Source organism: Cornus florida, unplaced genomic scaffold (genome assembly GCF_030987335.1).
Source record: "Cornus florida cultivar Cherokee Brave unplaced genomic scaffold, ASM3098733v1 CherokeeBrave_3.0.0_Hap2_Chr11, whole genome shotgun sequence".
Taxonomy (NCBI): Eukaryota; Viridiplantae; Streptophyta; class Magnoliopsida; order Cornales; family Cornaceae; genus Cornus; species Cornus florida.
This window is the reverse complement of record NW_026775581.1, coordinates 134,962,241-135,033,460: the sequence shown is the minus strand read 5'-3', so window position 1 is coordinate 135,033,460 and position 71,220 is coordinate 134,962,241. Positions and strand designations below refer to the sequence as shown.

Genomic DNA, 71,220 nt, shown 5'->3' with positions numbered 1-71,220 from the left:
AAGACCCTTTAAAGTGTTATTTTTGTGGGAGGGATTTTGATTATTTGTTTTTGTTAGTTTATATGTGTTGTAGATTACTTTTTTGTGTATATAGATTTTGGGCTGCACAGAGGAGGGGAGAACATTCTATCTTGTTTCTGCCTTCTTTTCATGAGTCTGCTGCTTGTGTAGTTCATTTTGACTCTATTTTTTTTGGACAACCCTTACCATTCCTTTTAGGAGGATAGCATTAGGCTACACATCCTTTGGTGAGGATGTAATCATTTTCCAAAAAGAAAATATTTGGGGGCATAATATATTTTCAACTAAATCTAGTGGAGTCATAATGCATTCATCTCCCAATGTTCAATTATTATGTTCAAATAATCCCAATTTAAGTGGAATTAACCTAGGTGACTATCGATCTCTTGTTTAGGTTATCTTTGATAATTAAGTTTCCTAAAGTGAGTATATGAATTTAGATAAAGTTGTTCATGTATGTATGCATATGTTCCAAATTTCCAATAGATAAGGGGTGGCTTTTTGAAGCTTGTCTTTGTTTATACAAATAAGTGCTTTGTGGTCTAAGTTAAGAACAACTCCTCCTTGTATGGAATGCTTATAAATGAATGCAGTCAACATTTATCTTTGTTGTTTTTGCATGCAGATACACTGAAGAGTGAGAAAGTATTAGATGATGGTGATGACGTGGCACTCCCATATCCATCAAGAGTGTCAGATATCAATGTTTCTTCTTTAAACATCTATCTACTCTTATCTGATATATTGATCAAGAAATTGTGTCACCAAAAGCATGCTGGCTCTGTCCTATTGGCTATTGACAACAATGGTATTGTCTTTTCATTCTAATTCATTCTCTTTTTGGCAAATTTTTGTCGGATAAACTATGGTTTTTATGGTGTATTGCATTGCATTGCATGACGAACAACACCACTCTTCACCTAACATCTCGGTCAGTTTTTATGGTGATAATGGTGATGTAGAAATTTGAAAAAATTGCACAATAAGTACGTGTTAAACTTGATCAATGTTATCAATAGATTTTAATCTAGATGATATAAGCTCCTCTCTTTCGGGAGAGGCTGAGTGTTCTAGCTAAAATGGGTATGTGTTTGCTTTTAAAAAAATAATAATAAAACTTGATCAGGAATGGGATTCTGAAAGAAAAGGGAAGTTTTTATAGTAAAATATTTTAAACCAAATAACGGGTTTGATGATTTTGATCCTCAGGAAGAAATTTTTACATGATAATACTACATGGTCTCAGCCAGTTTAGAAGTAAAAATTTAAATAAAATTTAAAATTTTAATTACATGTTGAATGGTAATTGGCTGAGATTATGTAGTTCGGATCATGTAATTATTATTTGTTAACGCAACGAAAAGCTGAGCTATCTATATCTATATCTATATTATTATTAAATGTGCAAAGTGTTTCAGTATTTCAGTATTTATTTATTAATATAAAAAATATTTATTAATTTAAAGAGTTTCTATTAGACAAGGATAAAAGATCAGGCTTGTGGTGTGCATATTTTTTCCCTCTTTTTATAATTGGTCTCAGTAAGTTTTTTCTTTACTTTTTCTTTTTATAAACATTATTATTATGTTATTTTACTTTTGTTTTATTTTTATTTTTTTCTTTCTAATTGATGTTTACAAGTAGTTGATTTGTTTTATTTTTATTCTCTCTTTCGGTGATTTGTTTTATTTTTATTTTCTCTTTCGGATTGATGTTTCTAATAAATGTTTAGAAGTGGTTGATTTTTTTCTTCATTTTTTTATATTATTATTTTTGATTCATTCTTAATTTATTGTTATTTTGAGTCATTATTATTATTTTTCTTTTTATTTTTCAGAAGCATCATTCTTCTTTTTTCTTTAGTTTTTATTTTTATTTTACTCTTTGTAAGTTTACTTTGGATGGTTCAAAATATGTTACTCTTAATTTGTTGTATTGAGAAGGTTGGATTGTTAATTTTTTTTTATTTTTTTAGAAGCATGAGATAGAAATTTTTGATGGAAAGTAAAAGTGAAAGAAAGTAAAGGAAAGGAAAAGAAAATCAAGTTTCTATTATGTATTTGGTTAGCAAGAAAATTTTTCAAGAAAGTTGTGTAAAAATATTGTTTTGTGAGTTTGGAAAGAATGAAAGTGAAAAGAAAGTGATTGTAATTTTCAAAACTACCCTTTTAATTATAACATTACTTTGTACTGCCATTATCATATCTCCATAATTATGAACAAAATTAAAATTTTAAGTTCAAAGATAAATTAATGGACATTATAGTATTTGTTTTCTGATGGTTAATAATTAGATATATGTGATTATAGGTACAAGTTTAATTAATAAAAAAAATTTGATCTCAAAATTCTTGAGGATAAAAGGTTGAAGTTAATATATATACTTTTAGTAATAGAAAAACGAAAAAAAAAAAAAAAAATTTGTACAGAAATAAAATACTTGTAACTAAATTAGTTTGGTACATATAATATACGCAGAGTTAAAACTAAATTAATTTGGTATATCTAAAATATATAGAGTTAAAATTAAATGAGTTTAGTACATTTAGAGCCCTAAAGTCATGAGAAGTCTATGTATACAAAATTATATATATGAATTAAATTATAATTTAAAAACTTATATACCTAAAGACACTAACTTAGTTTTTTATCCAACACTTTGTTACTAAATACTCAAATATATATATATATATATCAATCATTATTAATTGTGGAAGGAAAAAAATAAAATAAAATAAAATTTTAATTTTGATATAAAACTATATACAATTAAATTAGTATTTACATGATCTTATAAGCAATTTACAAAAGAATGAAACTCAATTGTTATAGAAGTTTGTGGAGAAAGTGAGGAGGGTGACATGAGAATAATAGGAAATTAAGATGTGAAGATACCACTTTCATGAGAAAGTAAAAGTAAAAATTTTGAGGAAAATTTTCTCTTTCACGCTAATCAAACTCCTAAAAATGTTAAATATTTTTCTTTTCTTTTCCTTTCTATCTACTTCATGCTAACCAAACAAACCCGAAGTGGTTGATTTTTTTCTTCATTTTCTTCATTTTATTATTTTTGGTTCATTCTTAATTTATTATTATTTTGAGTCATTATTGTTATTTTTTTTTTTCTTTTTCAGAAGTATCATTCTTCTTTTTTCTTTAGTTTTTATTTTTATTTTACTCTTTGTAAGTTTACTTTGGATGATTTAAAATTTGTTATTCTTAATTTGTTGTATTGAGAAGGTTGGATTGTTATATATATATATATATATATATATATTTATTATTTTTTTTACATTTCCTTTTTAGAAGCATTATTAGTATTTTTTTCTTTTCTTTTATTTTTATTTTTCCCTTTCTAATTGATGTTTAGAAGTAGTTGATTTATTTTATTTAATTTTTCTCTTCCTAATTGATGTTTAGAAGTATTTGATTTGGTAAGTTTCTTAATATATTATTTTGGGTAGGGTTTCGATATTTTTTTATTTTCTGTTGGACTTAATTTTGAATTGATTTTGAATTACCTATTTATCTATTTATTTTGAGTTTTTTAATAAAGAAAATCTAATTAGACAATAATTATTAATATATAAAATAATTATTCATTGATATATAAAATAAAATAATTTATCTAAAACTCTATCACAAATTACCATTTATTATGAGTTTTTTAATAAAAGAAAATCTAATTAGGCAAACATATAATTAAAGAAAATAAAATAATTTCTATAAAACTCTCAACAAATTACCTATTTTATTTTCGATAAAACTCTATAACATTATACAATGATATATTTAAAGAGTTTCTATAAAACTCTTCAAAATTTATTTCAAAATATATTTAAAAAATATTTATTAATTGATATAAAAAGAGTTTTTAAAAGAGTTTCAATCAAACTCTAATACAAATTACCTATTTATCTATTTATTTTGAGTTTTTTAATAAAGAAAAATCTAATTAGACAAGAATTATTAATATAAAAAATATTTATTATTTGACATAAAAAATATATATTTTCTCTAAAACTTTACCACAAATTAACAATTATTATGAGTTTTTTAATAAGAGAAAATCAAATAAGACAAAGATATATGTAAATAAAATAAAATAATTTATATAAAACTCAACCACAAATTACTTATTTTATTTTCAATAAACTCTATCACATTAGAGAATGATATATTTTAAAAGTTGTTATAAAACTCAAACAAAAATTACCTATTTATTTATTTATTTATGAGTGTTTTAAGGAAAAAAATATGTAATTAGACTATAATTATTAATATAAAAAAATATTTATTAATTGATAGAAAAATTGTTTTTAAAAGAGTTTCTATAAAGCTCTAACACAAATTACCAATTTATCTATTTATTATGAGTTTTTAATAAAAGAAAATCTAATAAGATAAGAATTATTAATATAAAAATATTTATTAATTGATATAAAAAATTAAATAATTTCTCAAAAATTCTACCACAAATTACCTTTTATTATGAGTTTTTTAAAAAAAGGAAATCTAATTAGGCATGAATTATTAATATAAAAAATATTTATTAATTGATTTAAAAAGCGTTTTTAAAAGAATTTTTATAACACTCTTACACGTATAACCTATTTATCTATTATGAGTTTTTTTAATAAAACGAAATCTAATTAGACAAGAATATATTTAAGGAAAGGAAAATATAATTTCTATAAATTCAACACAAATTAACTATTTTATTTTCTATAAAACTATATCACATTAATTTATTTATTATGAGTTTTTTAATAAAATAAAATCTAATTAGACAATAATATAAAATCAATAACAATAAAATATTTATTAATTGACATAAAAAGAGTAGTTATTTTTTATGGATAATTATTACAATATAACCGGTCCGGCCCATCCAGCATTTTAGTATTTATTTATTTATATATAAAAATATTTATTAATTGATATAAAAATAGTTTTTATAAAAATAGTTTCTGTAATACAATAAAAATTACCTGATAAAATCAATCACAATAAAATATTTATTAATTGATAAAAAAAGAATAGTTATTTTTTATGGATAATTATTACAATATAACCCGCGCAACCCAGTTATGATTATGTCATTATCTGGAAAAGACACATGTCATCATCATATTAATCTAAGAAGCTCAGCCAAAGAGTTTTCAGTATTTATTTATTTATATATATATAATATTTATTAATTGATATAAAAAAAAAATTTATCTATACTATTATTTAATATGTGTAAAGAGTTTCAGTATTTCCGTATTTATTTATTTATATAAAAATATTTATTAATCGATATGAAAAGAGTTTATATATATATATAACTCTATAAAACTCTCAAATCTACCTAATAAAATTCAAATTAAATTATTTATCTATTTATTATTAGGAATTTTTTAATAAAAGAAAATCTAATTAGACAAGAATTATTAATATAAAAATAATTATTAATTATATAAAATAAAATAATTTTTGTAAAACTCTACCACAAATTAGCTTTTATTATGAGTTTCTTAATAAAATGAAATCTAATTAGACAATGATATATTTTTTAAAAAATAAATATTTTCTAAAAAATTTTATCACAAATTACCTATATTAAATAAAACATATATTTGTGAGTGTATATATCTATATCTACATCTCTATACTATTATTAAAAGTGTAAAGAGTTTCATTATTTATTTATTAATATAAAAAAATATTTATTAATTAATATAAAATGAATTAAAATAAAAGAGTTTCTATAAATAAAATGAATTAAAATAAAAGAGTTTCAAATCATTATTAAAACAACTAAAATATAGGTAAAATAGGTAATTATTTAATAAAATAATTTACCAAATAATATAATAAGTTACCAAATTTTCATCATATGCATCGTACGTGCCTTTTCCTAGTATATATATATATATATATATATATATATATAATCTATTCATTCTCAAAACTCGTGCTTCTTTTCATAGGCTATAAGCGGATATATATATATATATGTACTGGCCCTGTCCAAAGCCCATCTAGGCTATAAGCGGATATATATATATATATATGTACTGGCCCTGTCCAAAGCCCACCAAAATCAAAGGAGGGGTCGAAGATGAGTCTGGATCAGGCCCATGGGATTAGGAGGCTTATATATATATATATATATAATCTATTCATTCTCAAAACTCGTGCTTCTTTTCATAGGCTATAAGCGGATATATATATATATATATATATATATATATATATGTGTGTGTGTGTGTGTGTGTGTGTGTGTACTGGCCCTGTCCAAAGCCCATCAATCAAAGGAGGGGTCGAGGATGAGTCTGGATCAGGCCCATGGGATTAGGAGGCTCACGTTAGCTCTCATCTTATTATGCCTAGGTGCTTCAATTATGCTGGTCTCAACTGGGCCAATCTTAGCCTGAATGATATAATAGACCTTTGCACTTTTATTAGATGGGCCTTCATTTTACTCCATTCACTAAGCTTTCTAGAGCCAATTATAAGTTGCAAATGAATTTGAGATTAATTAGCATAATTCAGTACCCTCTTCAGTTAAGTATTGATCTTGCGTACTCAGGTAATTACTGAGCACTGATCTTGCCAACTCATGGTGTTTGAAAGGGTGAAGTGAACATAATAGATGTGGCTGCATCATTAGAAAGGGTGATGTGAACATAATAGATGTGGCTGGATCAGGCCCATGCAATACGAATTTTTAAACCCTGTATATGTTTTAATTAGTGGGGCCACAAGCATGCCAATGTGGATACGAATTCTTAAATTCTGTATGTGGGGTCAATAGGAAATGGGTTTGGGCAATTTCTTAGGACAAAGTTAACCATTATTGAAAGGTACTGTAGCTAAATATGTCTTTAAGAGGACAGGTAATGTGGGCATTGAAACCATTAAAATGCCGGATGTTAGGGTCGAATGAGTTCATTGTAGGGCACCCTTCAACCCAATGTCCTATCCTTCTTGGCGGGACAGAGAAGCAACCCCCTACCCCCACAAAAAAAAACAAAGATTTATTAAAAGTTGCTTTCATGAATTGGGTGTGTATTTATTCAATGTTGTGATAGCTAAAAAAGTTTTTTGGTCCGTCATTGTTCAGTGGCTTAGTTGATAGAGCGCACAGTTTTTTAAGCGGGTGTACTCGTGTTCAAGTCTCCTTCAACTTCTCCCTAATTTGCCAAAAAAAAAAAAAAAACTGCAAATTAGATTATGTAAAATTATCTATTTTGTTCTTCTGTGAAGGTGACTGCATTTTTGGATTTCATGTATTTATGATCATTTTCAGAGCATTTTGGATTTCATGTTTTTATGATCATTTTCAGATATTAAAACATATTAAACACCTGCTTAATTTTGATTTTCATGATTTTGTGAGCCTTTGGGATAATTATATATAATACATTTCAATTGTTAAAGACAAATTAACGAAAAAAGAAAAATGCTTTTTGTAGACAAGTTTTGTACTTGCTCCAGACCCTTATTTGTGAGGCATCCTTGAATGTAACTAACTTTGTTGGTGTACTACTTAAATTCTTGTGATGCTGCAAATCTTTTTTATATCAATACTTGCCAAAATCATCCAAACATAAAATATTACTAGCCTTATTTATTGTATACAGTTTTGCTCTATTTTTTTCTATATCAAACTTATATAATAATTCATTCGGAAAAAAAAAAAAAAAAAAACTTTTGTCCTGTGTTGCACTAATAATAATTCTTTTACTAAAGGTGAAGTTGTGGTCCAAATTTTATTTTTGTCTAGTTGCATTGCAACTTGATTATAACTTTAAATAGACTTTGTGTGGACGAACTAATTATAATCCATTTTTCTTCTGTAAGCCACGAACCATGGTGGTAGACTCTCTTATAGAACATGAATCAACACTAAAAGCAGTAGTTTAGAGAGGGAAAAATCGAGTTTGGGAATCTTAATTAAATTGTACATTAATTTACATTGATCTTTATCTTGTGTGGTGTTTGTCGTAACCTTATATAATTTATAATTTATAAATTAAAAAAAAAAAAATCCTAACAAGTTATTTCTCGTGCAATTGTTTTACTTCCAAACTAGCATTGAAGCAGCTGTTCGTCTGTTGCCATGGACAATGCACTGCCACTATTGTTCTTACAGTTGTACATCACAACATAAATATATATATATATACAAACTAATCATTTTCTCATGAGGAGTATGATATATTTAATTGAAAATCGTTTGAATGTTATGATTCTTTATAGATTCTGATTTCCAAATTATTGAAGGAAAATGGTCCACGTGGAGATGTGGGATTGGAAAAAGTATAACGGATAATTCAATAGGGTAATTAAGGCAGTGTTGGGACCATATGCAAGACTGGAGCTGGCAGTGATAAAAGAGAATTTAAGATTGGTGGAGCCCACTGTCCTTTCCAATTGAATATGAATCTCCAGTCTTGGGCTTGTTGGGCTCACCACAAACCCTTAAATTAGTTGATATAGTTGTTTTCTATTACAGGCTTTTGCTTTGTGGGCCTCAGTTCTTGTCCTTTTCACATAACAAATCAACAAAGATACAACTCCACGAGCGCATAGGCCCACCGTAGTAAATTGAACGTGCCTCTTTTGAAATTATCACTGAACATACCATACTTTCTAATAAGCTTGGACTTTGTGGCCCACTTAATATCCAGTGGACTCTCGTACTCTTGATAGATGGATTTGGTTGCGCCACGTCAACTACTCCAACATTATTTATGCAAATTTCAGGTACATGATTAGTTCCGAATCAATTTAAGTTGTTGGTTAGCATGGGGACAAGTTCCATATCCTCTGCAGTTTTTCCTTTTTCTTTTTTTTTTTAAAAATATTATTTTAATTTTTACATTTCAAATATCTTTAAGTATTTTATAATCTACCACCGAACACGTGTAATTTTTCATCTTATACCGCACATTTATTATAATATTTCTCAGAAGGTGGCAGCAAGAAAATTAGAATTGTTGACTTCTTACATGGGCAATTATCGTAAATTTTTTCTGACAAAGGCCGCAAGAGAATTCAAACTCCGACTTTCAACTTGTTAGTGTGAATGTTGTAATTAGGCTATATCTATAGAGTTGAACTACTCTCCACTTGATTTTCGTGGTTTTGTAAAGACAGAACTCATATAAGCGTGTATAAGCCTTGGTTCATGATATATATATTATTGAAAAAATTGATACTCCCCCTATTCCAAAATAATTGGAAATATATATATATATATATTTAGAATAAGCAGTAGTAAATTTGAAAATAAATACGAATACATAATAAATATTAAAAATAATATATTTTGCGAGTGCATCAGCAAATTAAGTTTGTTTGGCGCAATCACATAATCTAGTTGAGTTCTCAAATGAATTAATTTAAATTCAAATTCATATTGAACTTGAACTTAGAACCACACATGAACCAAGCCCAAAAATGAATCAATGAAATCAAGATAATTTCTTGTTTGATTTTGTTGGATTACTTATTTGTAATCCTAATAACTATTGACATTATTTTTGACTTCAGAGTTTGCCCAATAAAGTTTAAGTGTTATTGGGCTGTGGAGAGTTTATTCAGTGACTTTGAGTGCTACTCTTTAAAGTATACAATTTTCTTAGTTATTTACTTGTACTGTTTCAGATAAAGAATAATCACATTTAGACTCTCCATATATTTTGATAATGACTATCTATTGAACTAAAAAAACAAACAATATAGTAAGTACGGGGTATTACAATATAATAATTTTTGATATTTTTGATTTTTGATAACTCATTGGGTACTCATTTTAATTTTTGATAACTCATTGTAGGGTTTTTCATCACAATTAAATATATTTTTAACATAATAAATTTACTTATTTTAATCTGATTTAATATGTTGAAAAATACAATTATTGTGTTTAAAAGTAAAATTAAATGTGTTAACTTAAAATTCCTAATTAATGAGTTGATAAGTTACAGTGCCATTACACCAAATAATCATTACAATAGAAGATCCAAACTCCCAATTTACGAAGAGTTCCGAAATTTTTCTTAAAAAGGAAAAACAACATATAACAGCTTGGTTAGGCAACAAGTTTACATTTTATTAAAATAATCTATGGAAGTTTGTTTTTGTAAGACCTCTAATTGTAATCAAGAATCTAAAAAGAATCTTGAAAATGCGTGACCCTTCATCCAAGAGATGTTTAATAATCAATTAAATGAAAGATTCAATAATGAATTTGATGGGTTGGAAAGATTCAATAATCAATTGGAGATTAACTTGAGACATAATAATTTTTTATTTTTTTTGCTTAAATTTCAAATCATTGCTCTCTTCTTTGTTGCTTTCAATTGACTCTTTTCTTTGTCCAAAATATCTGAGTAAATGGTTTTGATGTTATATGAAATACAGTGCATGATTTTAATTTAAACAAATATGGTATAAAAAAAATCCACACATAAAGGAAAAAGTTTCCTTTCTTGATAAGGTAAGTAAGACAAAAGGAAAAGAAAATTATTTTTTAATTTTATAATTTCGCAATAAATATATTCAAAACATTCACTTTTTTTTCTTACAAAAACTTAGAATCGGATATAAAAAAGTACTACTAAATGACAAGGTTTTAATCATTGACACAAATTGATAACATAACATCACATGGATGCCATTATGAAGAGAAATTATTATATGATCTGGTATCTTTAATTTTAGCCAAATTGTGATTTAAAACTTAAATAAATATATTAATTTTTACTCAAATAGTAATTGACCGGACCAATGAGATAGTGTACAAATTATGTGGTAAATCCACCTTATGTTGTCCTACAAATATTAACCGCAGAAGCAAAGTTTTGGAAGGCATACAGAATTGTTGAAGTAAAAGAATGAAGTGTATATTGACCCGCCGACAGTGCATAGTAAAGCAAGCATGAGAGACACACCAAGCTGCACTGTGAAGCTGTACGTGGGCATTCAAGAAAAGGCAACTCATTTAACTGGCTTTGATCAATTCAACCATGGTGGACAAGCCATTTATTAATGTACTTTGTTTGGCAAGCATAAGTCATCTCCTCTGGTAAATCAGAAAGAAATGCTGTACCAAAGTGAGATTTTGTTGAATCTTTTTTTTTTTTTACAAGGTAAGAAGGGTTGAAAGTTAGATTAACAAGTAGAGGGAGTCGAAATTTGGCATTCCAAAATACACGGGAAGCACTAATCCACTCGAGACACTAATTCACTAGAGACAATAATTCACCTTAGATTAGTTGGATAAGGTGGATTTGATTCTGATTATGAAAGTTCCGACTTTTTATATATATATATTAACAGTTGATAGTAATGGTCCTGTTTGGATTGGCTTTTTAAACGCTGCTTTTGTCTTTTAGGACTTAAAAGTTGTTTTGTGTAGTATTTGGCTAGTTTTTAAAAAGTATTTTTGCGTCTTAAAAGAGTATTTTAGAGAAACTGGTCCAAAACAATCTTTTAAGAAATACACAAAAAGCTTTAGGTCTTTTAATGAAATTTTTTAAATAGCGAGTGTACCTTTTTATTACCTAACAAATTAATATAATTCCAAGTGGACTGCTTAATTTTCTTCCGAAAGACAAAATTCACCATTGCATTCTTTGCATCTGGAGCATTCTACCGAAGAAAATTCTAAAGATTATTATCATCATATTTCTTGATTTGCTTGTGAGGCTATGAAAACATACAGATAATAAGACATAACTACTTAATGAGAAATTATTAGAACTCTTTCAGTTTATTCCTGAATATTTTCATACGCAACGAATGTTGTTATCTCCTTAATTTAACTTTATCCGTTGAACTTCAACAGCTTTCAATGAATAAACGTTTCATCCCATATTCACAAATTTTTTTCTTTCCCATTTCAGTTTATCAATATATATTGATGTTGAAAAAAAGAAAGAAAACTAATAATAAAAAAAACAAATAATTGACAGGAATGAATAAGTTTGTTATTTCTCATTTTATAGACATTAACAATGTGAAAAGAAAAAGAAAAAAATTTAATTCATGAGATTCATTGTAAATGAGTGACAAAATTTAGTATTATCACAAATTATATGACTTTTAATATCATACAATAATTGTGAAATTTAGATTATGAGAAAGTAATAATTCATTGACCCTAGTTACAAAAAATTTCAAATCGCTAACTAGTTTTTGCAATCTCTTTATTATTATTATTATTATGATGGATAGATTTGATTACATTGAATGATTTATTTGTATGTGTGCGTTGTATAAAAAATATAATTTTTTATTTTTATTTTTTAAAGTATCTTATGCTGTTAGTTCAAAAAAAAAAAAAAAAAAACACAACATTTCATTTAAGGACAAAATAATTATTTCAATAATAAAAGAGCTTCAAGAAATATTTTACCAAACAAATTGAAAAATCTTTTTGGCATTAAAAGCACTTATAAAATACATTTTTTAAATACTAACATATAAGCTAAATAAAAGTAATAATCTCTAATTCTATCTCTGCTGTAGCAAAAGCTATGCCAATGAAGGCGCATTAGTCAAAATTATAGAATTTAATTCAATTACTTCTGTGACAGTACCTCCTTTGGTAGCCGTAAAATTGGTTGGTTGATTTAGGTTGACTTTTGATAAACTAATTTAAGCCCAGATAATTAAATGAAGCCGACGTCTATGCATAGACTTCAAAGCAGTGTACAAAAAAGGACACGTGTATATATATATATATATATATATATATATATATATATAGTGAATACTTAAATGAATTGTAAAATTGTTCGACTTTAATTTTAAAAGTATTCTTCGTTATAAATCCATGCATTATTGTGAACATGGTTGATAAATTGGGAGTGGAAGTTACCATTAAGAATGAATAAATGATCATGATGAGAAGTTGTAACAGGGAAAGTAATTGAGATTCGTTTGTCAAACCTCATTATTTCGATCATAACCCCATTAATTTGCAATTAATACGTACCTTCAAGTTTTATTTCAAGACAAGGCATGGAGCCAATATAACTGTATTGAAAGCTCAAATGTCTTCCAAATAACGAAATTCTAAAATGATAGTGGAGTAGTGTAACGCTACGTGTTTTGCAATTTGACTTAAAAGTTTAAGTTTTGTTAGATGAAATTTTTATTCAAAATATCGAATTAAGAATTGAGTCTAGTTTTGATATTAGCTGTAACGGATGAGTGTTACACGAAATGATCAAAAAAAACTTAAATTGTTAAAAGAGGCTATCACCCTGTCCATATATATCCATTTACTTTCTCATTCGAATCCGATATTGGACACTTGTAACAAGTAACATTATAACTGTAACTTTGTTGATTATTATAAAATTTACATAAAGAACAATGCTATATACACAAGATGAAAATACTTTAGCCAACAATACTTTTATGCCAGATTTAAATAATGTTATCTTTTCGATACCTATTATAGTTTTTTATTATTTATTATTAATTAATCAATTAAGTTTTTTACTTTGAAAAGAATTTTTTTTTTCGTAAACAATAATACTTAAATATAACAAGACTCTTAATAATAATGTAACTATTGTTATTACATAAATGGTATGAAATTGTTATATACTCTACGGATGTAAAAGGACATAACACGATGGAGACCCTCGTTACCAAGTAAAATTGATAGGTTGGTTGATAGTTGAGAGGGTAGTATAGTCATATGAAGGTAGACACGCACTGAGCAATACTGTTATCAATATCCCATCAATGTCGAAGACTGAGTGACCTTTTATCACTGCCCATATCTTTCTTTATTCACTATAATAGCTAGCTCTTTCAATTCTTGTTTTCTTTCGCTTCAACATAGCTTCTTGTTGGAAGAGTACTATAAGTAGAGCAAAAGCTACAATATCTTCTTTGGTGTTGTTGATCCACATATCTCATTTAATTGCAACTGACAATGGGTCGATCACCATGTTGTGACAAGGTTGGTTTGAAGAAAGGACCATGGACACCTGAAGAAGATCAAAAGCTCTTAGCTTACATCGAAGAACACGGCCATGGAAGCTGGAGAGCCTTGCCTGCCAAAGCTGGTACTAACAACTATTACACTCATAACTTAATTTTGCTATTCAATTATACACACACATATATAGTGTTTACATATACATGCGTCATATATATATATATAGGTCTTCAGAGATGTGGGAAGAGCTGCAGATTGAGGTGGACTAATTATCTGAGACCTGATATTAAGAGAGGGAAGTTCAGTTTACAGGAAGAACAAACCATCATTCAACTCCATGCCCTCTTAGGGAACAGGTGCAATACCTATATATATATATATATATATATGTTCAGTTTACAGGAAGAACAAACCGTCATTCAACTCCATGCCCTCTTAGGGAACAGGTGCTATACATATATATATACACATGCACACACATACAGATTTTTCATAGTGTGTTATGAGTAGCCTTTGAAGACACTTGGTTATTTAATTTGCAGTTGTTGCAATTAATATAGAACTTTTATAGCTATTTGTTCTCTGAATTCTGAATCATTAATTGCCTTTCAATTGGCATTTTCTTGGGTAGTGATTCAATTTTAAAGGACATTGTTCAATGAACAAATATGGAGCTTCATAACAATATATATATACATATATATAGGCCTCTTAAGATGGTTTAAATGTTGAGGCACTCAGCTTCAAATCATTGCAAAAACAAGAAAGAAATTGTACATGTTTTGTGTGTTCAAATTAGAATGGTCATCCCACTGTACTCTACAAATTATTTCTGTTAGTACCCAAAATTCTGAAATAGGTATCTACTGTTTTTGCATAATTCGCATAGTGTGACATTCAAATATTTCCAAATTTGAATTCGTTCTTTGGATTCAACACATGGGTATCTTAATTTAAGTGCAAAGAATCACATATTTAATTTCTTCGATTAACATAACAATTTAAATATGAGGGGAAAAAAAAAAAATTAATTGTAGTTGGTGTACATTTTTCTTGCACAGTTATTGATTGCTGTGTCTTTTATGTTTTGCTTGTGGTCAGGTGGTCGGCTATAGCAACTCACTTGCCCAAAAGAACAGACAATGAGATCAAGAATTACTGGAATACTCATCTCAAGAAAAGATTAGCCAAAATGGGGATTGACCCAGTCACACACCAGCCCAGGAACGACGTCGTTGCTGCCGTCTCCCCAACTGACGGTCACTCCAAGAACGCCGCCAACCTTAGCCACATGGCTCAGTGGGAGAGTGCCCGGCTCGAAGCCGAGGCCAGACTCGCTAAACAATCAAAGCTACGTTCCTCCAACTCATTCAATCAGCTTAGCTCCGCCCCGTCCGCCTCCACCTCCTCCAACAAGCCGTCTGCGCCACCCATCCCGCCACCGTGTCTTGACATACTCAAAGCTTGGAATGGTGAGTGGAGAACCACTAATAAGCCTACTGAAGCAGGTGGTGGAGGAGGTTTGGCTGCCGGGCTAGGTGGTCATGACCTCGAGTCACCCAAGTCAACGGTTAGCTTTTCCGAGATTGCTATGCCAATCGCCGCCACCGGAATAGGGAATTCAGGTGGTGTCTTGAAAGAAGAGGGTGAAGAAGATTGGAGAGGGTTTGGAAATTGGACAAATTTGTCAAAATACAAAGATGGGATGGAGAATACGGTGTCGTTTAGGGATGATATGACACTGTCCTTGGAAGGGGCATGGACACAAGAAGAGTCGTCTCTTAGGACAGCTACGAATGACGACCATGTCAACGGTGAAACTTTTGTGGAGGGATTTACTGAGCTTTTGCTAAATAATTACGGCGATCACCGGAGTTTATCCGATGGTGGCGGAGATTCTGACAACGGTGGTGGCAGTGGGAGTGAATATCATTGTGATGAGAACAATAATTATTGGAATAGCATCCTTAATTTGGTGAATTCTTCGCCATCTGATTCACCAATGTTCTGATCAAGTTTATGTCAACGGCCATTGCAATGTAAGAACCAAGTAGACTCTGTCTCTTATGTGCATTGTCAGTGTTTTGAGTTCCGTTAGATCAAGTTGCAATGTTTCATTCCTCTGTATGGTCAACAATTCAACTCATTGGAGTCAAGTCAGTCAATGAAAGTTTATAAATATATATATATATATATATATATATATCTTTACTTTTCCAATTTAAATTTCTGTTCTCATTTTTTGATTTCTAAGGTGCTGCCATGAGTGAGAATAGTCTTCAATGAATGACCGAAAATCTTTTATGATGAATCTTGACGCGTGGAGAAAAGTCCAATAAGAGATATATGTATTAATGGTGACTTTATTGCTGTTAGTTTCACGTCACATTCTTGATTAGAAAAAATGTACTACTTTCCACTCCTGTTTGGCTGCCAGGAAAATTTGAAGTACTGATAGTAAACACAATATCTAATATTGTGATAAGAAAGAGAACATATGGCGGAACTCAGTTGATGCCCGAAACTACAAAATGTTGCTTTTACAGTAACTGTTTCTTTAGTGTTTTTTATTTTTTTAAGAAGCTCACTACCAAACAAAATTTAATAGAGTTTTAAGTTTTACAATTATTTGAAAACAAAAAAACATTTTTCATAAAAGTACTAAAGATATTCATACAGCTCTATTTATTATATTGCATAATTCTTTAAATACCTTTAATAATAGTACTAAAGATATTAAAATACTCTTTCATAAACTAAAACACCAAAATCTTAATATTTTATCCTTTTATCAATTCATAAACTTTTTTTTTTTTTTTTTTAAAGTATATTTAAATTCTTACACTGGCTGGCGGACAAAATTTAAACAGGACAAAATCTTAGGAGAGGTATTTTGATAAATGATTTTATGTAGAAATAGGTTTTTACTTGAAGAAACAAAAACATCACATTGATAAGTTATTTAATACTGTAACAAAATTGTTTGATGCTTTATAAATCACATTAAATCAGCATCATTTTTAGTGTGGCCTCTTTAGTTGTAATTAATGCTGTTTTAAGATTCATAAAACAATTTGCGGATGTAGACAAATAAACAGGAACATGTTATTTGATAGGGTTGACATTGATGTTTTGTTTGGAATCAATTATTTTAAGATTAGAAAAAGAAATCTGAATTAAAATAGGAATTGGAATAAAAATGAAATTCTATTTATATGTTTGGAATAAATTAAATTTAAAATAGGATTCTGAATAAAAATAATATAATATCATTTTTGCCCTTGTTTAAATAATAAATAAAATATTTATTTTATTGTAAAATATAGTCCAAAGTTATATCATGAAAACAAACAAGGAATGATTACGTGGAACTCTGCGACATGAAATTTAATTTAAAAAAAAAAAAAACCATTTCTAAAGATAATATTGTCTATATTGGCTTATATATATATATATGATTTATTTGTGAATTATGAAGAATTAGATAATATGACTTTTAGTTATAAAATTCTGCTCTATTTGTTTAAATTTTTAAGTACACAAATACTAAAGTATTAGATTCCATAACTTTTGGTTATAAGTAAAAAAAAAAAAAAATCAAGGTGGTGGACCAATTTGTTAAACGCAGACTTTTGGTTATACAATTCTTGTATTGTGGTAGATCAATCTGTTAAACGTAGTTTAAGATATTGGAGTATACCAAACAAAAAAAATTGGTGTGAATTAAGGAGGATTGCAGCAATTCTGCATTATATATATTTCAAATACAAGAATACAAAAGTGATGGTGGATCAATCTGTTAAACACACAATTTTGGTAATTTTGAGAAATCGATATGTTACTCAAAGTTCTGTAACAACTTTGAGGATCAATATGTTAAAGGCAATTTAAGATAGTGAAGTATACAAAAAATAAATAAATAAATAAAAATTAGATATATGCTCAACACTCATATATATATATATATATATATATATATATATATATATATATATATATATCATTAAAATAATGGTATTATTATATAGGATAGGGTTTAATAAAAAGAAGGGTTTAATAATAATAAGGGTTGGAGGGTTAATTAAGGAAATATAAAAATAATGAATATTTATTGCGTGAAATCCCGTGAAATCCTAACGTTTTAGACTGGATTTGAAACACAATTAAAAAGGGATTTCAAATCCTATAATTATCAAATCCCATTTATAATTATGTGGTTCCAAACAAGGCAAATCATGTTTCCAAATCAAAATCCAAATTCTATCAAATCCAGCATTCCAAACAAACCGTGAGTATACCCATTAATGAGACGGGAAGAGGAGAATCATGATAAGAAAAATCTTAAAATTAAAAACATAAAAATCAAATAATTTTTTTATATCAAAATAATGTTGCAGTGGCATTTTCGATATTACAATACCACTTGTGGTCTTTTAATTTGAAGTGATTGGAGTTCAATTTATCAGATTTTTTTTGTATGATAAATTCCGCAATTAGAGCTTCCTTTTAACCTTTTATTATGTAGGGTTAAGACCATATCCAATATTAAAAGTCATTTTTACATGTCAATATATATTTTGACAGGTGTTATAGTGTCAAAATACTACATTTTAGCAATTCTGTTTCAATAGTACATTTCATGCAAAATGCTAATTTTTTACACACCCACCATCTTTTCCAACTACCATTCCCATCATTTATATTTGTATCAGTAATATTAATATTAAGCACATTTCAAGTCAAGTTTTGACATTAGAAGAAACTAAAATTAAACCTAATTAAAAAGAAGCAAAAATCTAAAATATTTAGTCAAAAAAGGACCAAAAACAAAAACAAAAAAACAAATTTATTATTATTTTTTTACCACTATTTGTGAATTAATTTTTTTACATAATATTTTTTTTTTCTTTTTCGGAAATTTATAGATATAGAAGTGATAAATCATCTGACCTTAATTGCCGACTCATTCTCCGAATACAACGTGATTATGAATGAGTCGAAAAGAAAAAAATGTTTACGGGATTTTGTTTTAAGAGTTCTAACGTGATCCAACCACGTTGTATTCAGAGGATGAGTCAGCAATTGAAGTCGGAAGACTTATCATTTTTCATATTATATATATATATATATATATATATATATATATATATATATATATATATATGTATATTATATAAATTTGATTATATTATTATTAAAAATATATATATTTTTAGGGCAAATCATTTCAGCCTCCCCCAATCGCATCCATCTCTACTCTCATTCTCAACTCTGAGAACTTGCCCTCTTTCTCTGCAACTGCAATCTACAAAATCTACAAGAATCAGAAGTTCAAAACCCATATATTTCAATTTATTTATCAATCTGCAAGAATCCAAAGTTCAAAACCTATTACCTATATCAAAACCCACAAAAAATCAAAATCCATATTTCAGTTTCCATCGCCCACTGTTCTAGTTCGGGTTCACCGTTCGCAAGCTTCAGCCGCTGTCTCTCAACTTTCAAACTTGGGCCCCCACCCCCCCCTCTCTATGCAACTACTAACTTGTATGTATGGTTTTTGTTTTAATTTTTTTTCTAAATCAACTAATCGAGGTTTGTAATTCTTAATTTTGTGTATGCATATATATATATTAAGGTTAGTAATTCTTGTTTTGTAATCAAAAGTTCAAAACCCATATATTTCTGTTAGATTTGGCACAAAATATAGAATAGCTATTGTTATTTGTTTTGCTAGATTTGGCACCAAAAATGGCAAAGGTAAATTTTGGCAGCCAATATAGCAGCTCATTGGAGAGCCCAATTTTAACCCACCTGCTATATTTTGAATTGGCAACTCATATGACAACCCTATTGGAAATGCTCTAAGTGTAAAAAAAAACCCTAAACTATTGCTCTTTTACAGATAATCTCCAGAACTAAAAACCGCTTCCTGAACTATTGATTTGTTGCAATTAAGGACAAATCCATCACAAAATACTATTTTACCCTTTCTCATTAAAATTTTTCTTTCTTATTAAATTATTTTTATTATCTTCTCTCTTATGTAAATATTAATTATACTATTTACCTTAATTTTATTTTTAGTATCAATTTATCATAAAAATGAAGAAAAAAATAGATAAATAGATTTATAATTATCATTTTCTAAATTGATTAACTTATTATTAAAACTTTATTATTTATAATAAAACGTATTACAATTTAAACGTTTTTATCGTAAAAAAAATATCATCTTTTCGTACAATATATTGATAAAAAATTAATAAAATACTTTTAAAAAAAATACCTTCTTTTCATGTAATATATTCATTAAAAATTAAAAAATTAATTAATTTTTTAAAAAAATTCTACTAAAAATTTTTATTTAATAATTCATTAAAAAAATTAAAGATAAATTTATGCAAATTTAATGAAAATATCTTATCAAATTAGTATTAATTTTTTCATAATTTATTTAGATAAGAAAAATATATTAAATGTAATTCAATAAGAAGGAACATTAAGGTCATTTAATGAAATATAGTATAATCCTAGGAGTATGTTGCAACAAAATGAAATATTTTAGGGAGTTTTATGTACAAAATATAGTTCTTTACAAATTCAAACATAGTTTAAAAGAGTTTTTTTGCACTTTACTCTTTTTTATATAAGGCATATTAGATACAACATTGATACGGCGTCGACATGTACAAACAGTTATATATAAATATTAATTTTTATTTATATAAATATTTTTATAGAACTTAATTTATTTTTAATATTTTTTTATATCATATATACAATTATTCCACTACTTTATCATAAAATTATTTTTATTTTAAATGAACAAATATCATTTAGAAAAATATTTCTTGCATAATTTCAGTGAATTACTAAACCTACTTTTTTAATTGATCAATTATGTAATAAATAAAAAAATAAAACCCTTTCACTTAATTGTATTTGATATAAAAGCTTTAACCTTTGCAATTTTCACTAAATGCATTAACCTTTGCAATTTTCAATACTCGAAATAATTCCACTCCAAACCTTAGAACACCATTTATATACCATACTTATACCATATTACAAAAGAACAAGGTATACCCACAAACACAGAAATGGGTCAACAGAAATTTCCTTCCCACAAAACAAAATTCGAGACACATTTATGTTGTTTTATCAATTGAGCTCTGCTATATAATCAAGCAGTGGCAAGCCGTAGGGGCCGAATGGTTAGATTACTCCTTGTGTCTCCTTGCTCAGCTTTGCATCCACCCCCTCCTCTACCAACTAACCCTTAACATTTTTGTCCAAAAAAAATAAAATTATAAATATATATATATACACACACACATGTATACATATAATCAAGTAATGGAAAAATAGAATTTGGTTCTTGTATTGTTCAACCCAAAGCTCAAGACAGTTCATTGAAAAAGATGCTACTTCGAATTTTATGACGATGGGTCATTGTCCACAATCAGTGCACTGCATTTCAAAGACCAAATGTTATCTAGATCCCTTGTTCTCACATCCACGTAGCGTTCACAATCCGGTAACAGTCATAAACCTGTAATACGTATTGTCTTTATTCATTGAAACATAACACTAAAGAGTTGTCCATCAAGACAATGACAATTCCCAATTTCATCTCCACTCCCTCACACAAATTAAAAGTTCAAACTCCCTCCATAAACAAGAAAACAATTCAATACAATTGGAGCAAACAGAGTATTACTTTAAAAATAACCAAGTTCTATTTTTCCATTAACCCTCGAAACAATTCATCCTGAAAAATAAATCCCCCAACTCAAAAGATGAATTATATTAACATACAATTCTCAGCTAAGCCTCGCAGGACACTATTATCAACTCTGAGGTGTGTACAGATTGCAGTGAAGTTCATTATTTGCTGGGATTAAACACAACAACAGGAATCGTCTCTGCTACGAGTTTAGGAACGAATTTAACAATTTCCTAAAAAAAAAATACTTGACATATGATTGAAACCATTTTTGCAATCCGGTCTAACAAATATACCGAGTTCAAGAAAAGAGCAAATAAAATGTTGATAAAAAAAAATAATAAAAAAAAAAATGACGGGAAAAATTCACCACATAGAAAACAACACAGTTAATCTTAAATATCACAATCAGATACCTCTCCCCAACAAGATTATAAAGTAATCAATCATATAAATTAATATTGATGCTTGTTATTAACTAGTAAGTTAGGTGATGTAGGGGTATTACAGCCAGCAAAACTACATTCAGTCACCTGGAAAGCGAATCCCCACACTTGGTTTCTGCACAATTAGATTCGGCAACCAAAAATCAATTAGTCATGGAGCCTCATTCCTCGTGCAATTTTATAGTTTAGTAAAAAATTATAACAGTCTAATATTAATTTGTCAACTCAAAATAATCAAACAGTTAGTCTTGCCTACAAATTAGCATATGATTCAATTCCTTGAAATGTATCATTTGAGAACAAATGAACCATTAATACAACAGACCAAAAGGTGGATGGGAAATATATACCAAAAACACAGATTTAACAGCTAATAGAACTACATCACCAAATTATTCATGAACATCATAATTTCAAAGGAAGGATGAGGAAAGTAACCAAGAGCAATAACAAAATAGTCAATGTGTATTACAAATTTACGATTAACCACAACTCTATCTATATATCATGCAGTCCATTGCTGCAAGTCATCCTAAGGAACGAGGTAAATGTGGTAAAACAATCTTAAAGGCAATGTGAAGAGAGGAAATGCAATAAAACAAGCCTAAAGAGCATTGGAGTCCTAAGGAACGAGATAAAAGTAGTAAAACAATCACAAAGGCTATGCGTGCCTCGGTAATGCAATAAAATGATCCTAAAGAGCATTCGAGTCCTAAGGAACGAGATCAAAAGTAGTAAAAGGATGTTAAAGGCTATATGTGCCTTTAGGAAGGGAGGAAATGCAATAAAACAATCCTAAAGAGTCCTAAGGTAGAGGGGAAGTTCAATAAAGGGATCTTAAAGGCGATGCGTGCCTTCAAGAACAAAGGAATGCGACCCTTCAAGAGCATACGAGTCCCAAGGAACAAGGAGACCTTGTGTTCCAAATGGTCCCATTTTGAAGCCATAAGCATGTGTCACGTGAACACTCCATCAAGACCAGATATGTTCACACACAAATCGTCCACAAAGACATGCGCATGTTTTCAAACAGCATAAACATGTATGTCCGTGCGAATTCATAAAACTAATTATCAAATGATGAAGTAACAGCAATCTGTTCACAGTTATTTGCATAATACGGTAGTATAATATTTGGGATGCTTTGGCATCAAATCTTTCAAAAGTATGAAAAGGAACATGAATCCACAATCTGATAAATATAGATTTCAATATATAAATCTTACTATATAATCTAAAGGATCTACGGGTGGATAGATACCTTAATCAAATGTATATCAACATATTATAGAATAAATATGTATCATTGTTGTAATAATGAAGAAAAAAAGTAAAAATGCATAAAAGTTTTCAAATTAAAACAATGTAAGGTTTTCAAATTGATTAGTCATATCAACAAGCTAAAGCTATTATTACAACTTAACCAAAAAAAAAAAAACAGATTCAAACTATGATAAATTATATTTCCTATATAAGAAAAAATTAAAATGCATACAAAAAAATTCAAATTAAATCAAGCAATACTGGAAAGCATTTGAACATATAAACAAAGAGATTAGCAAACAATACATGTGTGATAAAACACCTTCCAGCAAACAGCAGCTTCACGCTTCTGAAGAGTAATAAAAGCAGAGAGAGATTTATAGGGCTCTTCAAATTAGGGCATCGACGGTAAGAAGCGTCTAGTTGATGGACGATGCTTGCTTACGTCAGCCCTTTACCCTTATGGGCCGATGGCCTTTTTTTATATTTTATTTTTTGGGTAAAGAGAATGGGCCTGTGGCCATCGGCCTACTATATAACAGCGCAAATAGTGAATAATAATAATTATAATAATAATAATATTAAAGGGTTTACAGTTGGTTTGTGTGTGTGTGTGTGTGTGTGTGAGAGAGAGAGAGAGAGAGAGAGAGGGGTGTGATTATTTACAATAGAAAGAGGCTCATCTAACCTTGTAAAAGAAAATTGTAAGAAGATTAACAAATCAAATTTTCGTATTAAAATTAATTTGCAATACATTGGACACATAAGCAAACTTTTATGTTTCTTTAGTTTGACTTAATTATGACAAATTAAAATCTTATATTTGACCGATTCGTATAATTTTATTTTAAAATCCTTTTTGAGTTTTGTAAAAATATATACATATATATAATAAAACCATTTTAATATGGACAATGTGATGATGTAATTTATAAAGAGAGTTCATGACAATTACTATAATGTTGTGTTCGGTGGAATGGTCATTTTCATTCTATTGTTTAATTGTAAATATGAAATCTATAGAAATAGACTAATATAAATTTTAAAAAATAAAAAATTTCAAATTAAATTCTTCAAAATACCCCTGTTAGTGGCAAATAATTTTAATTGACAAAATAACATTAAGAAATAGTGGCTATGGTTGATGGTGGTGGATGTGGAAGATGACAGTGGTGGTGGTGGAATGTAGTGGAGGTGACGATGGTGGTGGAAGATGGCAGTGGATGTGGCAGTGGTGGAGGTCGGTGGCGATAAAGGTGGAGGTGGCAACGACAGTGGTGGTGATAGAAATTGGTAGCGGTAGTGGAGGTGATGGAAGTCAGTGGCGGTAGAGGTAAAGGTGGCGACGGCGGTGGTGGTGATGGAGGTCGATAACAGTGGAGGTGGTGGCGGTAGTGGTGGAGTGATGGAAGTCGGTGGCAGTGGAGGTGGAAATGGCGACAACGGTGGTGAAAGGTGGTGGTGATGGAAGTTGGTTGAGGTGCCGGTAGTGATGGATGTGACAGGTGGAAAGTGGTGGTGGTGATGGAAGTCGATGGCGGTAGTGGTAGAAGCGGCAATGAAAGGCTGTGGAGGTGACGACGATGTGATGGTGGTGGAAGACAGCTACATTGGTGGTGGTGGCAGTGACCGTGGTGTAAGGTGGCGACAATGTGGTGGTAATGGTGACGATGTGGAAGGTAGTGGTGGTGGTGGTGGTGGTTGAAGGTGTTAGTGGTGGAAATCGGTGCCAGTAGTGAAACTCAGTGGTGGTGGCAGCCACAGTGGAGGTGGCGGTGGCTAAAGGCACTGGAGGTGGTGGCGGTGTGTTAGTTGAAGATAGTGGTGGTGGTTTTTAGATTTGGAGCATGAGAGTTTTTTGAGAACTTGATTTTTAAAAATATATTACTTGGGAATGGAATGACCATTCAATAGGTTTAGTAATGAAATAAATTTTCATTTCAATGGAATGATCATTGCCATTTTAAATTGCATACCAAACAAATAAATAATTGAAATGTACATTACGTTCCATTTCTGCACACCAAACATGGCATAAGATCAATTTTGGTAATAATTTTTAGAATATATTTTTATAAACAAAAATAATATAAATTATATCATAATTATTATTTTGCTAGTATGAATACCTTCCGCATCCTAATTGGGCTCAACGTTTTTATACTCGGGGCTATCTGTGTCTTAGGAAAGTTTTTTCAGTAAAAATGTATTGACTTAATAACTACTCCGGCCCAGCCCGAAACTCAATTAACCCACCCAATGACTTTGAGCTGCCAACTCCTTTGAGAGAGCTTTGCTATAAACTATAATCCACTATTTTTCAAAAAAAAAAAAAACTATAATCCACTAAGATTTTTTTAAAAACCTACAAATCATTATCATTATCATCATCAACACCATCATTGTTGAAGCAAGCTAACTTATTGAAAAAGATGAATGGTTCATTACATCTGGAGAACAACAATTAATGGTTTCCAAGCTCTCTACTTGCACGTAAGAAAATTTGCCAAATATTTACCCAAGAATCTTAAAACCAAATTAAAGGATAACATCTTGACAAAACTGCCTCAACAAGTTTCTCCTCTCAACTCATCTAGCAACTTGTCTGTTACCTTAAAAACCCAAAGGAACATGTAAAAGAAAATCCAAACACAGCTTAATCTGAAACTTAAAAGTCATCATCCAAACAAAAATCGAAGTACAAGAAGAGGACATAATAGTTAGAATATATACCAAATCATTCATACACCAATAAGTTGAAAGGAAGAAGGGTAATTTATACTAATATCATTGATTTCTTCAACCAATATTTGCCCTAATAATAACTCCAACCCATCAACCCACAAAATGGAAAAAGATAAAAAGGAAGTAAGATGAGAAAAATGGTTAATATCATCAAATAGCGCAAGTGAACCATCAATAAAGAAACTTAATATACTAAAATGAGACCCACGATCAAAACGTACATTGAAAAAGTTATAACAGCCCAGTTAAAAAATGGATTTGCACAAAAACACTACTCTTGGACTAAATCATATATTCTCATGCTTATCAGCATTAACCTTTAACACCAATCAAATATGGATAGTATTGACCCTGTATTTCAGGGCCATTTTACATCTAACATGGCCCTCCCAAACGTTAGATCTAGCAACTCTTACAATGTTAAACCATGCAAAGCCTAATAATCAACTGCAGACTACCTAAAAATGTGGTAACAGGACCTATATCACTATTTTTTGAACCAAAAACAGCAAAAACAGGACAGACGTGCAAGGAGATCATTTTCAGTAAGCAATAGAAAATTCCTTGAGAGGGTATCATTTCCAAAACAGCTCTATGCACCAAAGCTTCTTTGTGCCAAGGAGGCAAGGACTACATGTCCCCTTTGAATAGTAGCCAATAACCTCAAAATTCCCTTACAATCCTTAATCACATAGACAACGTGAGACCAAGCTCCGTTAAAATAGACTGTCTGACAATCATTGCCTCCAAGAAAGAAATTGCCCTCATAAAATTATATATGACTGCATAGTAGATGAAGAGCAATCAATGACACCAAAAGTAAACTCTGGACAAAAAATACTCAAGATCGATTAATAATCTCTTTCTTTGCAACTAAATCTAATTCTAACCTCTATAGAACCTAAGACATATTACACATTGCCAGAGTATAATTAGGAATCTCATCATTCAAACATATTCTGGAATGTTGTTATGTAAATAAAGGCATGTTATTAGTTCAACTTGTCAGAATAAATATCCTTCTATAACTTGTCTGTGCTAAAAAAAAAAATTATATAAAAAAAGGAACTCTGAGTAAACAAGACAAGGAATATCACAAAAGGATTTTTTTGTATAGTCCTCTTAACATTATGGTATAACTCATCCTGATCAACCCTTAACAAAAACTCAAAAAATGAAGAAAAAGGCTTTTTCTGTCAATGTATTTAGTCATACGCACATATGCACTTCTAGAAAAAACTGTTCACCTTCTCCTTATTACCATTCTATACCATATGTGACCTAGAAAATAAGAGAATATTACTACAAGAATAAGATAGCTCACAATAATTAAATTTTCTTCCTTGCCAAATATCATCATAATCAAAACTCAAGGTAGAGGTAGAATAATATTTGCTGAATTACAAGTATACTGAAAGGAACCAATCGTATTTAGATATGCAAACAGATATTACGGGGGTCATTACTTGGTGAGTTAGTGTAATGGCAAGTTTCGACTGATAAGTGTGAAAACCAACAAAAGTGTGTAAGTGGGAGATACATTGGATAAGGTCCTTTAGAATATATAATAAAGAAAAAATTTAATATCTTTGACCAATTCATTAATGATCCATGAAACTGTTTTTCACTTTTCCTCAATTCAAATATCCCATACCCAATTAAGCTATTTCTGGTTGGTAGCATGCTGCATATAACTTCAAAATATACTTATCACAATATGTGAGCTCTAAGCTGTTCTTCTATTGAAGATTTGCATATTAATAGATCTCTCATATGCATAAGTTAAATTTTAAAGAAAAAGGTTTAACATTATATATGAAAGAACAGGCAAATTAGGACACCTAACACTTTGTAGCTGTAATGAAATCACAGAAAGTTAAATCTAGAGATAGAGGTTTTACATAAAATATAAATGAACAGGCAGGTAAGGACACACAGGAATAATTAGCCATAATAAAATCAAACACACGTGGAAATGACCACCAGCCTTTCATAAATAATAAATCTTCTTACTGGTAAAACAAGGCAATCCCCTAAACCAGTGTAAATCCTATATAAATACACACCCCAACCATCACAATCACCACATGAGTGTTATACAGAGTGCGGACCTAGAAAAGAATATATAATTGAAAGATACAACCGCTCAAATGGAACTATGAAGCACATGTGCCGGTTGTCAAAATTTTAAAAATTAGAGCATATGTTATGACACTGCAAATGAGAAACATAATCCTGAAAATTTCCAAGACATGACAATGTCGACAGAGAAAGCTAATGTGATCTTCATAATAAACAAGGCGATCTTACCTCTTCTGATGCTGTATCACCACCAAAAAACCTCATTTAAGTGATTAGAGGATCACTTTTTAGATGACAGACATTATATGTAGCCAAATCATTTTGATAGAAACTCATATACACCTTTTTGTTAGTGCTCTGCTGCCAGCTTCTCTGATTCCAAATTGCCCTACAAACTAATATTGAATACTTGAAATCCTATCTCACCCTCGTACGCTTTGACTACGTCAGGAGCTACCTCCTTATACTTTGTCAGAAACCTGGTCTCAAAATTCTTTTTGCTACCATTCAACACCCAAACCACATCTACATCTTTCTGAATCAAACCCTTTGACATCAGAACTTGCAGAACTGAACATCTTGGAACGATTCTCTTCTCCAAACTAGTTAGAAAAATATTTGGGCATTTAGTAATCTCTGATGCTCTTAACCCCGCCTTATTCACCAAGAAATTCATCAGTTCCCTAATCTTCTTCTGTGAAGAAAGCATACATCCCGGTTGCAATTTGAATGCCGAATTAAATGTGATTTTAGACCAACCAAAGCTCATATAAGCTTTTTTTTTCTTTTCCCAGTTGAGTGTGCTATTCACCAGCATTGAACGGATACCCAATAAGTATGATCAAGTTTTGGGATCAAAACCCATTTCCTTAACTGCATCAGTAACCTCTTTAAACACATCAACTCTCAACGTTAATGCGCTAGGCTCCAACTGTAGTTACAAGAGAAGTTTTAAAACTTCCAACTCTAGAATTTCTATTGGTTATAAATTCAGAAGAAGTCCTTAACTAATTAACTGTAGATTATAATAATTAATTAAAAGGAATTAAATTAAATGCTATAACTGTTAAGCCAAATGGCACATCTAAGTTTATATGTTGATGAAAAGACGTGATAAATTCTATTAATATGTAGGTTTTGATTAACCGAGACATTGAGAAAATAAGATCTTTTTCTACTCTCAGAAAAACTACTGCAATTATATTCTCTCTCTGCAATCATACAGTCTACACCTAGTATATATATATTCTCTATTTCTTTGTGGCAACCTAACATCAAAACTTGGTGAAAGCTTCTTTGCGATCGTGTGCATAGGTAACCATTGGAGTTGTATCTGATGGTAAAATATATGTTTCATGTGACATTTAAGATATAACAAACCTTATACTAATATGTCATGAGATAATTAACAATATGTTAAGAAATCATTAATTAAATATGCAACTCTATATTTAATTAAATATGCAAAATAAATTAATGAAATAATAATTATAAATAAAGAACTTGGACCGAGGTTAGTATTGGATACTATGTCCTTAAGACAGATTCGCCCAGCTATGGTGCTAACGGACTCAGTGACGTCTATCTCCCAGGATACAACGGTCTACATCCACCAGTAGCAGCACTACAAACTCGTTGATACATCGAACCTTCTCCGTGTACTACTCTCTCTGACTCAAAAATGCATTTATGCTATATAAATGCTGAATTGGGTGCAATTCGAATCAAATGGTTCGGACCAATCTTAATATGACTCGATGAAATTGGATTAGGGTCTAAGTGGTTCGGACCACTTAACCTATGGTTTGAACCCACTTGGGTTGGGTTCAAGTCTAGAGAGGGAGATAGAAGAAAATGAAAATGAACAACTTGCAAATGATCCAAAGGGGGGTATTTATAGAAACATAAATGCCTTTTCGGATTGGTTGTATGTCTTCATTATTGGACACAACCATTGCAATAGGTTGCAATGGTTTACATGGTGTCTGTTCACCACTAGACACATCTATTCCAATAGGTTGCAATGGTTCACTTGGTGTCTATTCGCCAATAGACACATCCATTCCAATAGGTTGCAATGTGCCTTTTCGAATGGGTGCAACCATGGGTTATGATGGTTCGGAAAAAGGTGTAACCCTTTGAAAAAACTAAAAAGTGATTTTTTAATTTAAAAGGTGTAACCCTTTAGAAAAACTAAAATATGATTTTTTAATTTAAAAGGTGTAACCTTTTAGAAAAACTAAAAAATAGTTTTTTTAATTCAAAAAACCAACCACCCAAAAAACCCACTCATTTGTGAAACCCATTTAAATAAGTCCAGCCTAAAATTAGGCCCAATCCAAAATTCCAAAAAAGAATAATCTGGACTTTACAATTAGGTCCAAGCTCAAGCCCAAATCCTAAACTCAGCTTATTTAAATTTCAATTTGTTTCAACATTTTTTTTCATGTGGGACAAACACTTCCCACATTTTGCATACCCATTTAAGCTTATCAAAACACTACACTTTGGAACTAATTTCTCATTCACCCGGAAACGGATTTGAGAAAGTAAATATACCACGTTCATCTTCTTACGGAGAGAAATGCGATCGTCTAGAGATCCGCAAAAAATTATTAGCGGAATCTATTCCAAATCTCATTCAAAGTTTATATTTTTAATGCCCCCATTTCCAACAGTATCTTAAAGTCTTTAGTGGATCGTAATTACCTAAGGGAGACTTCAAAGACTTTAGAACAGCGCATTGCGTGCCTCCCCGTCTAACAAGCCAGGACAATCTTTCTCTGTTGTGATTTGTTTTTCTGTTTTGATACAATTATATTTGTTGTTTAATTATTATTAAATATTAATTATTTTATTATAATTATTCTCTTATTCGAAAATATCTTTTTTATTCCATAAATTGAAGTATTTTACAATCTGAAAATCAATATCCCTAGCACCAACATGATCAGTTTTCCAATATGGGATTCAGGCACACCGTGAGTCCGCAAGGTGTAGATATTTGGCACCATAACTTTTTCAACATTGAACAGAACCACACGGCTACATCCCTTAAGAACATAAATTAAATTCTCATTGGTGTTTGGTTTTCCAAACTAATCTCTAACACGTTACATGAACAAAGTATCATAGGCAAGTCAGGTCCGACAACACCCAAAGATTCAAAATAATCAATTTTGGGTCTCAAAGTTCTATCTGGATCAGCCAAAATTAAAGCTGGGTAGGTGGAAATCAGGCGTGAAATGTGATTTTTAGTGAATCCATGCGACCTTAGGAGCTCAAGAACCGAGCTTGGTTTCTCTGCGCTCTTAATGTTGAGCTTCTTAGAAGCTGAGATAGCAGATTCTAATGACAACCCAAATGACTTTGTGAGGTAAGAGACCCCGAGAGCTTGTTTCTTCGTGAAATTTGAGTTGTTTGCAAGTGATTGGGTCTAAAAAAACAAACAATTGTGGCTGTAGAAGAATGAATGGTTCTGTGATGTATCATAGTGTCGTATATGAAATTAAAGATGGGTGATATAAACTTACAGGATTTGAAAGCCATAGGGTTAACTGATTTGAATGTAGCTTCCTGTGCTCTATCTTCCAAAAGTTTCAGGGAGAAACCTAGCTGTGCTATTCAGGCTGCATTGTTAGAATATACTACCTCAATTAAAATGTGATAGAGGGAGTGTAAGTTTCGTTATGTATGTGGTTCTGATCAATGTAGTGTGGTTGTTCAATGTTGAAAAAGTTATAACAACCCAACCAGCCCAATTAAAAACGGTTGGAAGTATATATAATATAATGTTATTTGACATTTTTGAGTCATTAAAAAAATGTGATGCTGCTAAAAAAAAATTTAAAATAAGTTTTAAGTAGTTGCCTTCGCATATGATAGATAATTGGATAGTGACTCTGTGGGTGACACAGGGCAGTCATTTTAAGAGCTCCATTTCCATCGTCATTATCCAAAATTTCAACCATAGTTACTTTAAAATACCTAACAATGGTTAAATTTAACTCGAACCACCGAATCGGTAGCAACTGTTTAATAAACGACAAGCCAGCGCCGGCATTTTCACCCTGGGTGGAGATCTCTCCTTTCTCTAGAGAAGACAGACCGTAACCCAAAATTACGGTTTTGACCCTCCAGTCCCAAATGGCCGTGTCAAGCTGTGCTAGGGTTTTCCCGTCCTTCGAGTGCCGTTCAGATCCCGACTTTTCCGGCGTTCCGCGACCGCAGAAGCCGAGTTCCGGCCGATTCTCCGGCAAGTCCAACTCGTCACTGAGCCATGGATCGTTCGTTGTACACGGTCTGTCTCTGATCTTTAGGTTTCCTCCGAATTTTGTGAGGCAGCTGAGCATCAAGGCTCGGAGGAACTGCAGCAACATAGGCGTGGCTCAGGTCGTGGCCGCTTCGTGGTCGAACAATCAGGCGGCTGATGGTGTGACGGCAGCTGCTAAAGCAGCCGCCGCCGCAGCCGTCTCGCCGGCTGAGATTGTGGCCGTTGATGAGAAGGTGGTGATGGTTGACAATAGTTATTATAATAGCAATGGTGTACAGTTAGAGGGTTCGGCCGATGTCAAGGCGGCCTCATTTTTGAGCTCCGATGGGAGCATCGCAGTTCATGCCGGTATATATCTATATGTATATTGCTGGTGTTCAATTTTCATTTATTTACTTTGTGGGTTGCATTAATTTTGTATGATTAGCTTCGTACCAACTCTTTTGCATTGATTTATAGAGTTAGTTGTTTATGAAGCTCCAGGTGCAATATACTAATGTATGTATAGAAAGATATTTGGAATTGGTTTTTAGAAGGGACGAGTCTTATTTGAAGTCTATGACTTTTGATCATATCAATAAAAAAGTATTTGGTGCTCCAGTAAGGAGATGTGGATATTATGGTGTGTAGTTGTTTGTTCATTTTTGTCTGCTAATTCACACTACATGAAACTGTTGTTACTGATTTTGTGCTTATGTGGTTGTTATATCTAAATTATATCCTTCAATGTTGAATATGTAGTTGAAAACTCGATTGTATTCTATTCGTGCGTCAGAATAGGGTGGATCGTTATATAAGCATACTGTAAATTTTATTTCATCAGACTCACATCGGGTCTGTGACCATTTGTTGTCAAATTTTTGAAGAGTGGCACTAGTTTAGATAATGCTCAAATGGTCAATTTTGCCTTCTTTATTGATTGAGGAAGAAGTACCAGCACAAGAGTCCTAATAATTGTGTTTTGTTTGATTTTATGTGCCTTCCATATGATGTTAGTTTTATGAATAACAATTTTGTGATTAGGAAGGAAGTGATTCTACCTCTGATTCTCTCAGGTGAAAGATTAGGTCGCGGCATAGTTACTGATGCAATAACTACCCCAGTAGTCAATACATCTGCCTACTTCTTCAACAAAACTTCTGAGCTCATTGATTTCAAGGTACAGATCATAGTTATATTTTCTAGTGGAGCAGCAAATGTGAAGTTTGTCTGTACATTAAATAATCGTTTTGAGGAAGTTGCCAATCTAAAAGGAAGAGTGTGGCAATCTTCAGGAAAAAAATGTAATACAATAATGTTTGCTCAATTATGTTGTATTCTTAGAATGCTAGATAATTTAGTGGGAGAGAAATTCTTATTGCTGTTTTATGGAAGCCGTGACGTATGTGGCAGATAAATTATATAATTTCTGTATCTCCTGGCAGGAGAAACGCCGTGCAAGTTTTGAATATGGGCGCTATGGAAATCCAACTACATTGGTTGCAGAGGAGAAGATAAGGTTTGTCATCCAGTTCAATTTCCTTTTTTCTTATGGCATTTGTATGATTTAATACTGATAGAAGCCTTCCTCTTTTCAATTAAAACAGTGCACTTGAAGGGGCTGAATCAACACTGTTGATGGCATCTGGAATGTGTGCTAGTACTATTATGTTGATGGCATTGGTTCCTGCTGGTGGTCACATCGTGACAACCACAGATTGCTATAGGAAGACTCGGATATTTATTGAAACCATTCTCCCCAAAATGGGTATCAAGGTGTGGTTCATTTTTTATGGATTATTTGAATGTTGTCAGTTGCATAACTCGAGGTTGAGGAACAATTTTCTGGCATTTTTATTGGACAAAAACTCAAGTCTGTGTGTAATATTCTATCGTATTTATATGCATATAAGTGGCTGCCTTTGCCTATTTTGAGTGCAATTTCATTTCACATTCTTGATAATATGGATGACAATAATTTGTATATATTAAATATTAGGGCATTTAGGCTATATTTGAATACTCCTGCTGCTCTGTTCTTTCTATGAGTATAATTGTTCTTGACCCTTTTCATTTTCAAAATGCCAGGCCACTATCATTGATCCTGCAGATATTGAAGCCCTTGAATCTGCACTGGACAAGAACAAAGTCAGTATTGAAGAGAGTGGTTGTTTTGTTGGCTTGAGGCTCTCTTTGAGTGATTACCATAGGAATTACAGCCTTACAGGTAATCGTGAAATGAGTGTTGGTGTTATTCCATGCAGGTCACTCTTTTCTTCACTGAGTCTCCAACTAATCCATTCTTGAGATGTGTTGACATTGAGTTGGTTTCAAAGCTTTGCCATGCAAAGGGGGCACTTGTCTGCATAGATGGAACATTTGCAACACCTCTCAACCAAAAGGCCCTAGCCCTTGGGGCTGATCTTGTTCTGCACTCTGCAACAAAATTCATTGGGGGCCACAATGATGTATGTCAGCGTTCATTGTTGACTCTCTATTTAAAAAAAATTCAGTTAGGCGCTAAGAAAGAGTGATTCCTGTTGCAGGTCCTTGCAGGTTGCATTAGTGGTCCTCAGAAGTTGATTTCAGCAATTGGTAACTTGCATAATATAATGGGTGGTGCTCTCAACCCCGTGAGCTATCTATCTCGACTAAGTAATCTTGTAGCATAAGATAGTTGTGGCATATTAAACAAGATGGCACTGTTAGTTATCTTGATTAATATGTTAGAGATTTTAACTACATTATTATTTTTTTGATAGATGAGATGTTAACTACATTATGGTCTGGACACTTCACCTGAATGCAATGCTTGAGGCACAATGTAGTTAGTCCCTTGCTATGCATTTTGAGCTTGCATTATATTAAAAGTTGGTTGATTTTCTTTCAGAACGCTGCTTATCTGATCATCCGAGGCATGAAGACACTGCATCTTCGTGTACAGCAACAAAATTCAACAGCATTAAGGATGGCCAAGATTTTAGAGGCACATCCAAAGGTAGTTTGAATGCCTTAGAACTTATGTACTCCATTCTTGTTTTGTGGTGCTTTTGGTGAAAATTCTTAAGATAATCTGTTTGATGAAAATTTCTACACTAGGAAGCACTGACAACTCCCTTAGGGGGCTGTAGCAATGTCCCCTTGTCAAACACGGATATGCATTGGACACATGCTGACATGTATCGAAAATCCACCAAATGTCCATTTTATTATTATTATTATTTTTTTAAAATGGACATGTAGATGGAGGACATGAAAGGGACAATACTGGCATTAAGCTCATATCTTTTTCTCTTAATTTTATTTGAACTGACAAAACATATCCAAAATGAGATTCCATGGTGAATGTTATTTGCTGATGATATTGTTGTTATTGATGAAATTAGAGAAGAAGCAAGTGCTAACTTGGAGGTTTGGAGGGAAAATTTAGAGTAAAAAGGATTTAAAATAAGCAGGAGTAAAACTGAATATTCAGTTTAAAATAAGTAGGAGTAAATCTTTAAGTAAATCTATAATTACAAAAAAATTGAAAAAATTGAAGTTAATGTTAATCATAGAATAACTGTGGGATGGGTTAAATGGAGAGTACATCTAATATATTGTGTGATTGGGGTATCCTATTAAGATTGAAAGGGAATTTCTATACAACAACTACTACACCGGCTTTTCTTTATGGGGCAAAATGTTGGGCGGCTTAGAAAAATCTTACGCATAAAGTGAAGTGATTCTGGCGGAAATGCGAATGTTGTGATAGATGTACAACAAGACAAAAAAGGGTTAAAGTAGCACCAATTGAAGATAAAGTGTGAGAACATTGAATAAGACTGTTTGGCCATAAAAAGAAGACTGCTAAATGTGCCAGTTAGGGAAGAAGTATGCAGTCCACATTGAACGTAATTCTAGGGGAAGAGGAAGACCAAAGTTAACGTTGGAGGAGTTAGTATGAAAGAATATGGTAACATAAGATCTGACCGAGTTTATGGCCTTAGATAAAGTGAAATGGAAAAAGATGATTCATTGAGTTGACTCCAAGTAGTTGGAAAGAAGGCTTTGTTAATTTGAGAACATTCTTCCCTATATATTTAACAATTATCATTTGTTATACAATAATTGCACCTTCACTACAAACGAGACCCATCAAGAACGAACTATTCCTATTTGAATCGCTTGGAACCCCATAATGGCCATAACCAAAAGCATTGCCTCCATTGTGGCTATTGTTTGTGTTATTATTAATCCATGCTTGGAAACTCTCGTGATATGAAATCTGTGAAATGGGTCTTGTTCTCTTCCTTGCCCCAATGTGTGTTTTCTTGGCAGCTTTCGGAAGGTGACAATACATCTCAGCTGTTTTTTAATGCTTCAGAAGACCCCATCTCATCACAAATTGTTGTCTCTGCCTTCAAATTTCAGTTGAATCTCTACAAATCATGGCATCATATACACACACACATATAATGTATGCCTGAGTGGAAAGTTGGAAGGAATGAGCAGCTTACCACAGAGAGATACATAGAGAGTGAGAGACATGCTGGGTGGAAACTTGAAATGAAAAAGCAGCTTACATTTAAAAGCTAGGAGAGAGAATGAGACGATGAGAAAAAGGATTGAGACGACTTTTTTATTTTTTATTTTGTATTAACAAAATTTTCAAATAATATGTAATTTCATAAACCATTTAAAAGCTGGCCAACATCTGTCAGGCTGTTGGCTAGTTGCAAAATTTCAGTAGTTTAGGGTGGCAAATCTTATTCCATGGGGATATTTTGCAAAATTCTTATAGTTCACATATTTATATTTATATATTCGCATCTGCTTTTAACAAAAAATAATATTTTTCTTGAAAAAAAGGTAAACCTATCTGTTTTGCAATTGGTTCCTATCTAGTGCTGTGATGATGCTGAATTTTATGTTGTATCCTTTATAAGTTATCAATCCGGTCTGTATTTGCAGGAAAGTAGTGTATACATCAAACTCTTATGCTATTATTGATGCTTGATGTTTTTATTGAGTCGTAGAAAAACCCTGATTTGAGGAAGAAACAGGCATCTATTTCTTTGGCACAAATGGTTACCATCTTAGTAGTGTAAGGACTAATTAAATGATTGCAGGTGAAGCGCGTCTATTATCCAGGCTTGCCAAGTCATGCAGAATATGACCTTGCCAAGCGGCAAATGACTGGCTTTGGTGGTGTGGTCAGTTTTGAGGTCTGTATTGCTAACTATTTTCACTAGTGGTTTATTTTCTAGTAATAGGTTTGTGTTATATGCTTTTCCTACAACTTGTTATCGGAATACAATCTTTTAGGTTGACGGAGACTTAATGACCACTGCAAAGTTTATCGATGCATTGAAAATCCCATACATTGCCCCCTCCTTTGGAGGTTGTGAGAGCATTGTGGATCAGCCAGCAATAATGTCTTACTGGTATATCTTCCATTTCCTTGTCATATTGTTAATTTTATAAATAATACTGAGTGTGGTATAATGCAATTGTTATTATTTATACATGGTGCTCGGAGATAATTTACTTTGTCATGCATTTGTGAACAGGGATCTTGATCAATCAGGGAGGGCCAAGTATGGGATCATGGACAACTTGGTTCGATTCAGCTTTGGAGTTGAAGACTTTGAAGATTTAAAGGCTGATATTCTTCAGGCTCTGGAGAAGATATAGGGCGGCTCGCCTGCGGTGTTTTCCTTTTTAATATATATATATAATCGCGAATAATGTGAATGGAATGATAATGGGAGAAATGTTTAGGGGATGAATCTTTCTACTGATCATTGGAAGTGATTTTCCAAGACTCGGGTATACCTTCTCAGGGCGTACACTTTTTCAGAGTGCCAAACAGGCAAAATATATTGCTTCTGATTTCTGTGTGGGTGTTAGAGAAAACAAGATATATCAAATGGTTTGGGGGGTTGGGCTCCTCGGTGACCTAATAAAGTCACTGCTTGCCCTTAGTGGAGGGACCTTTTATGGGTGTCAATAATGGTTTTCAGATCTAGGAAATGACAATACGGTTAAGATTGTATCTGGATTCTGATTTCCACATAGACACTGTTGATACGGCATAGCAGTTGTTCGAATCCTTCCCATTAATAATTTATAAAAACAGAAACAGTTCCAACAAACAAATTAGTCCCCAACTGGGAAATTTTAACCACAAGTTGCATTGTTTTAAACTCCCATTGAAGCGAATAAGACAACACAGCTTAGTTTTAATAAAAGTAGTAGAAATTTGACGGAGACTGAAAATTTCATTGTAAGCTGCCCTCATTAACCTTTTTGGGGTATAAAGGAATATGTGAAGGAAGCTCCCGAATTACCTCGAGTGCTCAGTCTCTTGGAGACCAGTAAACCAGCTAATGGCCACAATGTCTTCGTCTAAACTTATTTTACAAGTAAGGTAAACCGTACAAACTTATTCTCCCTTTTTTTTTTTTTTTTTTTTTAATGTCATTTTTTATAGAAAAAAATATTCGAAGAAAAATTTATACTATCTTAAAAAAATATAACATGCATATTCTTAAATTTTCATAAAATTACTTTTTCTTCAAATTACTTATTTGTAAAACTATACAAATAGAAAAAAGTAAAACAATTTAAATAATTCATTAATTGTGCATCAACACATCTCATCCGAAAAAATTTGTGAAACATTTTGGGTTTGTTTTAATATATATATATATATATATATGTGTGTGTGTGTGTGTGTGTGTGTGTGTGTGTTTATTACAATTGGTTGAATATAAATAAATTGGAAAATATTTTAAGCAATTTTTGAATTTTGGTGGCAATTAAAACTATGTTTTTTTTTTTTTTTTTCAAGATTATTGTAAGTTGATGCTAACTAGTAAAGGGTATAATTAGTATTTTCATAACAAAAAATAACATATTAGGCATTTATAAGAAAGAGCAATGTCGGAGAAAAAAATATATTATTAGAATTTTGAAATTTGTTGAAATTTTTTATAAAAGTAGGGGTGGCAAATTATGATACAAGATAAGCGAGTTTAGGTTGACCTTGAACTGGTTAGGGTCATAAAACGGATTTACACGATTAACCCGTTTACTTAACTGTGTCGAGTTAGAATTAAGAAGTTCAACACGTAAAACCCGTTTAACTAAACATGTCATAATCATGGATATGACCTGTATAATATGTTACCTGTTTAAGCCCAATTATTATGGATAGTTAAGTTGTACTAAGTCTTATGATTTTTCTTTTCATTTTGAATATTTGGGTTAATTGGAACAAAATTTTTTTAATATTTATTATTTGATTAAATATTAAATGTCTTGATAAATAAATCATAAATTCGTTTAATAAATAGGTCGGATTAGTGTTGAGGGTCGCTGATGCGATTATTAAATGAGTTGGAGTTTACCTATTTAATAGAATATCATAATAACACAGTTATAACTAACAAATACGAATTACTATCCCTGGATAAAAGTAGGATTAACTGAGTATTTATTCCTTTTATTTATCATTTGTTATATAGGAGTATTTTAATTTGAAAATTATTTTGGAGTTTAGGTTGCCCAAAGGTTCAACGAATGAATAATGGGCCCTTGCCCGGTATAGGATTAACCGGCTTGTGTCTGTTTTAAATTCGGAGTTTTTGATATCCTTTTATTTATAATATTAATTAACTTATTTTACTAGTAATTGATTTTCACTTATTTTACTAGTAATTTTTTTTCACTTGTTTTTATTCTAGTGTCTGTTATGTTATCCGTCGTACCTTTTCCTCCAAAAAAAAAAAAAAATATTGCCAATCAGTCCAAACAACCATACAAACAAAACAATATTGCCATCTTTTCGTACCTATCTTCTTTTCTTTCCAGATTCCAAATACCTCTTTATTCCTTACCCCCTCTGAGTCTCAGACCTCTCTCTCTCTCTCTCTAAATATTCTCTCACTAAATACGTTCATATAGATTAGACATCAGACATTATATACAACCGATTCATTCCTCCATGAGCCTCATATAATTATCATCGGAATGAAATTTGGGAAGGAATTCCGGACTCACCTGGAAGAAACCCTACCCCAATGGAGGGACAAGTTCCTGTGTTACAAGCTCTTAAAGAAGCTCCTCAAGCACATCCCTGTCACCGTTGATGATTCACTCCTTCATCACCGTCCTGCTGATGACGCCGATGCATCCGCAGCCGTTGATGGAGTTGACCATCCCGACGGAACCCTGCCTTGTTTGGTTGACCTTCAAGACTGGTTCATCAAGATTCTCAGCGACGAACTCGAGAAATTTAACGATTTCTACGTCGACAAAGAAGAAGAGTTTGTCATCCGCCTTCAGGTCCTTAATTTCACTCCTGGGCTCTTGCATGTATGATTTTCTATGTGGATATATATTTACATATTGTGTACATGTATATGTGTGTATATTGTGTTATGTGTTCAATTATCCATTTGTATGGTTATTCTTTGTGAATTTTAAAGTTATGTGTAGAAGATTTTATATATAGTTTGGTAGTCAAACAGTTTTAGTTGCTGTTATTTATGAATTTTGGAAGGTTGCTTTAGAATCTAAAGGTTCTGAGATTGATAAGCAAGGATTAGGAATATGGAATATAACTTTAGACTTTGCTAGAGTTAGTGGTGGGAAAATAGGTGGCTACCACTACCAGATACACAAAAGTGAGCACATCTGTTATCTTCATTCCATTATCCATAAAGGGAGGAAATTGGGTTGTTTGGACATTTTGTTGTTTGTAAAATTATGCAGGATGGTTTTATTATTATTATTATTATTATTTTTATTTAGCTCGCAGCATGGGTTAGAAGGGGAAGTATTTACAGAGTAAATAGAGTATTGTGTGTTTGTTGGAAAAACGACTATCGAAGAAATGGGAAACATCTATGATGTGTAGCTATAAGGCAAGATATTAAGATCAAAATTTAGATATGTCGAAGACGCTTTGTTTACATTTCAAAAACCAATGACAATTTAATTAGTTTGACTTAAAGGTGCTTCAGGAATAGTAGAAGGCATTGAAGAGACAAGTTTTATATATGATCTGATAGATGCGTCATTGGAATGGCCAAAAAGGATTTATGTAGTAGAGCCGACGTTGTTGGTATCAAAGGCTTTGTTGAGTTGACTTAACATAAAATGACGTATGGAGAAATCTTTCTGTTCCTATTCAGAGAAAATCCTTACAATTGATAATTTGTTAGGGAAAAATCAGCCATATTGTTGTAGTTTGTGTAACAGCAGAGAAGATTGTTATCATTTTCTTTTGCATTGCCAGCTTGCTAGGATATAGGGAGTGTACTGCCCATCCTGATCGAAATTTTAATTATGTTGATGGTGCATTGCTCTTGTTTCAAAAAATAAAAATAAAAATAAAAATAAAAATAATAATTATGTTGATTAAGCTGTCCACTTACTAATGATAGATCTGATGTGCGGAAAATGGCTACTTGTTGGCTTTTATTTATTTTTTTCCCCACATTTCTTGGTATATTTGGATGAGAGGTCCTTTGGGAGGAAAGGATTGGTAGGTTTTAGTTGGGCTAGTTGATGATCGCTCTTTGATCTTATGGCTCTCCAAGGGTAATGGTTTGTTGAGTTATTGTCTAATGTGAACTTAGTTTGGAGTTGTAGGCTTGTTCTTGTTTTTGAATGTGCAGTTTTGTTACGGTGTTGTACAGGGTTGCGTCCTCTCTAGCACATCTTTTATGTATTTTATATTTATCCTAGAATAAGAGAGAATTGATATTATAACTTATGAGATCTTTAACATGAATTATCTCGATGTTTTGTTCGTTTGGCCAAATTTTGTTTTGCATAGCCTTATGTTTAGTCCAAACGAAGTGTTGCATGAGAGTTTTTTTAAATAGATCGATGTAATTGTTGATGTTTAGGAAATTTAGGGCCTGTTTGGGAAGTGTTCCCATGTGTTTTGTAATGCTCCAGGCCCGCTACAGTAGTCCATTTTGAGAACAAAATATGTTTGGGCCGGCTTGTTTTGTTTTCAATAGTAGTAGAACATTTTCACTTTTTTGGGCCCAAAGTTGAAACACCATTTTGGTGTTCTTGTTTGTTCCCACTTTTTTTGGGCTACAAAAAACACTGTAGCTGAAGGAACAAAATGGCCTAACCCAGCACAGGTATAAAGAGAAAGTTGGAAGAAGATAGGGTTTGTGTTCTACGCTCTCGGCTAAGCGATTCTGGGGGCGATTTCTTATTAAGGTCTGCTTTCTCGTCTAATTCATATCCTCGTAACCTTCAATAGAGCTCGAACGTTCTTGGTACCAATTTTGTTGGTGAACAGATCAGATCAGATCAGCTGCCAGGTGAGATCGCCTTCTTCTTCGTACCTTAGATCAAATCGACGACGCTTTCGTGCACACCGTCGGGCTTCAAAGTGGGGTTGTTGGGACCCGTATAGAGGCCGCCCTCAAAGTCGAACCTTAGACCTCCTTCCCCGTCATCCATTGATGGATATATAGATGTATATGTTCTATAAGCAGTCTAGTTAGGGTTTCTGCAAAACATATATATATATATATATATATATATATATATATATAGAGAGAGAGAGAGAGAGAGAGAGAGAGAGAGAGAGAGAGAGAGGCGAATTAGAGTTACAGTCCAGATGTGCCGAATGCAGACAAGGAGGAGTGGCACGAGGGAGGTGTGTGTAATGGAAGCAGGAAGCTGCGGTTTTGGATGCTGAATTGGGAAGGGGAAGGGGAATGGGATTCAGTGTAGTGTTTATTTATTTATTTTATTTTATTTTTTTATGCTTAGTAATTGTATTAGTTGAAATTTTGTCATTGTATATTAATTATAATAATCTATTTGTTTAATTGAAAAAAAAAAAAAAATATATATATATATATATATATATATATATGTTTTAGAAAATCAATTTATTATGTATATCAAACTCCTTTAAATCAAATAATATATATATATATATATATATATATATATATATATATATATATATATATTTATTTATATATTTTCATTAAATTCCTTTAAGTAATCTAGCACTTTGTCAATTTGATAGCTAATCCAAATTCCTTAATGTATATCAATATACGGATCACACGTATGTATATTTTTTATTGCAGAAAAATAAGTCTTATTTTTATTTTGGGAAAAATTTACAAATTAGAATGAAATTATTGGTAATCCGATCAAATCCTAATCTATTAAATAATATATCATATTTAGCGTTCGATTTGTTAAGATTTGAAAAGTGTAATTTTTGTAAGATTTCAATATATATATATATATATATATATATATAAATTTGTATCTGATTGAATAAGATTGTTGTTTAATTGAAATAACTATGATTGACATTCAACTAGTTAATTTTAAGAATTTTAAAAATTTAGCACTACATATTTTGTTCTCATATTTTGTCCTATGATTTTGGTTACACTTTCACTCTGCCAAATATGTTTTGTTCTCATATTTTTTGAAACGAAATACCTTGCCAAACATGTTTTACCATGTTTTTGTTCCAAAATTCTCACCGCAAATTTTTGTCGCCAAACATGTTTTGTTCTCATTTCAAAACATCACATTACAAAACACTTGTTCTGTTTTAAGCTAAAACAAAACACTACAAAACACAACACTTTCCAAACGGGCCCTAACCAACCCATCAAGGTTCGTTTTCCAAGTCGACAGCTTCGAAACTGCCTGAAGGTGTTACAAGTCCTATCTCCCAGATAAACCAAATCAAAGCATGACATTGCATCTCACAACTATGTTCTTTCAGTACTTCAATTCCAAATATTGCTAAATATGACGCAAATGAAGATGCAATGTCTGTTGGGAAACCTCAAAGATGCCAACAACTATGATGAAGTGAGTTCATAGTTAGTGAATGTATAATTTGATGGCTTTTAATTAATCCGAAACCGAAAAGTTCCATTGCATTTTCATGTGGGCATTTGAATTTTTCTGTGTCCTTTTGATTTATGTTTGTTTCATCATTTTCAGTCTTATGCTTTTGGTTAAGGAATCTACTTGATGGTGTCCATGAGTGATCTTTGGAGAATCCTCTGAATGATGCGTGTCAGTCAGTTGATGTGCCTTTGCATCTGAAGCACCATAAATGTTGGGCCACCTTTCCTATTCTCCATGGCCCTTTACTAATTCTTAATTGCAATTTCAACAGGAGTTGAAGGAAAGAATTGAACAAGTGAAAGAGGACTACATGAAAGATGGGATGTTCACATCAGAGAGTGAATTTAGTGAAGAGATGATGGACATCCGCAAGGACTTTGTCACAATTCATGGAGAGATGGTGCTTCTCAAAAATTATAGCTCTCTAAATTTTGCAGGTACAATAGCTACCTCATTTATATCTTTCTTTTATATCTAATTTGGATTGTCAAAGGGTTTTTGCACCTTTCATAGGGAGATTGTGCTCCTCAAAAATTAGAGCTCCCTAAAGTTTACAGGTAAAGCAACTAATTATGAAAAAATATTTCTTATAAAATTAGGAATAAGGGATTTGAAATATTTTTAGCTTCTAACAACCGTTTTCCTCCTACTTAAATAGGTCTAGTTAAAATCTTGAAGAAGTATGATAAAAGAACTGGGGGGTTGTTGTGTCTACCCTTCACACAGATTGCCCTCCATGAACCTTTCTTCACCACAGAACCTCTAACGAGGTTAGTCCGCGAGTGCGAGGCAAATCTTGAGCTCCTCTTCCCATTGGTAGCAGAAGTTGTTGAATGTACTACCACTGCACGACATCAGTCAGTCCCGACACCTACTGATACGGCAAAGATTTCCCCAGAAACATCTTCATCACTTGGGGAGGAAACGGTGGAAATATACCGGAGCACCATTGCTGCAATAAAAACTATACAGGGCCTTAAAAAGGCGAGCTCGACCTACAATCCATTGTCATTTGGATCTCTCTTTGGAAGTCAAGATAATGAAAGTACTGGTGCAGTAACAGCCCAAAACTCGCCGGTTGACTCGTTAGCCACCTTGCAGAATGGGGAGGCGGCGAATCAGAATCAAGATGATGATGCCCGTTCCACCTAAAAAAGGAAATTGCCTTCCCAGTATTATGTACTGTTTTCCTCGTTTTGGAATGTTCTCTTACCGCGGTTGAGCCGCTCATCCGTGGCTGCCTGTATAATTTCTTTGTCTAATAAGCTAGCTGCGCCGCTAATATAAAAGCTACACCCTGTGGATAATTTTTTTACTATCGAGATAAATTATGGTTCTTATAAATGTGGTTAATCTTATATAGTCACTTCAGGTTCTGCTTTAAGTAGTTAATGGAAGCATCCCTTTTCTTGTAGAGTAATTTGTGGTCTGAAGTTATTTGTTGTACAGTGCTATTTTAGCAAGAGTCGGATATGTGGATCAAATACAAAACAATAATTGAAGACAATGCCACTTCAATTTTCATGCCGAGGGTTAAACTTTCACTATTGCCACAACCTAGTCCGATATTTTTCCCTCTTCCGCCTGCGCCTCATGTTGACTAATGGAAGATTGGAGACAAATGTTCAACTGTTGGCACTATTGTTATTTTCAGCTGTTGTTTGGCAATTGGGTTTATATACCATTTTCTAAGTCAAAACAGTACTACAGTTCTCAATTTCATACAGAGTAGAGCACGGCAAAAACCACCACTTATTGTTGGTGCTCCCACTGCTGAGTTCATTGAATCTAGTTCCGTGTCTTCTTTACGTGCCCTAACGAGGCACAGAGAGCAGCCATTCATTTAAGAGGAGAAAGCGAAACAATTCTAGGGAGAAGAAAAGATGTCGCTCGTATAATAAAGGTGCACACGGTACATGAGTATGTGACACGCAGCTGTTTTAAGTCACATCAAATGAGATGGGAGCGAAAGTATGCTAGAGAATTGTGTAAGACTACTGTGATGGGGAGACACCCTTTGAAGTGTTGTATAAAAGCGGTACATATTTAGAATTGTGTTACACCCTTTGAAGCGGTGTATAAAAGTGGCACCTATTTAGAATTGTGTAAGACTATTGTGGTGGGGTTACACCCTCGTAAAAATATGTGTAATTGTTGCAGCGGAATTCACACCCTTGTCTCTTAATCAGGTGTTACATGTCGACAGTTATTGTGTGACTCGAAATTTCATCATTATCTCTTGGTCAGTTGTCACATATCGATAAGTATTATGTAAGATTCCACATTAAAAGAAAAAAATGTGTGATTGTTGTTGCGGGGTTTATACTCTTGTCTCTTAATACCTGTGGAACTCCAATTCCACATTAAAAAAGAAAAAAAAAATTTGTATGATTGTGTACCCATGTCTTTTAATCAGTTGTCGCATGATTGTTGCAGTATGATCTCTTGGTTAGTTGTCACATATGGATAACTGTTGTGCACTTAGGATTCCACATAAAAAAAGAAAAAAGAATTGTGATTGTTGTAATGGGGTCCACACTGTGTCTTTTGGTTATTGCCCATTGCATGTGTGACTGTTGCAGTGGGGCCTACATTTCTGTTTTTTGGTTAGTTGTCACATGTCAACGGGGATTGTGTGACTCAGATTTCACATTAAAAAAAACAAATATGTGATTATTGTAAGGGTAAAGTGCAGAAAACACCCATAATATAAACTTTGCATAACAAATTTATTCCTATTTGAAAAAGTGTACTAAAAATATCCATATTCTTTTAAAATTGTGCGACAACACTACTCAATCAGAGATATGACATAAAATAATGTTGTAATACTTATTTTACCCATTTACTCTTTTGAAAATGTCAAAGGGAGTGTGTATGCTAATAATCTCATAGTATAAAGGTGTTATGTGCATATTTATATTTAACTAACTTTTAAAAAAATTTAAATAATTTATTGGGTTATCGAGGCATCTACATTATACATAAAAAAAAAAAAATTAAATACATAATTAAAAATTTAAATTAAAGATACTTATTCATTATATATAAACAATATACATTTAATTTTTTTAACTTTAGAAATTGTAATAAATTTGCACACACACACACACACACATATATATATAATTCTTTACATAGTAACAAATTGATATTCAATCTTTAGTGGGAAACAAAATAAACAAATGAGTATTCAAACACCTATCGTTATCATACTATTCAAATCACGTTAAAACTACGTTCTCAATTAAATCTAATCATTAAGATCAAAATATTCAAAACAACAATAATTTATAAAGTACAAAAAACACCCTATAATATGCTTATAGTATATATTACACGCCTAATGTACTAAATGACCATTTTTGTCATTTCATAAAATAATGCGTTTTAAATAATATGTAAAATGTGTGTATAAAGGTAATTTAATCAAACTATAACTTAAATGTGTTAGACTTTTTTGCATCAAATTAAAACTTTAGGAGTATTTTCTACATGTGTGATGTGCACCGTAAGCATAGCATAGATTGTTTTTTTTTTTTGGTAACTTATAGTTACCTCCCCTGCAAATGTATCAAATTACGCCAAGCCCTCATTCTCTTTTGTCTGAATAATTTTGTTTACCTTCCTGGTAAGTGATTCATATTCAAATCCGGTGACCGGAGTTATGAAATTACTCTTTTATCCTTATTATCTTAATTTTTTCATTAAAAAAAATCTTATATTGCGAATTTACTGTACACTATCCCACATAAGATCTTGCCCCTTTTTTTCTCCCTCTTCATCGTCAATTTTCGATCTTAATCGTCAACATGGGTCGAACGAGACACAGAGGGAGATGGCAAGAGGGGTGAAGCACGTCATCTGCAGAGAGACCAACCCTGCTTCACCAAACAGACGTCTCTCTGGTCTTCGCAAAGCATATACTGTTGAAGGAGGCCAATGATTCCTACTTAGTCTTCTTTTCTCTCTCTATCCACGTGGTTCTAAGCTTGATCAGCGTTTACTCCAAGCCCCCAACCCTCAATCAGTTGATCTCTTTCCTCAAATCCAAGACTAAATGTGTAAGAAATTGCTCTCTCTATTATGAAATATGAAAGTATACTTTTGGATAATTTACACAGACCTCTCCAATGGTTTACTTTAATTACAAGGACCACCCTTATTGTTTCAGAAATTACTCGGACCTCCCCTGAGAATGAAAATAATTTACATAGACCTCCTTTCTGTCAGAGTCAACGTCGGTCAACGGCGGAAATTGATGACGTCAACTACTAATTTTACTAAAATCCCTAAAATACCCTTGTCTATATACTTTATATTATATATTAGATGCTGATGTTGAAATTCCCAAAATACCCTAATATTTTCCATTACGTATACAGTATATTTACAGACCTGGCTGAGCCAAATATGAAAAATGCAATCTTCCCAAATGATAATATATAGACATTCTAGCTAAGAATTTGAATCAAATTATAAACACACTATCAATATAGTCTCAATTATCTAATTTTAGTCATACCCAAATGGGGGTTGTTGGTGGTCGGCTGTGGTGGGGATTGGCTAGAGGAGAAGTGGGTTGGGTGAATGGTGAATCACTGTACATGAAATATATATATGTATATATATATATATATATACACACACAAAGAGCAAGTCTCTACGACCATTATCCCGCTCCGAAAGAATGGGGTTTAGACGATGGTAGTGGCGGCAGTAGATCAAACAAACCCAGATCAAATAAACCCAAAAAACTCGATCTCCCCAGATCCAATTTCATCACCTCACCAATAGCAACCTTTGCCAAAAAATTAAACCTTCATGAACAAATAACATCGTTTTTTTTTTTTTTGGCCCTTTTTCTTTTTTGCCCTCTGTCTCCCTCCCAAATTAGTCTTTTGTTTTTTGTTTTTTTGTTTTTTTTTTATTTTTTTATTTTTGGCCTTTTTCTCTCCTTTATATATGAACAGCCATCACTGACCACCATCATTTCTTCTTCTTTTTCCCCTCCCTTTTCTCCCCTGTTTCCTCTCCATCTTTCCCCCAAATCATTTATATTTTTTTCATTTTTGGCCAATCTTTCTTCTCTATATGAACAACCACCACCATCCTCCCTAAAACAGAAAGCTCTATCTTTAAAAAGAATCTACTGCAAAACCTTTTTTTTTTTTTTTTTTGGTTTATTTCCTTTTCTCTTTCTTTCTTTCTACCTCCATCTCTAAAGCCAATTTCGGGTTTAAGAAATATTAGGATGGCAAAATTCAATTCAATAAAAAGGTACTCAAAAACCAGAACCAGACAATTGAATCGTCTGTGGTGAGTATACCTTTGTGTTTTGATTCTCGTGAGTTATATTTCTCATTCCTCATTATAAGCTTGTGTGTGTGTGTATGTGTGTGTGTGTGTGTGTGTGTATAAAAATTATGTATAACATCGCAGGAGGATGCCTGCCATTAGATTGAAACCAATGAAATCCATTGATGCTCTGTGCTTTTGAATTGGGTCTTTAAAATTATTGCTCAATCTCACTGGATTGAAACGTGCCCAAACTGAAACTTGTGAAACTTTTCACCGAACTGAAATTCTTTGTTGCTTCAATACTTTTCTGATCTGCTGGACTTAAATCAACTAACCACGCTTGAATTGTGGTTCATCGGACCTACTATGTTCTCTCTTGTTGCCATTGAAATCGGAAATTTATTAATATATATACATACATACACACTGGGGTATTTAAGTCATTTATCATTGAAAGTTGAGGGTATTTCAGTAATTTTGACAGCTCCGTTAGTGTATTTAACGATCCGTCACACATAAGGGAGGTCTGTGTATATTATTTTCATTCTTAGGGGAGGTCCGCGTAATTTCTGAAACAGTAAGGGTGGTCCCTGTAATTAGGGCAAATCATAGGAGAAGTATGTGTAAATGACCCTATATTTTTTAGGCTTCAATAGAATCCTTTACATTTTTGCTCTTTTTCTATTTATAGAAGTCTTTTCTTACCCTAAAAATCCTTTGGTTATTTCTAAACCGTGGGAGAATATGGGCTTCATTTCTTCTCAATGGGTCTGATCTTCACTTGGGCCGATCTCTCGATCAAAATTAGAGTCATATATACATGTACAAATATTTATATGAATGGTATATGCATATGTATACAAGGAATTTGTGTACGGAGAGAAAAATTATGCTTGCCTTTCTGAATCCCAAAAAAATTCAAAGGCAAATACCGAAATTAAATATATTAAATATACTTATATATTATTTCTTTCCGGTAATTAAATATACTTATATTTATATATGAAATTTTAATAATGTGTATATATATATATATATGTTCGTATATGTATATGCTAATGCATATGGATTATACAGATTTTTTTCAAAAATTTACATGTATACAGATTGGATGCTCAATACTGAAGAACTTCTGCAAGGGAGGAGTTAAGGATACATATGTCTTTTTACATAAGCTTAAATGGGCATAAATGTCTTCACAGATATTTCGAGGGCAGAAAAGGGCATTTAAAAAATGAGAGAGTGATGACATCAGCATTGACCGCTTTGTGCCGGAAGTTGATCGGAGGGGTGTATTTGTTACAAAGGTGTTAGCTGGAGGGTAAATGAAATTATCCGAACTGAAGGGGATACGAACGTGATTTAACATATCTGCAGGGGAGTTAACTGTAAATTACTTTTTTCCTTGCGACTTCTTATTGTAATGCGGTTCACACGGTGTCTGGTCTTTTGGGTCGATGTCGCGTTTGGACAGATGTAACAAGATTATCCGGAGACGCGAGTGTTGTGGGACTGTTGTAGTGGAACTCACACCTTTTTTCAAAGTCAATTCTTCCCCAACTTTTGTCTCCCATTAAAGCAAATTTTGTCTCCCATTAAAGAACGAGAATACGATTCTATATGGACTCACATTTTAGTATTCCGCGTTTACACTCCGCAATCCAGATTTTAGAGTGAGAAAGCGAAGGAAGTCTAGAGAGAGAAGGGATGTCTAATTGTGTAAGCACGGCAGCACACCGTGGTACCGGGGATGGTGAAATCAAGGTGTCACAAGACGGTACTAAAGACTATCGGACGGTTCAGGATGCAATAGACGCCATTCCACCCCACAACACTCGCCCGACGGTGATCAGAGTATGGCCAGGCATATACAAGCAAACCGTGCACGTGCCCAAGACCAAGAACCACATTACAATCGCCGGCTTGAGTCCTGAGAATACAGTGAACACTGTCCTCACCTGGCACTACACTGCTGACACCAAAATCGATCACCAAAAGGTACTTTATTTACCTGCTCTACTTAATTCACCTATGTTTCGCGTGACCCAATATCTATTTTATAGGAGTATATATTTTTTCTTTTGGTAATATGTGGCCGGTTTTTCAGGAATCGATTGGGACATTCAAGTGTGGTAGTACTATTGTTGAAGGAGAGGACTTCATTGCCCAAAATATCACTTTTGAGAACTCTGCTCCTCAGGTAAATTGCCTATTGGCCTGGTGTAAGGGTGTCTTGTCCCACGTAGGATTTTTGGTTGGATGTATAGGTAGACTTGTTAATGTATCTAATTTTGATGCCCATCCGATCAGATAACTTGGATATGGATTGAAAATTTAATCCCATAATCCGTTAACAATCCAAATTCATTAATTCATTGGCTAAATAAATCTCAAATGTAAAATCCAAATTCTAAATAAATCTCTAATGTGAATTATGATCATCTGCATCTGGATATGACATATTCCCTCTATCCCAAAAAACGAGTGTCATGTTTGGGAAACTCTTTTTGGGAGGGAGGAGTAATATATTATATAAAATGTTAAACATATATAATATAATTTTTTCCCTACTCCCAAGTGTTTATTCATTAACAAAGGGTAAACAATATAATTTTCTTTTCTTTTTCTTCTATATTTATTTATATTTTCTTTGTATTATTTTTATTATAATCATTGTTTTTCATTATCTTTTGACATTATCTAAAAAAATAAAAATAAATATGTGTTCGGGTTCATCTTGTTACACTACCACCCAACCATTTAAGTTTTTGGCTTGGATGGCAAGCACTCAACCCGTTGCACCTGCCAATACACATTAGGTGTTTGTATGTGTATGGAGTTTTGTACCTCTGCAACATGACCAATTTGTTATATGTTCACTGATTTGCAGTTTAGCCTTAATAAAGCATTTTAGGTAATAAGCATGCTCTAAGTTTTCTTTCTTTTTTTTAGGTTGTGGGTATACTGAAAATTATATTTTTGTTCTGTTTTATGAATGATTCTAATTAAGTTGCATTCTGTAATTATCTAAACGTTTAGACCTTCCCATGTTTAAATGGACCACTTCATATTTCAATCTTCATCACCTTGAATGGATTTGTGCGAGAAAATAGTTGCCACAATGCCACCTCAAAAATGATATTTTAAAACTGCAAATTTGTAATTTCAAGAAAGTCTAAAAGTGGCCACATATTAAAGAAACATGGTGAAGTTTCCTAACTTTTCTATTTTAAATGGTCCATCTACTTATTACGTTGAAACTCTAAACAGTCTATGAATGGAGCCTTCAAATTTAAAGGACACCTAAACAGGTCGTAGTTCATAACATTTCATTTTTATACCCATATTCTTTTTTGTTTTCTAGTTATGCATTATTATATAATGCTCAAATTAGTTGACATTTATTTCTTGATAAGAATTTAGAACTGAGTTTTTTATTGTTTTCTTTTTTAAGGTATTCAAATTGTTTAAATTTTTGGTTTGATATTTTGGTGTAAAGTCATGATGTTCTTTTTGAATTCTTTATCATGATTGCTTTGAAGTCACATTGTTAAATATTTATTTCCATGGAATTTGTTTTTCTTTTTTATTTTTTTTACTATAGGGTTCACACCAAGCCGTGGCAATTAGAGTGAGTGCCGATCGTTGTGCATTCTATAAGTGCAGATTTCTTGGCTGGCAGGTATGTCACTTTCTTGCTGTTATTAGTTAATGATAGAAATATTTTTCTCCCTCATGGAAAGAGAGTTTTATGACTTAATTCTATCAAATCTGTCATTAATCTTTTCTAGATTCTGCAGCAAAAGGTAACATTCAGTAGAAGTGATGAAAAATAAATGGGAGTGCAGCACATGGTAAAAAATTGTATAAAAGAGAACTCCAAAACATTTTGTTTCACCTAAAAAAAAAGAGAAACTTCTTCAGTGCCAAATGCAGGGATTTATTGTCGCCAAAGAAAAATACAGAAAACATGAGTGCATAACTAATGCAGAAGTGCATAACGAAGTTTTAGGAAGTTAAATTGAAGTAATATGTCTACTTAAGAAATTTAACAATTCATTTTCTTACTTTATTTGCTGATACTGCATATCGAAGGTGGTTGTCTGTCTCAGTCTAGCAACATAGCCTCTAAAATAATTGAGGGAAAAAGCTTGCAAGGCAGTTGCTACAGTTTGATTGATCAGCCAAAGCTATTTTTCGTTCATATAATCACAAGACACGGAAGAAATGAGAATTATAGAGTTAAAATGGTCTACTTAGAGCTAATTCTTTCTTCTATTATTTCTGTGCATGCAGGACACTCTATACTTGCATAAAGGAAAACAATACCTAAAAGAGTGCTATATTGAAGGAAGCGTGGACTTCATTTTTGGGAATAGCACTGCTCTGTTGGAGGACTGTAAAATTCACTGCAAATCAGCTGGATTCATAACTGCACAAAGTAGAAATTCCTCTCAAGAGACAACTGGCTTTGTGTTCTCGAGGTGTGGTTATCCACCTTTACCTTCAAATCTAAATTTCACGAAAAAATCATCACAACTTTTGTGGTCACCTTTAGGTTCAAATCTAAATCTATATATGCATTATGGAAAACTTTCATGACAATGAAATAAATATCTGTTTTCTAGTTAAAGCGAGGATCTTCTTCTTACTTTTATGTGGTGCTAGTTCCATCTTCGAGGCAGTGACCGTGCCATTTCTTATTATGTTTTTACCTCTCATAGGTTCTTTTAGAAAATCGTTTTGTAATATTATTGGGGGAAAACCCTTAATTTGTTCTGATCAACATGTTTAACTTCTTCAGCCATTCTCTGTAATGAATAGACTAGTAAAAGGAGTACCAAAATAATTGGCTTATATTGACAGGTATTTTTAAATTGATGAAACGTTTATTGGCCAGAATTATCCTTGTTTTCACGACTGATCTTGGGGTTGTTCATTTACGGCCAATGTGTTATGTAAGATTAGAGCAAAATTGAATTGTATATTCTTTGTTTTTCTACACCTTACGGCGTTTTTCAGATTTGAATTTATTATCTCTCTATCGTATCTTCTTGTAAAATATATTGATATAAACTGGACAGTTTTTTTAGAGTGTCTGACTTATTGAGGAAACGATCTCTAGGTTTGGTATTTGTTGCAGTTCTCTTGGCCTTTATTTTGCTATTATGCTATATCATGCTAAATATTTTTCTTCTGTGTTTTTTGCCTATGACCTATCTGTTGAATCATGCAGATGTCAGATCACCGGCAATGGAGGGACATCATATGCATATCTTGGACGACCATGGAAACCCTATGGAAGAGTGGTTTTTGCAGACACATGGATGGATGCATGTATCAAACCTGATGGTTGGAATAATTGGGACAAAACAGAGAATGAGAGAACTGCTTGCTTTTACGAGTACAGGTGCTTCATTTTCACTCCTTCCTCTGAACATTCTGAAAAAATCATCCATGTTTAAAAACTAGTCATTGTAATTTGACTCCACAAGCCTGGTTAATACCTTAATGTACTAGTAAGTGACACATTAACATGGAAGGTTGAATTATGTAGCTCTGAGTTTTCAAACAACCGGTTACTTAGGTATTTAAAGTTTCATTTCGATCTACTCATTGAAATGTTCGCTGAAAAGGGAATGAAATGATATCCTGAATTTGTTGTAGTCCTGATGCTTTAGTTAAAAATATTGGTTAAATATGAAAAGATGTTTTTTTATTTATTTTTTATTTATGTATTTTCCCTTTGTCTTGAGTTGCAGTTTGATTAGTTTGGATTGTTTCAATAAACAATGCAGGTGCTCTGGGCCAGGTAGTTCTCGATCGAAACGGGTGAAATGGGCCAGAGAACTGGTAGATAAAGAAGCAGAACAGTTTGTTACGAATCGTTTCATCGACTCCGACCAAAAAAGTTCTTGGCTGGCCCAAGTGGCCGTGCGAATACCAAATCCTGCATAGTAGTAATTTATACTTGGAAGTCAGATGCAGTCTGCTGAAATATATATGTCATGTCAGATGAATAATCGCCGATAGATGGGTATTTCAAATCTCTGTTCTTGTAGTTCAAGATGTGAGAACACTTGACGTCTGCTATTTTATATGCTGATAAACGGTTTGTATTACCATAAATTTGTACTCTCCTCTTGTAGATGTTGTTGTATGCTCTTTTACAATTTACATCCAAAGAGTTTTAGGCCTTTTTGGCTTGGTGGTGTTAATGAAGATGTCATTTTATGTAGTGCAATACAAAAAATGGTAATCTTGTAGGAAAAAGATGATTCAACTATGTGCCAAAAAAAATGATGGAATGACTTTTTACTTCTACGTATCATATGTAAACTTTGCAGCGAGATTAGTTTTTCTAGATATAAATATAGAGAGCTAGATCATATGTACACTTTGCAGTGATATTAATTTTCTAAGATATAAATATATATATATATATACACATAGAGAGAGAGAGAGAGAGAGGTAAAAAAATAGAGAACCATGATAGAAACTAGAAACGAAGATCTCCTCCTCCCTGTTAAAAACAGAAGGGAGGAAAAAGAAAGCAAAATAATGTGCATAATTGGAGATGCGGGGGATCGAACCCCGTGCCTCTCGCATGCAAAGCGAGCGCTCTACCATTTGAGCTACATCCCCTTTGTGAAACATGATAGAAAAAAATGTAGAACAATGATAAAAACTAGAAAGGAAGGGAATGCAAAAGAAAGCAAAATAATGTATTGGAGATGCGGGGGATCGAACCCCGTGCCTCTCGCATGCAAAGCGAGCGCTCTATCATTTGAGCTACATCCCCATTTGGTAAGTTGTAGAAAGTTTTTAATATCTGATAAATAATTATACTCCCATTTTGCAACCAAGCAGCTCGAACTAGAATGCCATAGATGAAATTTGATTCGTTTATTAATGGGAACCCAAGATGCTCCCTTTTGGTGTCATTTTCCTTTCCCAATACAAATCAAATATAATAGTATAATTATTTCTTTTGAACAATATTAAATAAATTTCGCAGACCTAAAGTCTTCAAACATGATATAACCCACCACTTCATTTGACTTATGTCTAGACTAAAAAGTTCATTTTTAATATTTTTTATTTGTTTTTCTTTTTTTCTCTTTTGAAAATTTATTTATTTATTTTTTCATTCAATCCAAACAGAATGCACCTTATATCCTCTCTAAGAAACACAACAAATGACCATAGACCATGACTCATACCAATTACCACAATTGAAACCATCACGTCCATTCAACTAGGGTCCGGGAGGGTGTGAAAATGTGAGGGGCAGCCATGTAATCTTACATGGAATCCCGTCACATGCATAACACGTGCACAGCCTATTATCTTAGAATTCGAGGAACACTGGAATGAAGACGGTACAGCAGCATAGAAAAGAGAAGACAGAAGGGCAATTGGAAATTTGATAACTAGGTTTCATCCCTCCGCCACCGTTACTCGCCACCACCCACCGTTACTCGCCGCCCCCTCTTACTGCTTCTGCTAATACAGGTATGTTCTATATGCCCTGTTTTTCAATCAAGTAACATATTTCCGAGTACTGGGTAATAGTGGATTGTAACAATTTGTGCTTTTTCAAGCTTATCAATTTACAATTATGACATTTAATTCTTATGAAAATTGAGAATGTAAAGTTATACTTTCAACGTTAGTGAATGATGAGAACAACTTCTGGGTTTGGGCATGCATTTAATCAACAAAGTCGGATTTTTTTTTTTTTTTTTTGATCGGTAAATCAAGACTCAATCTTTTTCCCCATTGGCGACTCGAATCCTCTACCTTCCACTTGGGCTAAGTTGTTGGTGGTAACAAAGTTAGAATCTTCCCTTGTGACTTATGATCAATAATAGATTTGAGAAACCCAATATTTTGAATTTTGTTAAAAGATCAAAATTTGGGTGATACTTCTCCAACAAGATGGCTCTTTTTTAATCCTGGCGGCTGGGGCATCTGGCTCTTTAATTTCCTACCAATTCCTTCAATTCTGACACTTGTTTAGTTGTTGGTATAAAAGGGATTGGTCATCTTTTACTGCAGCTGAACAGATTGTACTTTTAGGCGTATAAACATACACACACACACACACACACACACACACACACACATATATATATTTATATATTGGGTAGAGATGAATGGATCAGTTGATGCTCTCCAATAACCTGTGATATTTTAAATTTTGCTATGTATTAGTTACAGTTCTAATTTCTAATTTGAAACAAATTTTATGACCTGAATTTTATTGCAACAACAAAGTTGAAGTTAAATAATTATACTTGTGCTTCCCAACTGCACTTTTTTGTTTTTAAAAGAAGTGAGCCTAGAAACAAATCTAGGAAAAAGGGAAAAAGAAAAGGAGAATTTCAGAAAGAAATGGATTTTGTGCTTGAAGATTGTTTCTGGCTTCTTCTTCCTTCTTTTTTTTTTTATTTGTTTGGGGAAGGGAAGGGGATCTATTTTGTACAACCAAAGATTTTAAACATCTCCTGTTGACCTCATTGTTATTTATTTAATTTTTTTATAAATTTGAAGTTGTAACGAAGTAATCATGTGAAACCTTCCACTATTGTTGATTCTTAGCTGTTTTGTGTTATCTTTTTGTGGTTTTAAGAATTTTAAAACTAATATTTCATATTAATTGCAGAAACTATGAAGCGGAAGAAAACAAGAATAACTGATTTGCACTCTGATGTGTTGAAACATATCATGGTTTTTGTAGCTGCATCACTTGATGGGGCAGCCAATCTTGCAAGGGCAAAAACCGTGTAAGATACCAGTAGTGTAAAATGAATGTTAATATTAACCTGTGATTTTGTTAAATTTAGAAGGTTTATTTATTTATTTATTATAACTTGATATTTAATAATGTATTGCATTCTAAGCGGCATGCAGCTGCTCAATTTTCAATTTAAGTTGGCTGTTCAATTTTCCACATGGTATTCATGAGATTTGCGAAACAAACTTTTATCACCAAAAACACAGGCTTGTTCATCTCTGCTAACCCAAAGTGAGATGTTCAACTCGAATTTACTTAGTATATACCTATAGAGTTAGTTGAGTATGCACCAAGAAATTTTCACTGGTGCTTCTGGCACTCATTGTATTAAGTTCTCTTCGTTTAAGACTAATTTTTCTGTGAACCTTCTGTCTTGTGGTCGCTTCATTATTCTCAATTGTCAAGCACTTGCTGCTTTTGACTTTGATAACCTTCATTACAGCTGCAAATATTTTAAGGAGCTTGCTGAGGATACTGACATCTTGAAAGCTGTGGAATTTGATAATGTGAGACCATCTAGAATTAATCGATCATTCTGGCAGAGTAATGGTTTGTTAGTCAGATGTGCATGTGCTAACAATCTGAATGCTTGTCTGATGCTATTTGAGGTATTTTCTGCTCCACGCAGGCAGGCACGACCACACAAATAAATTTATTGTTTGGTTCTTTTTGTACAAAAGCAACTGTTTGCACTCATGTTTAACTTTTCTGCCAACAATTAGAGAGTGGCTTATGGCATTATCATGTAAGATGGCTTTTGGATCTTATTGATCCAAAGTATCATTAGTAGATTATTACAAACAGAAGTCCTTTATCTACTATTAGAAGCTAAAAGAAGCAGCATTCTACCCCTCATGTGACAGTGGAAAATATAAGGGCCAACCTTAAAGGGATCATGTGCCGATAAAATAAAACTAGTTATATGACCATTTTTACGTAAATGGAAGTAATCAGAAAGTCATTCAATCTGGAAGACTGAATGCATTGGACAAGCAGAAATATTTGAAGTTAGAAGGCAGTTTTAGGCAATTAGGAATTGTTACTTGACATCATGTGTAAGAAGTGATGTTACAAGCTTTGTATCTAAGACATGGCCAGTTGAATTATTTTAAGAAACTACTACAAACTACTTGAAATTTACATTTAAAAGGGTTGAGAATGCCAGAAAGGAGTCATCATCATCCAGACATCTACAAAAATCTTTTTTTTTTTTTCTTTTTTTTTTTTAATTTACCTTAAGCATAAGCTGAGAAGTCCTCTAGTATTAGGTTAATAGTAGGATATCTTATAACCTATTTCCAGTTGAATTGCCTTGCAGTCAATTGGATTACTTTCTTTGAAAGTCGAGTGAATTTCATTCATTGTTCTTTCATTTTTAGACTCTCTTCTCTCTCTCTCTTTTTTTTTTTTTGCATTTGTTGTGCCTGGTTATTGTCCCAAAGAAGTCCTTTCAATTGATGTAAGCGATTGCATTTTTTTATTTCAAACAGCACTGGAATAAAATTTTGGTTCAGAACCTGTTTCCTTGGCAATGGCTAATTTCAATTCCCTGGCAATACTAATGTTGCTTGTTAAATAAATATTCTTTTGCTGGTAGTAGCTTGAATATCTTTCCTCTTTCAACTGAATATAGTCCTTACTCATTACAGATTTCACCAATCTGGGGGATTAAGACAAACTGGGCACAAATTTTTTTTTTTTTTTTTTTCCTTCTATTTGTTGAAAGTTTGTGTCCTCAAGCTTTAACCTTCGTGCTTGATGGCCAGAGATATTACCACCATTGCCATAGTCTACCCCTTAATTCCTTTACACCCTTAAAACCTTCGTGCGTGGCTGGCTCTACCTTTAATATATACCTAATTAAAATGTTTGTGCAGTATGTCAACAGCTTGAGTAGATCTCTAAGGACGAAAATCAACTTTATTGACTCAGCAATAAGGGTAATATCAATTTTGATTCTTTGAGATTCATTTTATTTTATTGAGGTATGAATCATGCATGGAATGGTCCACTTTTAGTTCTTAAACAATAAGTAGATGCAGGATGCCATGGAGAGACTCAGGCACACATGTACAAGAGCAAGGATGAAGGCTATTAGATCAAGCGCGGAGGTAATGAGGTTGCTTATTTGTAATATATATATATATATATATATATTATTATTATTATTATTATTTCCTTCGGCTTTGTTTTGGATCATGCATTTGTGGTTGATAATCAACATGCATATGCAGGAGATAATGTTGCTTTATAACGCTACTATGGTGGAAAGGGCAGAGATGAATGAGCTGGTGGACGCATACATACCACCCGGTTCCGAGGATTGTTAACTCTAGACAAGGCAGGTAGCAACATCTTTTGAGGTTCATCTGGCTGAGCATTTTTGCAACATGTTCCCATTTTTGTTTTGTTTTCTATTTTTGTGGGGAAATGCATCTCTCTGAAATCACAAGGTTATAGCTAACTTGCTGCGATGTATATAATTACAAACTCCATTTCCATCTGGACTCGAACATGAATGTCATCCGGAAGGTTTGTGCAATTTGTTCATAAACGAAATATGCAATAACTGTAACATGGATTATGATTTAAAGATACAAGATCTGTTTTGTTTTTCTAATTATTTTTCCATTTCCAACAAAATTTCTAATTAGTTCTTCAAAAAGCTTCAGCTGCAAATGGTATTTATGACATGTAAGTTGCATTTTCCCAATTTTTCACGCACCCAGCTTCTTTGTTTTAGGTCTCAACTTTTCTCATGAGGTTACATTGTCATGTGCCTGTCACATGATATATGCGTGTGTGTGTGTGTGTATATTATTTTTAAAAAAATTCTGCCCCAATTTATCAGACGAGACAAAATTGACCCATATATTATTGCATCTTGCTCGTATTTATCAGAGGATTTACCAATAAAGAAATGAATGTTGAAAGGCAAGGACAAATCATAGACTGATATATATCATATCTGATTATATTGGCCTAAATGAATCTGAATCTGCTACCATTCATCTCCCACACAAAAGGACCGGGACAAATCAGGACCCATGTTAAGCTGCATTGCAAGTTCCTGTTAATTGGCTTGGCGGTTCGATAAAAAGTTTCGTTGCATACATTTTATCATTTGGATTCTGATCACATGCATTAATCTCTCCCACCCTCAAAGCATAACAAGAACAAAACACAAAAACATAACAAGGACAAAAACACAGCCCCCTTCTCACAAAAATAATCCAACATCCACTTTCCTTCTTCATTCTCTCTCCTCCCATACCAGGCCTCCACAGAGGCAGACGCGCGCACACTATATCCATCGTATACTTAAAAGAAAAAAGAACAAAATAGACACTTTTATTCCAAAGACATTCAAATATACAAATAAAAGAGAACCGGTGTTGTACAGATTATTATTATCTGATAGAGCCACTCATCAAAATTAGACAGATACAATTATACAAATTAAGACACATTTGATCACAATGTTACTACAATCTCTCAACCCTCAAACATAACAAAAACAAAACAGAAACACCAATTATACAAATTAAGACACATTTTATAACAATGTTAATCTCTCAACCCTCAAAACATAACAAAAACAAAACAGAAACACCCGTCAGAGAGGGGTCACAAGAAGCAAGAATCATAAATTCATAATACACAAGCATTCAATTGGAAAATCAGCGTTTCTATACAAGGTCTTTAGAAATCCCTGGATGAACCGATCTGTATTATTTTATAAAATAGGACACCATTCATACAGAAAAAAATGGTGCATATTGTAATTTTTAAACGTTAGTAATACAGAAATTAGGAAACTATTATGCTGGAACAAAATTAAGGAGCAATCCCGATAACCCCATGGTGTATTTAATCACCGCACACCCTCTTTTCAGAGTTCATGGAGAGCAAAGATGAATAAAAAGGAAAAAGCACCTGTACTGATGGATACAAATTATATGAATCACACAGACCAAACTGTCAAAATAAGCAGCCTGGCGTCTGCTTCCCTCCTTTTGTTTGAACCTTGCACCGTCCACAAATCTTTAACAGGGTGAGTTGCAATTGTTTCTCTACTGTGGGTACCAGTACCCAATATACACAGATCAGCTTAACAATGGTATAGCACAAATCTGGGCAAATTATGCGGGATCATCTACCAAGCTTTTTCAATTCACCAAAGAAATTGTAATTGTAACCCTGCTATCTGGGAACTATCTTCAGGCGATGGTCTCACTTGAGGGAGCAAATAAATTCCCATCAGGTATAGGACCACCCCCTGTTTTAATGTGCTTTGTCTGTAAATGCTCCAATTCATTACCGGGGAAAACTTCTGATTGCAAAGATGGGGATATATTCTTGACATGCAACCAAGTTAGTTGCCAGAAACTGTCCCCAGCAATAGCATCACTCTGCACGAGAATTCCCCTAGTTTTCATGACAAGCAGAGTATTCTTGAGGAGCTCCGGAACTAGTTCATGGATCGCCTCACTCCGTTTCCCTCTGAATTTCATCTTCATAAATGTGTCCATGCGATTAAGAACCCCCAGCCAAAGTTTACAGAAAGATGTCAACTGTGAGAGATCAGGCAGCAATTGTAAGAATACTTTTGACAAGAGTTTAATAGACAAAGTAAGTGTTCCTTCCAAGTTCCTATAGTCCTTTGGAGACTTATCCTGTGCAAATTCTACTAAATCATCGAGCAATGTGAATATCACGAGATCAAACCACTGCAACCACAACTCATTTGGAAGGTAGATCCCATCTGCTCCTGTCAAGCACTGCTGCAACAACAAAATAGCATGATTCCTCACCTCCTCTCTCTGATCCAAACACACTTTCCTCAGTCCCTGTACCAGCCTCAACCACATCTCCCATATATCCTGATGCATTTTGAGAGCAGCCTCCTTCCCCACATCTTCCACGGTCGTGGAAGACCATCTTAATAGGCAAATAATGGATCCTGCCATCAGATCCAAGGATCTCACAGATCGATCAACATTCCCAACTCGAGACTCAGCAAACTGCCGAGCAGCATTCACACATAAAACGTAATTTGCTGGTAACAGGTGGGCCCCATCGGACATTATAAAGGCTAGTGTTTCAAATCCTGCTTCAGATGCTTCCGGATGTCGAGCTGTGATAGAAAGCAAAGAAGCGATTGTGCGCCAACCCATATGAGATCTTATCTGCATTGCATTTGCTTTGACAAGGCGCATAACTTCTTGTGTAATGTGTTCACAGTATGCATCAGCAACCCGTGCATCAAGTTTCAGTATCAGTTGAAGCGACTTAAGAAGCTCATCAGTCAGATTTTCCTTGTAAGGAAGAAGCCGCTGGCATATGCGGAGCAGACCAAACACAGCCTTCTCCACCAGAGCACAAGGCATTGTTGTTGACTGAACAATATTGGCTATGTGCTCATAAACCGCCTGCCAGAGAAGCATAATCCTATCCCGGTTATTCAGCGTGATCACAATCAGCAACTCTAGGCAAAAAACTCTTGTCTGTTCATCTCCAAGAGAGTTATTCCCCTTCTTGGGTTGCCCTGCAGCCAAAATAAGGGCCTGAGAAAGCTGCATTAAGGATTCAGCTTGTAGAAATTTGCTTTCCGTAAATATGCAATTAATATTGCAATTCTGAACCATCTGAACAGTGCTCTGATGAGCCACAAGCTGTTCTTCTGTTGGTTGTGGTGCAGGCTCTTCTGTATCAAGATATAAGAACTGGCTGAACCGCCCCATTAAGCTAGATGATTTCCGAGGAGTCACTGTAGAAGGCATGTGAGGAGCAGGTGGGGAACTAGTAGCAGGTCTATCTCGCTCCAACTCAGAAGAAGGCTCCAATTCATCAGCAGCATCACTAGCCAGACGAGATGGCAGAAGGCCTAGCTTGTGCAAGCTTAAGATGCAATCTAGTATGTTTTTCCATCCAGAGCGAATGTAATCACCATATCTATTTGCCATGGTGAAAACTGTTATGGTTGCCATTCTTGCTTTAGTGTCATCCGTAAAAGCAAGAATAGCCTCTTCAATGGAAAATGGAAGCATGAGGGTTGTGAATTTACAGAGAGATACAACCAAATCATTCAATACGTCATCAAGATGATAACATGCCGAAATTTTAGCAATGGCCGAGAATCCATCAACACAAGTTTGTAAGACATCTTCCTGTTCTACATGATCAAAAACAACCGAGATGGCAGCAATTGTAGGACCCGACAATATAGTAAATATATCATAGTCAAGGTGCGCTCTAGGATCACAGGTGATGAATGGAGCAGTTTGTTTTGATTTGTGCGTTAGACTGACCCAGTGGCTTGGTGAAATCATTGGAAAACCAGAACCTTGCTCTGGTGTCATGCGGATCTCGTTCTCACAAATTGAGTGATAAAGCTCTGACAGGTACTCCCGAGGGAGATCATTCCCTCCATTGATGCGCCGGTTGTTACGGATAAAATCTTCTTCTGTCATCTTCTTCTTCACCTGTACATTGTGTTGATCTGTGTTAAGCATTATAAGTGAATATGACAACACGAGTGCAGCATCTCTGTTGACCAGAATTTGTGGTGATTGCTCATAATATCTTCCTGAAAATGCCTCAAGCACTCTATGGATCTTCTGTGATTCTCCAGGCAATCGGAAAGATTCCAAGAAAACGCGCAGTGCAGTATCCAAATTCATGTCTTGAAAATCGAAAGTTCCAGCAAATTCATGAAGGACTTGAACACAGAATTCATCGTGGTTTCCCAGGTAATCCCCAATAAGATTCTTATCTAAACCAGTTGTGTACCTCAAAAAACAAGCTACACTTTGGGAATCACGTTTATCAGGTATCAGATGCATTGCTTGGAGAAATTCTAAACCTTTCTTAGGATCCAGGTTAAAGTGATCGACTCCAATCATCAACCCTCTCTTGATTTTCTTCATCCTATGAACAAATGGAACCCAATGACTAGGATCACCATAGTTCTCACATTTCACAGTCCAGAATGGTTTATATCCATCTAGATCTAATTGAGTCTGTTCTGAAGGTGGTGATTCATTGCCTATCCTCTCAACAATAACCTGAATCATAGCAATCAGTCCTTCCAAAGCAAGAATCTGCATCGAAGATAGAGGGCTGTTCACTGGAAATGCACTTTTTGATAGCAGATTGGCTAGATCTTCAAACACATTGCTGCAGGATATGTCACAATCAAAGTTTGCATACATTTCAGACATAAACATTTGCTGCCTGCAAAGGTCAACAAGAGTCTCCATAGCGACCTCTTGCTGTTGGTATGAAGAGCCATGCTTGCTTTGTGCAATCCTCAAAAGCACATCAGAGAAGAAAGCTTCAAGCTGTAGTTTCAGCTTCGTCCTCAGATGACAATAAAGATTGAGAATAATGCTACATACTGTTGAAAAAATTAGAGGACTCATTGAGAAGCCAAACCGCATCAGGTTTTGGAACAGTTCATTCTGTATCAAAGCCAATAATTTAGGATGATGTCCAATAGATTCCCCACCCAGTTCAATAGCCGAATTAATTAAACCCAATGCAAATAGGGGAACATCTTCATCATATGCTATAGGGTTTGATATAGGACCCACTTCAATGTGCTCCATTACATTCAAAAGAGAACACAGGAAGTGAAATATCTCTACCATGCATGGGATCCCATAGGGTTCCGTCATAAGATGCTCTCCATTTTGAGCAGCCCCCTCATCCTGCGGACTAACCTCAGTTATATTTTCATCCATCCTGGCTGATACTGCAGCTGTTGAAACAGTAGAAGCAACTCCAGCTGAAGGTGGCAGACCATCATATTCTGAACTGGTATGGCCATTTTCTTGTGGTCTACCCTCAGAAGTAAGATTGTTACTTGGTGCACCAACCTGCACAAAACACAAGCTTCGTGAATTGACAAGGAAATAACATATGGAATGCTGATCTCAGAATTCTTCAAATTATGAGGCAGAGCAAATCCAGTAGCACCATCACTCAATCCAAAAAATCAGATTGTTTTGTCCAAGACTTCCACATTCAAGAGGTTGGTAGGCTATACGTAGAATATGGAGCCTGAGAACCAAACTCTATCGTAGTCCTGGAACATGTATTTCTACATCCAAAGCGTAATTGCATCAAACAAGAAAAATTATGCATAGTGACCATTACCTCTTTATTGACATATGACCTGCCTCCCCGAGCCACTGCATTTTCTGTATTGTCAATATCTGACAGGTGTGAAAAAATACATCTAACTAATTCATGCATGGTATGCCGCGCTATCCTCTGCAACAATTCACCTTTAGAGCTTGCTTGATGAACTACACGAAAGCAGGTATTTATTATGTTGCACACGTGCTGATTACTCAACTTAACCGATGCCTTACTCTTCATACAAGCCAAAAGAACCTGAAGTATCTTCATCAGTACCACTTCTTCGGAGGCAGGATCGGTCACCTCAAACCGGCAGCTTGTCACAGAATCAACTATTAGATGCAAAGCATCAGCTACATTCACAGTATTTAAATCAAGTATCTCAAGAGTTAAGATCTTGTAAATGGATGACAAAGCAACACCAGTGATTGGTGCACCGGTTTCATCAGATTTAATCACATCCAAAAACGGCTGGAGGTACACAATCGGATTAATATTTTGCCATTGATGCTGCCATGAGAAAATTTTTCTCCGTAATTCCTTGAAAGATTGAATAAGACTGTGCTCTAGTTGACCATCATCTGTGATATAGTGAACTCCCCATCGTACATTTCTCCTCATCACAGCCAAAACTGCACCTATTTCTGAATTCACCATACATGCTAAAGCACCTCTGGAAGCCTTCATGGAACAGTCCTTGGGTTCAACAAATGCGTCGACTCCAGACTGCTGATTTAAGCACCCCATAATTATCCAAGCTTCTTAATGCAATTCAAGTTCTACTTGAACCATGCAGCTGCATACCAGGCAAATAAGGTGCTGAAAGCAAGTCAAACCATACTTGTCAAATGATTTACTAAGACAGTAAACATAAATGAATTTGAAAAGAAATTTGCAAAAAGGTTTAAAAGTGTGGAAATCAGATAAAACTCAACAGTGGAAAGCAAGATATATTATGTGACTTTAAAGTATAGCATCTCGAACACTTCATGAGAGTACCAAGGGCCAATGGATATTTAATGAGCATACTTTCCCTTACCAAAACTTCTTGTAAACACTATCGCCTGGTGCAATGATAAAAGTTCATGCTACCACGCATTAAGGCCATGAATTTGGTAAGAGAACAGCAACTTTAAGCAAAAACTAATGCCAGAAGTTAGGTCTGTAACTAGGCTGCCCCTCCTAGCACCGACCAACACTGATCCCATTACTATATGGAACTTCTTGTAACACATTGGTTCTTGCCGACTTGGCAACTATTCCTTCATGTTGATCACAGTAGTTAGTGAGCAAAACACTTCTAGACATATTGGCATGGTCCGCATGTGTTGCTTTTACATTCAATGATTGGAAATCTAACTTATACCAAAAAGTTTTCTATAATCAGAATATCTAGGGGATGAAGAATCAAAATATAAAATCAAATATTTAACAAATAAAAACCAAGTAAATGAGTTATACATAACAATACTACAAGTAGAACGGAACTAAACAATGTTTCTATATCAATCCAATAAATACATTAAATTCCTGTGAAGTTACATTTAAAATCATCCACATTTATCTTGAACCTGGAAACTTAATCTAAAATGTGCATGCCTCGGTGTACCTATTTGTCCTTTCTTTGAGCTTATGGAAAAATAGCATCAAGAGAGTCTCCAGTGAGAAGAGGCTAAAATTGGCAGATACCTAGGGCAAAACAAGGAAAAAAATAAAAATGAAAATTGTATTCTTAAAACGGTGATGAAAGCGAGTGATTTCTGGACCACTGCTATTCTTTTGAGAAAAGGAGAGGGAGGTTGAAGTCATTTAAATTTTTAATTAAAAATTAGAGGATTTTCTGGGCAAGAGAATACATTGTTGCAACATTAGGTTGACCTATGCCTCTGTCAAACAAAACAATAGAATTGACAAATGACATACATTGTGGAACAACATCTTGAATGTGAATTCCATCACAACTAAGGTAAAACCATAGGGACTTAATACGGATCCGTAATGCAAGGCTAGCGGCTCCGTAATGCAAGGCTAGCGTAAATCGAGATTCGCTTGTTTCTCCTCCTTATTACAATCACAACTCCATCAACTCTCTCCAAATTTACATAAACCACAAGAAAATCTTTCTTCACCCAAGTTGATTTTTTAAAACCACTGTTTCATAACTGCTGAATCACTTTCTCTATTTTAGTATTGAATAAACTGTTCCTCCTATATTGAAACGAATATGAATGAAAATGAAGGGGAAAAAAAAAACATTCAAAGCCTGAGTACCAGATCATACTTAACCAGAGCTCAATCGAATAATAGGAAATATCAGATTACAAAATTGATGAGAACGAAACTAGTAATCGACACGTAATTGAAAATCACTTCACGCTCATACGAGAGACAATTAGGTCAATTGGACTCGCAATCAAAGCGTAAACCATTCAATCTGGTATGTTAAACGACATGCAAATCAATGGATTGTGCGGAGAAACATCAGATCAGATGCGAAAGAACGTACCTTTTGAGGATCCCAAGTTGAGAACTGTTGTTTGGGAGACCTGACAAGAGAGGGTACCGATCCCTCTTTGAGTCTTGGCATTCGATTTTTTTGAACGTACGGAATATTTGATAAAAGAGCATCGGACTGGGACCAACGTTTCGGCCCATCTGAGCAAAATACGTCTTGTTCACTCCGTATTTATTTATTTATTTTATTGATAAAATTAGACTTGCATCCAATGAGGATAATTACATGGACACTCCTTATTGATTAAATAATTACACTAATTTTATTTTAAACCTCAACAGTTATTTAAATCATTTTAGATAAAAATTGGAGTTGAAGTGAAAAGGAAATTATTATAAGAGAATATATTTTATTTTAGGGATAAATTTTAAACCTCAACAATTATTTAAATCATTTTAGATAAAAATTGGAGGGGAAGTGAAAAGAAATGATTATAAGAGGATATGTGTTAGAGAACTTAGAGGTGTCTATTCTAACATTAATATATATGTACTAAATATTATTAGCATCATTTAATAAGTTTAGGTTTTTTAATCGATCTGTAAAATACATTCGATTCGAAGATAAATTTTGTTCCACATTGAATCGAATTAATATATAAATTGAGTTTTAACAAAATTTTATAATCAACTATTCAACTGGTGTAACTATACTCAGGGACTGCTCAATTAATAAAATCTAGGCGTCAGCCGAAAATCATAAAAAAGGGCCTTTTGATATGTTTTATTAATGTAGCAAAAACAAGAATAAAAACAAAAGTTGTTAATAATGTTTATTTAAATGGAACTAGTTGCAGCAGAGGCAGTACACATTTCATTATCATTAGAAATCAAGTCAATAATATATTTTTCTTTCAATATTATATATATTTTTTAGTTATTTTAGATGACTTGTTTGTTCATTTGTTGAAGTGAGTCGAGATAATATCCTTTTCTTTTAAGATTGCATATTTTTTAATTATTTTAGATAATTTTTTTGTTCATTTGTTGAAGTGAGTTGAGTAAAATCCTGTCAGGATTAATATAGAGAAAATCTATCAAAATATTAAGTAGCAATAAGTAATGCATGCAATTTTTTTGGTTGGGACTCTCAAATGGTTTGCAAACTCCGCTACAAGCAATGCAATTAAAAAATAAAAAATAATAATAATAATAATAATAAAAATAAATAAAATAAAAAAAACTTGTGATTGCAATAAGTGAAGTACTATCGAGCATAAACCTGTTATTGTTATAGTATCATATAATATACATGAAGCTGCATTTCATCAAGATGAAAACAACCCAAAAATTAAAGGGATTACTCTCGACTGTGTAGGAAATTAAATTACAGTATCATCATCATCATTCTTGTCTCGTCTTACTCCCATATGAATGGGTCAGCCACAGAATTCTCTGTTTCACCATATTTTATGTATTTAAAACAAAAAAGCAATGTGACACATAAAAAGCATAATATATATATATATATATATGAGAATAAGTACAAGAAATGGACAATAATTACACATAAAATGCATATATATCATATATGAGAATAAGAACAAGAAATGGATAATAATTACTAAAGAACCTAACAATCACAAGAAGAAAAAAATTAATGATTAATAGAAGAAACATAAAAGATATACTATGTCAAAGTTAAATTGAGAAAATCATATCTAATATAACTATGTCACAAGAAAGATTAAATCAACCGACTATATTATCTATTAAAAGATATACTTTAACAAAACTTAATCTAATTAGTAGCTTTGCATCTAAAAAACAAAAGTGTAATTTTTAAATAATATTTACATATTTTTATATTTTTATATTATATATTATAAAGCCTCAAATTATATTAAGTCTGACATCAACGATGCGAAGAGAGAGAGAGAGGCGTGTCGTTCTGACAGAAACTTCTATGGCATGGGGAGAGAGAGAGAGGTGAAAGGAGAGTTCCAACACTAGGTCGAGATATAGAGGTCCGTAAAATCATTTACAAATACGGTAAGTTGTTTTTATTTAGTTTTGAGAAAATATTTAACTTTGTAAAAGATTTTACTTGGTTTT

At 33.0% G+C, this 71,220-nt stretch overlaps 6 protein-coding genes, 1 long non-coding RNA gene and 2 other non-coding genes across 12 annotated transcripts; 5 read left to right on the top strand and 4 right to left on the bottom strand.

The window, feature by feature from the left end:
- Positions 1-13,791: 13,791 nt before the first annotated feature.
- LOC132284336 (transcription factor MYB16-like) lies at positions 13,792-16,224 on the top strand. Of its 2 annotated transcripts, XM_059786429.1 has the most exons (3): positions 13,792-14,105; positions 14,205-14,334; positions 15,080-16,224. In XM_059786429.1, the coding sequence occupies exons 1-3, from the start codon at positions 13,973-13,975 to the stop codon at positions 15,987-15,989; spliced, it is 1,173 nt and encodes a 390-aa protein (XP_059642412.1). In that variant the 5' UTR covers positions 13,792-13,972; the 3' UTR covers positions 15,990-16,224. The 2 variants fall into 2 exon arrangements, with proteins under 2 accessions (XP_059642412.1, XP_059642413.1); XM_059786430.1 differs by lacking the exons at positions 13,792-14,105; positions 14,205-14,334 and adding an exon at positions 14,341-14,424.
- Positions 16,225-20,997: 4,773 nt separating this feature from the next.
- LOC132286426 (uncharacterized) lies at positions 20,998-23,927 on the bottom strand. The gene is made up of 2 exons (XR_009472784.1): positions 23,723-23,927; positions 20,998-22,268 (listed from the first exon to the last, which is right to left on the bottom strand). It is a non-coding gene; the product is annotated as an uncharacterized LOC132286426 (long non-coding RNA).
- Positions 23,928-32,247: 8,320 nt separating this feature from the next.
- On the top strand, positions 32,248-38,373 carry LOC132283661 (cystathionine gamma-synthase 1, chloroplastic-like). Its single transcript, XM_059785657.1, has 11 exons — positions 32,248-32,864; positions 33,572-33,675; positions 33,941-34,014; positions 34,103-34,271; positions 34,584-34,643; positions 34,760-34,963; positions 35,042-35,128; positions 35,386-35,493; positions 37,607-37,702; positions 37,803-37,921; positions 38,048-38,373. The coding sequence occupies exons 1-11, from the start codon at positions 32,390-32,392 to the stop codon at positions 38,169-38,171; spliced, it is 1,620 nt and encodes a 539-aa protein (XP_059641640.1). The 5' UTR covers positions 32,248-32,389; the 3' UTR covers positions 38,172-38,373.
- Positions 38,374-40,307: 1,934 nt separating this feature from the next.
- LOC132283662 (SPX domain-containing protein 4) lies at positions 40,308-45,763 on the top strand. 2 transcript variants are annotated; one of them, XM_059785658.1, is made up of 3 exons: positions 40,308-40,856; positions 44,677-44,842; positions 45,064-45,763. In XM_059785658.1, the coding sequence occupies exons 1-3, from the start codon at positions 40,512-40,514 to the stop codon at positions 45,555-45,557; spliced, it is 1,005 nt and encodes a 334-aa protein (XP_059641641.1). In that variant the 5' UTR covers positions 40,308-40,511; the 3' UTR covers positions 45,558-45,763. The 2 variants fall into 2 exon arrangements, with proteins under 2 accessions (XP_059641641.1, XP_059641642.1); XM_059785659.1 differs by having other exon boundaries at positions 40,315-40,826.
- A 5,522-nt stretch (positions 45,764-51,285) lies between these two features.
- Positions 51,286-55,924, top strand: LOC132283979 (pectinesterase 31-like). The gene is made up of 6 exons (XM_059786039.1): positions 51,286-51,704; positions 51,814-51,906; positions 53,311-53,388; positions 54,003-54,190; positions 54,943-55,116; positions 55,505-55,924. Exons 1-6 carry the CDS (start codon positions 51,414-51,416, stop codon positions 55,662-55,664), a joined length of 984 nt encoding a protein of 327 aa, XP_059642022.1. The 5' UTR covers positions 51,286-51,413; the 3' UTR covers positions 55,665-55,924.
- Positions 55,925-56,278: 354 nt separating this feature from the next.
- TRNAA-UGC (transfer RNA alanine (anticodon UGC)) lies at positions 56,279-56,351 on the bottom strand. The gene has a single exon. It is a non-coding gene; the product is annotated as a tRNA-Ala (tRNA).
- An 84-nt stretch (positions 56,352-56,435) lies between these two features.
- On the bottom strand, positions 56,436-56,508 carry TRNAA-UGC (transfer RNA alanine (anticodon UGC)). Its single transcript has one exon. It is a non-coding gene; the product is annotated as a tRNA-Ala (tRNA).
- Positions 56,509-57,066: 558 nt separating this feature from the next.
- Positions 57,067-61,126, top strand: LOC132284321 (uncharacterized). Its single transcript, XM_059786411.1, has 6 exons — positions 57,067-57,221; positions 58,375-58,495; positions 58,949-59,114; positions 60,384-60,446; positions 60,549-60,617; positions 60,741-61,126. Exons 2-6 carry the CDS (start codon positions 58,380-58,382, stop codon positions 60,834-60,836), a joined length of 510 nt encoding a protein of 169 aa, XP_059642394.1. The 5' UTR covers positions 57,067-57,221; positions 58,375-58,379; the 3' UTR covers positions 60,837-61,126.
- A 1,081-nt stretch (positions 61,127-62,207) lies between these two features.
- LOC132286102 (ARF guanine-nucleotide exchange factor GNOM-like) lies at positions 62,208-69,293 on the bottom strand. 2 transcript variants are annotated; one of them, XM_059788367.1, is made up of 3 exons: positions 69,158-69,293; positions 66,667-67,470; positions 62,208-66,386 (listed from the first exon to the last, which is right to left on the bottom strand). In XM_059788367.1, the coding sequence occupies exons 2-3, from the start codon at positions 67,396-67,398 to the stop codon at positions 62,727-62,729; spliced, it is 4,392 nt and encodes a 1,463-aa protein (XP_059644350.1). In that variant the 5' UTR covers positions 67,399-67,470; positions 69,158-69,293; the 3' UTR covers positions 62,208-62,726. The 2 variants fall into 2 exon arrangements, with proteins under 2 accessions (XP_059644350.1, XP_059644351.1); XM_059788368.1 differs by having other exon boundaries at positions 66,667-67,447; positions 69,158-69,284.
- Positions 69,294-71,220: the final 1,927 nt, after the last annotated feature.

Bases quoted from the DNA above. Each gene is read 5' to 3' on its own strand.
- LOC132286102 (XM_059788367.1), bottom strand. From the start codon at position 67,398: ATGGGGTGCTTAAATCAGCAGTCTGGAGTCGACGCATTTGTTGAACCC. The intron at 66,387-66,666 runs GTAATGGTCACT...TGTTTTGTGCAG, and splicing joins GGTCATATGTCAATAAAGAG to GTTGGTGCACCAAGTAACAA.
- LOC132284321 (XM_059786411.1), top strand. From the start codon at position 58,380: ATGAAGCGGAAGAAAACAAGAATAACTGATTTGCACTCTGATGTGTTG. The intron at 59,115-60,383 runs GTATTTTCTGCT...ATGTTTGTGCAG, and splicing joins CTTGTCTGATGCTATTTGAG to TATGTCAACAGCTTGAGTAG. The intron at 60,447-60,548 runs GTAATATCAATT...AAGTAGATGCAG, and splicing joins TTATTGACTCAGCAATAAGG to GATGCCATGGAGAGACTCAG.
- LOC132283661 (XM_059785657.1), top strand. From the start codon at position 32,390: ATGGCCGTGTCAAGCTGTGCTAGGGTTTTCCCGTCCTTCGAGTGCCGT. The intron at 34,015-34,102 runs GTTTGTCATCCA...CAATTAAAACAG, and splicing joins GTTGCAGAGGAGAAGATAAG to TGCACTTGAAGGGGCTGAAT. The intron at 35,494-37,606 runs GTAGTTTGAATG...AAATGATTGCAG, and splicing joins TTTTAGAGGCACATCCAAAG to GTGAAGCGCGTCTATTATCC.
- LOC132283979 (XM_059786039.1), top strand. From the start codon at position 51,414: ATGTCTAATTGTGTAAGCACGGCAGCACACCGTGGTACCGGGGATGGT. The intron at 51,705-51,813 runs GTACTTTATTTA...CCGGTTTTTCAG, and splicing joins CCAAAATCGATCACCAAAAG to GAATCGATTGGGACATTCAA. The intron at 55,117-55,504 runs GTGCTTCATTTT...TAAACAATGCAG, and splicing joins GCTTGCTTTTACGAGTACAG to GTGCTCTGGGCCAGGTAGTT.
- LOC132283662 (XM_059785658.1), top strand. From the start codon at position 40,512: ATGAAATTTGGGAAGGAATTCCGGACTCACCTGGAAGAAACCCTACCC. The intron at 40,857-44,676 runs GTATGATTTTCT...CAATTTCAACAG, and splicing joins TCACTCCTGGGCTCTTGCAT to GAGTTGAAGGAAAGAATTGA. The intron at 44,843-45,063 runs GTACAATAGCTA...CTACTTAAATAG, and splicing joins TAGCTCTCTAAATTTTGCAG to GTCTAGTTAAAATCTTGAAG.
- LOC132284336 (XM_059786429.1), top strand. From the start codon at position 13,973: ATGGGTCGATCACCATGTTGTGACAAGGTTGGTTTGAAGAAAGGACCA. The intron at 14,106-14,204 runs GTACTAACAACT...ATATATATATAG, and splicing joins AGCCTTGCCTGCCAAAGCTG to GTCTTCAGAGATGTGGGAAG. The intron at 14,335-15,079 runs GTGCAATACCTA...GCTTGTGGTCAG, and splicing joins CATGCCCTCTTAGGGAACAG to GTGGTCGGCTATAGCAACTC.